Source organism: Punica granatum, chromosome 2, assembly GCF_007655135.1.
Source record: "Punica granatum isolate Tunisia-2019 chromosome 2, ASM765513v2, whole genome shotgun sequence".
In the NCBI taxonomy this organism is placed as follows: Eukaryota; Viridiplantae; Streptophyta; class Magnoliopsida; order Myrtales; family Lythraceae; genus Punica; species Punica granatum.
This window is the reverse complement of record NC_045128.1, coordinates 21616420-21688508: the sequence shown is the minus strand read 5'-3', so window position 1 is coordinate 21688508 and position 72089 is coordinate 21616420. Positions and strand designations below refer to the sequence as shown.

Genomic DNA, 72089 nt, shown 5'->3' with positions numbered 1-72089 from the left:
AAACTGATAAATACAGACAAATACAGAGAAGTTGCGCGTTAAGCTAAATATACGTGATTTAATCAATTATTAACCGAGGTTGATTAGCAAACAATGTATCTAACCTAGTGTACGGACACGCATGTGGACTCTCGTCGGGGCCCGCATGCGCTCTTTTGGATCGCGTGGCTTGGGAGTATCCACCTTCCGTGGGATGCGTGACGGACACGCGTGAGAAGGAGTCGCCACTTATCATTTTATAACCTGAAGGTCGAGGGTGGATAAGTTACCCGGGTCTAGGGTTATGGAACACCTAGTTGTTATTAAGGCGCTGATCTGTGCAGAACCGGAAAGTCCGAGTTCGAGGGTTCATGTTACGTGCGGGCCTATATCCCGCACGCCCTTTCAGTATTCTGGTTTGCTAGGTTTGCATGTTTTATTATTTACTGCGTGAGTTAAGTTGCACTCGGCTCGCACGTTTTGACACCGAAATTCGATGAGTTAAACAATGTCGGTTGAGAAGCCGAGAGAGAAGTAAACCCGTGTGTCGGATAGTGATTCACAATCTTGCGTTACAGTTCATCAAACCACGGAGGTTGAATTCTTGCGTGAACCAAGACCGCGATATTTTGGATTTACTTTTCTTTGGGCAAGCATTAGACCGATTCGATTAATTCGACTCTCGGATCATTCGCTCCCCGACTGGAATTCCTACAGAATGAATGTACAAAATAAAATCCTTACAATGCTCTCGAAAATAATAAAATACAAATTACAAATGATTGAATTCCAGTCGACTCGCGTTCGGTTATTATTCCGCTCCAACTCATCGTGAGTTTGGGGAAAAAACTGAAGAACTAAAACTCAATATGCGCTCTCACTAAATATGGCGTTGGACCCTGTGAGTGATGATCAGGGCGTTAGACCTTGTGAGCGATGGTTAGGGCGTTGAACCCTGAGATGTTCGCCTTAGGGATCAGGCTCGACCCGAATAACAAACAAGTACAGAAGATAACACGCAACATGTTAATAACAGACAAAATGTTTGTTATTGTCAAGTGTACGTGTTTTAACAAGTTGTTAATCCGGGGTATTTTGGCACGCAAATCCTACCCTAGAAAGCACGTGTCAATATTTTAGCATTCGACTTTAGTTTGAGAACTTGACAAAAAGAGTTAAATCTCATGTGTGTGAATTGCTTTTACAGTGATTCGATGTTGTGACACTGAATTATCACTGAATTTATCGAAACTTGTGTTTTGATTCTAAGTTTGGAACCTAGAGTTCCACTTAACCATTTCTAGTGTTTGGTTAGATCGAATGAGAAGATTAGTCAAGTGATCGTGTTTTGATACAGAATACCCGACTAGCACCCTAACTATGCTAGGATGGCGCCAAATCATAAAATGATGTTCTTGCCCTTGATTTGAAAATTTGTTTTCAGAAAAGGGAAACCACACAATACAGATTTGAAAGTATGAGGGTTTTGAAAAGGGCATTAACACCATTTTGTAATTCGTCGACACGAGTTAAAAATTAATGTCCAGTTCGTGCAAAGTTGTTTATGGTTAAATGAATTAACTGTGTGAACGTCCCGATTAACCCGTTCGTGAAATTAATGCTTAAGGTTATTGCCGAATGCATTAATTATGAAAACGATTCGTGACTCGACGACCAAGACGATTCCATAAGGATCGAGGATAATTTGGTCCAATGACCGAAAATACCCTCATAACCAAATGAACCCAAATGAGTCATCGATTCCCGAATCCATGCATGTTTTGCTTGGAAAAGACATTTTCATGCGATATTGCAACGATAATGTAGATTGCAAATTACACAAAATCTAAGAACGGACTTAAAACGAGGAGAGGAAGCCTCGTGCAACTCGTACGAGTCTAAGAGACTCTTGGCCATTTCTCCTTGGAGAAAACCGAGAGGTCTCATGGCCCACATCGGGTTCCACGAGTTTTCCCCGTCTTGTTTCGAATCATTTCTCGCATGCTCAAGCAACAAACACGATAAATGACACGATTAAACAAAAGTCGGTATTGCCATGATTTAAATAACACATTCAAACATGCAAACATGCACAAACATATTATTTAAGGAATCGATAAAACAATACTGACTTCATGCATGTAGTAAAACACGAGGAAACTCGGGAATCAAACTAGGATCGGGCCAAGAAGCTTTTTCCTTGCCCGAAAGGAGCAAAGGAGCATTCGGCCACCTCTCATGGAGGGTAACCCGTGAGCTCTTTGCCTTTCCCAGGCCGGGATGTTCTTCTCAACTACGATCCAAGTGTTTCCTGACATGTTAACATGTTAATCAAGGATAAACATGCATGATATAATGTAAAAGTGCATAAAAATAAAGTCTTGCAAGTGAACACGCTTTATGCACCATATAACTTCATGAACATGCAATAAATGTAAAAAGCCATAACTCCTCTAAGTCAAGAGTGATTTACCTAGCCCCGAGATACGAGGAAAGAGTCGAGGAAGTGTTCGAGAGTCGGGTGACTCGGTGGAATCCTCGGATGGATGTTCAGGTGCACAGGGTGGACGTTCGGGCGAGTTGGGTACGCGACTGGGCGTGCGGCGAGCGGCAGGGCACACAAGAGGACGTCAGGCGCGCGGCTGCGCGGGACGGGCGCACGGGAGTGCGGTTGCGCGACTGTCACTGTTCACCCGAGAGCACGGGATGAACTTCAAAGCTTAAAATACACCTGAAACCATAACTTAAAGAGCTTGAATAAAAAAATCCAAGTTCACCACTGAACTCCAAGGGTCTAAAATATATACTCCATGGAGTTTGAGAATTTTTTGAGTTTAAGCCTAGATGATGAACATCGGTTTCCAACTTAAGAACCTAAGGCTTTTCTTGAGAAATCTTTTCGGTTTTCCTCTAGGTTTTGAAGTGCTGAAGCTTGCTGGTTCTTGGCTATGGAGTTGAGAGGATTTCTAGAGGAATAAAACTTAGAGAGAGTGTGCAAGAAGAAAAGTTCACTTTTGGGCAATTTATAGGCAAAGTTAATGACATAATTAGTGAAAGCAAGTGCCCTTAACCTCCATACTTAGCAAATTTCGGCCACTTAATGAAGATGATGATGAATGTGAGCCAAGTTTCCTTCATGTGGAAGAGCCAATGAGCATTAATGAGCATTGATGAAGCTTGAGTGTTGTCTTCAATTTCCTTAGATATTTTGGGCTATGTGAGTGCAAGAAAGCAAGAGGAAGTGGATGAATGACTAGGGAAGAGTTGCCATTGGGCAATTCATGGGTCCCACAGCTGAAGAGGAGAATCTGGGAAATGTTGGGAATTAGTGTATGCCCTAGAGGCAATCTGTCATCAATTTTTTAATATGATATATATTTCATTATAATACGAGGCATTTCTGTTATTGTGTGGGTTGCGCTGAATATTAATTTTACACAATAACGTCCTTGGAATAGTAGGTTCAACATGCATCAAGTGTAATTTAATTGTGAGATCCTATAATGACTTAACACTATTCCTAAATGTCCCTAGTCAAAGTATTATCGTTAATTAGGACAACGATAATGCGGTTAGACTAGTGTGGATGTAGATTGATGACCAAGTCTCACGGGTCATCTCACGTGTCATGGATGTGGAGACATCGAGTCACACCGCAGGTATACATTAGGAGTACTGTGTACTGAATTGACCCATCATGAGACTGCTACATGAGTTGTTACGTGACTATCATTAGCAGATCTCATAGTGAATATGGTGTAGTGATCCTTTAACTTGAGATCATCATAGTTTCCTACATGTAATGTCGTATACTTTGATACCATCAAACGCCACCGTAACAGGCTGGTTATAAAGACAGTTATTGGGTATACCACAAAGCATGGAGAGGAATGTGAGTGACCAAGATAGGATTTGTCGCTCCTACGTAATGGGAGTGATATCTCACGGCCGCTTGGTGGGCAAAATTTATAAGTGTATGCATACCTAAATGAGTCGATATAGGGATATCGAGCTCATTTGTTCTGATAGACTTACCCGGTAAACCAAGAAAAAGAGATTGAGCCATACAAGGATGACAACGACCATGCCTTGGGTTCAATAGAGATATAGAGGACAAAGGGATTATACTGCACGGTAACATAGGTCACAAGGTTCGTCGAGAAATTGACTTTTCAATTACTTGAGTAGTAGTGATGCATTACTAGATGTCGCTCACTGTTTGTAATATTGAAATAGAGATTTCAATATTACTGTCAATGTAATCGAGAGCCTATAGGGTCACAGACTACGACCAAATCGACGGGATGGTTTCGAAACACTAAAACTGTCAAATAGAGATTAGACGAGTAACGGTGTGATTAGTTAATCGAATATTTAATGAGATTAATTTACGATTAATTAGACCCGATTTATTAGATTAATGGACTCAATTCGATACACGACACAGAGACACACGGGACCCGAATTGGGAGCCACGTGGCACATACATGCCAAGAGACACATGCCATTTTGCATGGATGCCAAGTGCATTCCATGTGGCTTGTTTTTGCATGAAAGTCATGCAAAATCAATGCACTGTAGAATGCATATATATATAGCCATCAGAAATGGGATGGACATAGATATATATATATATATATATATATATATATGACATATGAGTGTGCGTGTATGGTGTGTGTGTACGAGAGTTTAGATCGAATTGTTTTATTTGAAGATGTCCTTTAGTCATATTATTATCGGAGTCACACCGATGTTTCCTTCGAGCGTTGGCCGCTAGCGCCGCTGATCTCGAAAACTCGTCGACGAAGTCGGTGTGGATACCGGTAGAGGCGTTACACTTGGGACGCTAGGTCGACAGTTTAAAGGATTCCAGGTATACTTTATCTATTCTCATTCTACTAGTAGGTCTTGCGATCTAGTTTTATGGGTAGAAAATTTTGAATTTCTATTCCTTTTACGCTTCCGTAAGTCCCGTGAAGCTAGCAGGAAAAAGCTCGGGCCTCGATTGATAGCGCATTCGAAGCTCGTGGTTCGAATTGAACGTCGAATTATCGATATACGCGAGAAAACGGATTTAATGAGCCCAAGATTGGCATTTTTCGTGGAAAATTGCCAAATGTCTGTATGAAGCTCGGAAGCCGGTTTTGCTCTTTTTAAGGACCGTCCATGTGATATATTGAAAATGCCGATTTTGGACGTTGTTGAGCTCTCTAGTCGCTATTTTGCCTTTCGGTGAGCCCGGGGATCCTTCTGTCGTATGGACATGTAATCTGCTTAATTTTGTTGACTCGAGGATGGATAGTGATTTCTTGCTCTGTGGAGCCTTATTCAGTGTTCCTGCTCAAGTCGTGGCTTAGATCATTGCTGATAATGTTGTTTGGAATGGTGAGTCAAGATGGGATGCTGACAGCTTGCCTCTTTTTAACTGCATGCTGGGGTAGAGAATGCAGCCAAAAACTTCAGAAACACCCCATTTGGTTGACAATAATCAACATGTCACCCCAATTATCCTCCTCTTTTGATCTTTTGGATGTGTGGGGAATATCGTAACTAATGCAAAGGAAAGGGAAACGAAGTGAGTCATGGGCAAACTCCGCAGCAAAGGAAAGTGTATGGAGAAGATGCATGTTAAGCGTGAAGAAAAAGTGAGGCTTAATGAAAAGGGTGGTGTGAAAGACAGTGGATGCATGTCCAGTAGTTTGCAAAGAGGAACGGGCGAGTAGGCCCAAAGGATTTGTGAAAAGCACGAGCGAGGGGGGGCTCGGCAATCTTGTAAAGTTTTAAAGAGAGTGTGCACGGGCGAGGTGGTCCGACACAGTCGCAGGGTACGAGTGAGATGACTCGGCTGATTTGTGAAGCATGAAAGGAAATGTGCACAGGCGAGGTGGCCCGGTAAAGTTACAAGAAGCACAAGTGAGGTGACTCGGCCGATTTGTGAAGTATGAAAGGAAATGTGCACGGGCGCGATGGCCCGGTAAAGTTGCAAGAAGCACGAGTGAGGTGACTCGGTTGATTTGCGAAGCATGAAAGGAAATGTGCACGGGTGAGGTGGCCCGGTAAAGTTGCAAGAAGCACGAGTGAGGTTACTCGGTTGATTTGCGAAGTATGAAAGGAAATGTGCACGGGCGAGGTGGCCCGGTAAAGTTGCAAGAAGTACGAGTGAGGTTACTCGGTTGATTTGCGAAGTATGAAAGGAAATGTGCACGGGCGAGGTGGCCCGGTAAAGTTGCAAGAAGCACGAGTGAGGTGACTCGGTTGATTTGTGAAGTATGAAAGGAAATGTGCACGGGCGAGGTGGCCCGGTAAAGTTGCAATAAGCACGAGTGAGGTGACTCGGTTGATTTGCGAAACATAAAAGGAAATGTGCACGGGCGAGGTGGCCCGGTAAAGTTGCAAGAAGCACGAGTGATGTGACTCGATTGATTTGCGAAGCATAAAAGGAAATGTGCACAGGTGGTCTGGTAAAGTTGCAAGAAGCACGAATGAGGTGACTCGATTGATTTGCGAAGCATAAAAGGAAATGTGCACGGGAGAGGTGGCCCGGTAAAGTTGCAAGAAGCACGAGTGAGGTGACTCGATTGATTTGCGAAGCATAAAAGGAAATGTGCACGGGCGAGGTGGCCCGGTAAAGTTGTAAGAAGCACAAGCGAGTAAGCTCGGCGAACTTGTGAAGCATAAAAGAAAACTCGCATGGGTGAGTAGACCCGGTAAGGTTGCAAGAAGCACAAGCTAGCAAGCTCAGCGAACTTGAGAAGCATGAAAGTAAACTCGCACGGGTGAGCAGACCCGGCAAGGTTGCAAGAAGTACGAGTAAGCAGGCTCGGCGAACTTGCGAAGCATGAAAGTAAACTCGCACGGGTGAGTAGACCCGGCAAGGTTGCAAGAAGCACGAGCGAGCAGACTTGGCGAGTTTGCGAGATGCACGGGCGAGCAGGCCCGGCAGAGTTTTTCAAGGAGCACGAGCAAGCAGGCTCGAGGAACCTTGCAAAGCTTAGAAGACGATGCGGAGCTTAATTGAAGTGTGCAGAGCTTAATTGAAAAGTGCTTTGCTGGAGGCCTGCTTTGTTGCATGGGCGATTGTGCTTTCGCTGGTGATGCCCCGGCTGTACGATAAGAGATTTTGCTTTGCGGGATGCTGTGTGCTGAAGGACTCGAGCTTTGGGATGGAGCGCCTACGTATCCCGAGTGGTCGAAAATCAGAGTCTGCCATAATTCTTGCTTGCTTGTGATACCTGTGATCCTGGCATTACTAGTAGATCATGTGAGAAATACTAACAAGTGATAGGTACAGATGAGCACCAAAAAGAGCGTCGTTGTGACGCACAGATCTTCAGTTTCGGGTCCCTAAGCGATCCGTGAAGAATTTTACTTTGACAATACAAATGGATCCCGTTCTTGAAGGCCTAGATGCAAGGCCTCCGGGGGTTCCCGTTGGCTATGTATGGGCATATCGAGACGTCCCCGACAATGCCTTAGCAGCTCTATCGGTTGTTCGACGCGTTTGTCAGCTTTGAACCCTTCTCAATAGGGTATCGTAGGGCGGCTACATTTGTAACCCGCTTGGGGATTTCTATTCAGATTTGGTCAGACTCGGTCTAACCATTTTCAAAGCGTTATGACTAGACCCCTGGAGATGAATGTCTGGGATTTTGACTCTGTGGTAGCCTGTTAAAGGGTGACTGTAACATATTTGGAATTATGCAAAAACAAAGAGAAAAGAAAAAGCTTGGGAAGCACGTTGCCCCAGGCTAAAAGGATACACGGGTTCACGCCTGCAGCGAGATGTACCCCCATTTTCCTTCGTCCTTCTGTTGTGTAGGCTGTACCGAACTGCTTGAACGGCGTATTCAGTTGCCCACTGTGCTTAAGGAAGGTTCCCTATTGGACGGTTGAATGGTATTGAGAGCCGATCGGGGATCGTGTTAGAATAGATAAATTGGCCACTTCCCTTGAGGATCCCTTGTCTGCACGATGTGTGAGAGACTATGGGGCAATTTTATCTATCTCTCGTTTTGCTCTCCTTTTGCTATGATCACCTACCTCGGGGTTGCACCTCTCAACCTAAAAGGGAAGAGCTCTCCTTTTGCCACGACCGCCCCCCTTGGGATTTTCGATCGTGCCTCTATTTTGCCCTAGCTTTTGCCTAGGCCTCCCCAAAAGGGGTTTTCGACTTAGCGGGCTCGATTCTTTTATCTTTCGAGTTTGCAAAGGCAAAAGATTGGAAAGATTCGACCTCCGAGTGCGATGTTTTCTATCTCCGTCGAGGAGTTGTGTCTGCTGCTCTCCCTTTTTGTTGGGGTTTATCGATTATTTTCGAATTGGCGGCGCCGGTGCTTTTGGTGGACCTCGACATTGCCTTGCTTTTGTTAGTTGGCGGGTTTTTCTCGCTTCTTTTTCTCTCTCTTCATTGGCGGGTTTTTCCCGCTTCTTTTCGCTCTGCTTTTTTTCTTGCAGCTGGGGTTTGTTTTGTGCCCCGTGTATTTGTTTGAAACTCATCGACTCTGCATGGCCGAGGTCGCTTTGATGTACTTCATCTCATGGAGACTTGTTGCGTGTTGCTAGCCCCATTTTGTGAGGGCCGGTTCTCTTGGAAATTTAACTCTCGTGCACTCGGGAGCCAAACTTCCTGTCATTTGCCCTTGCAAGCTTTACATGTGAATTTCCCCTGTTGTTTAAAAAGAAAATGCCAAATTGCCCCATGTGGAATAGGGAACCGAGGTTGCCCCGGTGCGAATGTTGAACAGGGATGCCCCAGTCTTCATTTGTTGAAATGGCCCGTGGTAGGTGCCCGGTGCGATATCTTCGATCATCTCTTGTTGTTCTTTGCAGTAGGTGCTTCTTGGAGGATGCACGCTGCTGAAGTCACTTGATGTTCAAGGAAGACGATTACATAAATGTTCAGTGATTCGCTCGATTGTCTTCATCTTCGACTTCATAAGGGGTACCTCATTGTTGGACACCTCCCTCGTCAAAGTATAAGGAAAGGGTCCGAGACAAGTTCTCGAGGAAGAGTGAACTCATGCATCGCTCTTCGCCTATGGTCAATGTGCCTTGTGAAGGATGACAAAGGAGACAACGCATTAGACAATTATGTGGGGGAATATGTGGTAAGAAATATGGGGTGATCCCATGGGAAAATCCTTCCGCGACCCATGGGGTGCCGCGTGCAGACGACATTTTTCGAGAATCTGGTCATCACTACTCTAGAGTAGTTAGACCGTGACTAGAGTCACATAAGCATATTTTCTCAGGTTGCGAGTAAGTATGCGCAGCCGTCCTAGGGAAGGCTCGAGGAGCCGAGTCCCATGAGGACAGGCGAGTTGAATAGGTCCAACAAAACTAATAGGGCGTTGCAAAGACTGTCCTAATGTCCTCTTCGAAGTGCTTGTTCTAGTCGGGAGCCCGTTTGTGGGAATGTATTTAAATTAAAGCAAAAGAGAGTTTAAGAAAGAGTGCGTGTTGCCCCAGTGTTTAGTCGGCGGCGACAGCAGAGGACGAATGAATGAGATCCACTCTTTGATCGGAGGTATGATCGTTCTGGTATCTCCTGCGATCGAGAGTTGGGTCATGCTTTGTTTGTGAAGTTGTCACTTTCGGCCTTTGCAGTGAAAGGATTAGACTTGTTCCTCGAAGTGTCACTTGGATGAATTTGAATCCAAGTCGATTTTGGATTTCAGATTAACCTGAAAGCAGTAAATGCAGGGTGTCAAAACCTGAAAGCAGTAAATGCTGCGTCGGAGCCCAAAAGCAGTAAATGCAAGGCTAAGGCTCAAAAGCAATAAAAGCTGAGTCTGAGCCCGAAGGTAGTAAATACAGGTATACATTAGGAGTAATGTGTACCGGATTGACCCGTCATGAGACTGCTACATGGGTTGTTACGTGATTGTCATTAGCAGATCTCATAGTGACTATGGTATCTTTCAACTTGAGGTCATCATAGTTTCATACATGTAATGTCGTATACTTTGATACCGTCAAACGCCACCGTAACAGGCTGGTTATAAAGACGGTTATTGGGTATACCACAGAGCATGGAGAGGAATGTGAGTGACCAAGATAGGATTTGTCCCTCCTACGTAATGGGAGTGATATCTCACGGTCGCTTAGTGGGCAGAGTTTATAAGCGTATGCATACCCAAATGAGTCGATATAGGGATTTCGAGCTCATTTGTTCTGATAGACTTACTCGGTAAACCAAGAAAAAGAGATTGAACCATACAATGATGACAACGACCATGGCTTGGGCTCAATAGAGATATAGAGGACAAAGGGATTATACTACGGTAACATAGGTCACAAGGTTCGTCGAAAAATTGACTTTTCGATTACTTGAGTAACAGTGATGCATTGCTAAATGCCACTCACTGTTTGTAATATTGAAATAGAGATTTCGATATTGCTGTCAACGTAATCGAGAACCTACAGGGTCACACACTACGACCAAATCGACGGGATGGTTTCGAAACACTAAAACTGTCTAATAGAGATTAGAAAAGTTACGGTGTGATTAGTTAATCGGATATTTAATGAGATTAATTTACCGATTAATTAGACCCGATTTATTAGATTAATGGACTCAATTCGATACACGACACATGGGACTCGAATTGGGAGCCACGTGGCACATACATGCCAAGAGACACATGCCATTTTGCATGGATGCCAAGTGCATTCCATGTGGCTATCGGAGTTACACCGGTGTTTCCTTCGAGCGTTGGCCGCTAGCACTGCTGATCTCGAAGACTTGTTGACGAAGTCAGTGTGGATACTGGTAGAGGCGTCACTCTTGGGACGCTAGGTCAACGATTTAAAAGATTCCAGGTACACTTTATCTATTCTCATTCTACTAGTAGGTCGTGGGATCTAGTTTCACGGGTATAAAATTTTGAATTTCTATTCCTTTTATGCTTCCGTAGGTCCCGTGAAGCTAGCAGGAAAAAGCTTGGGCCTCGATTGATCACGCAATCAAAGCTAGTGGATCGAATTGAACGTCGAATTACCGATATACGCGAGAAAACAGATTTAATGAGCCCAAGATTGGCATTTTTCGTGGAAAATTACCAAATGTCTGTATGAGGCTCAGAAACCGATTTTGCTCATTTTAAGCATTCAGAGCGAGGTTACCCACTTCTAACAGTATATCTTGTATATACATCCCACATCGGTCATTTTGACATAAATTGTCAAATAACTTGGGCACTTGACCCTTAAACCGGTAATGCAAATATGGAGCCGGAGATGTCATAGGAGGCCGAAACTGGATTTCTCATATTGCTTTCTGAGTTGCTTTGGCGATCTGGAGATCACTGTGATCTCTATTTGTCGAGATTGGACTTCTAAGGACATGAAAAGCACATCTGAGACCCTTCAAGCACTGCTCGGGAGGTCTAGATGAGTTGTGTGATTCATTCAGATGATTCCACATTGAGCCTTGAAAAGGCTAGCACTGTGTAAGGTAGGCATCCGGCGTCAAGTTTTCCCAAAGAGGACCTCCAGATATGAATTTCCATTGAAAATATCCTTTTGTGCTTCTCGGAGGTTACTCGGGAAACCAAAAAGGGTTTTGCTGTCTGTTTTTCCCAATTGCGAATGTCCGCTAATGTTTTCAGGGCAATGCAGTATGAACTTCGTTTGTCGTAATTCCGCTAGACCAGTCTCCGGTTATGCATTTCCGAAGAGGGGTATGCCCATTTTGTCACTCGGAAGTCATTCGAAGTGTCTGTGTGGCTTTCAAGAGACAATATGAAGCATTGCTCATGCTCTGTATGCTTGTGGGGCATGGCCGTATCTGACATTTGGAATTAACTTTTCTCCGGGAAACCGGCATTTTGGACTTCTACTGAAAAGTTGTCTGTATACAGAAAGTTGTTCTGTATAGAGCAGATGATTTGCAAAATGTGTTTGAAGACACTTTTTATTTGTTTGGCATTGGAGTGGATTTTTTGAGTCCAATATTGGCTATCCTTCGATGACCGAACGAACTATCGGAAAATAGGACTGTCCATGTGATATACTGAAAATACCGGTTTTGGACGTTGTTGAGCTCTCTAGTCGCTCTGTTGCCTTTCGGTGACCCCAGGGATCTTTCTATCGTATGGACATGTCATGTGCTTAATTTTGTTGACTCGAGGATGGATGGTGATTTCTTGCTTTGTAGAGCCTTATTCAGTGTTCTTGCTCAAGTTGTGGCTTGGATCTTTGCTGATAATGTTGTTTGGAATGGTGAGCCAAACTGAGGTGTTGACACCTAAGCAAGCAAAGAAGAGGGTCAGGGCGTGGTTCTAGGCCAACTATATGTGTGAGTTTGTTTTAAGACTTTATTCTGTGAAATGTTGCTGCGGTTTCACTAAATATGCCAAATTTGTGTTTTGACTCTAGATTTGGAATCTAGTATTCCACTCGAGTCATAGCACGCAAGTGCTCCCTAGACACTGATTCTACTCGCGTCACGTGTCTCGATACTTTGAAATTGTGGATTTTCAAAAAGGGCATTTTCGCCATTTCATGATCCGTCGATGCGCTTACAAATTAATATTCGATTTGTCCAATTATTTGGGCCGAATGGTTTCATTAGCCGAATGACACGTCCCATTTCCCCGTTTGTGGAATTATTCAGTAATTATGACCTCGTGTCACAATTATTAGGGATTTGATGGTAATTATCCGGAACTAACGTACCTAGCATGCCACTAACACGTAACTAACAATTAAACGAAAGGTGCAATTACAAACAATTCCAATAATCGACTTTGAGGTGATAAAAGAGACCGACCTTAACTCGAAGAAGGTAACGGGGAATTCGGCCATTCCCTAGGGAAAGGTGACCGAATGCTCCCTTGACCCAATTCGAGTTCCGAATGGTCTCTCATATCAATTCTAATCGCTCCTTGCATGCGTCAAATATTACACACATGAGAATAACGTACATTTTGCGAAGTCAATGCCGCCATGATCTCGGTTAAACAAGCAAACACGTAAGGCAAACACAAATATCGTATTTAAGGGAATCGATAAAGCGGCATCGGCTCATTCAATAACAAATCGGAAGGTAAATCACGGGAAATATCCGACATCACAGAACGAGAGATCCATGACTTCGGGTGAGCCAAGGGACCTCTCGGCCTCCTTCCATAGAAGATGGCCATGAGCTCTCCTTGGTGCCACCGATCCATGGGACCTCTCCCCCCTAGATCTCGGACATTTCTCGTCATGCCGACATATTACAATCATGGATGAACATTACGAATGCGGAAACAACTAAATCTAGAAGGAGGAGATCGTCATGGACCCGAGAGAGCCAAGGAAGCTCACCGCTCACCGCTCACCATGTGAGGTTTGGCCGGGAGGCTCCATGGTTCTCTTGAGTCCATGTCGGCCTCATCCCCTAGATTCGAGCCATTTCTCGTTATACATGCATATTATACGACAATGAGGGTCTAAAATACGGGAAGCAAACACATTCGAGGAAGGAGAGGACTTCACGTCCTCGGGTAGGCTAGGAAAGCTCACAGCACCCTCCAATGGGTACCAACCATGAGCTCTCATGGCTTCCCCATGCCATGAAGGTCTCTTCCACCTAGACCATGGCTATTTCCAGTCATGAAACATACATTATAATGACATGCGACGTGATGAACGACGTAAGTTTGCATGGAAAAGGGTAAAAATCTAAACTTGCATGCATTTCGATTTATCAACTGCCTTAACGCCCCATAACAAGCAAGTATCGAAGAACCTAACTTCTCTAAGTCATAGAGGAGTTTTACATAGCCTTGGGATGCGAGGAAAGAGCCGGGGAAGTGGTAAGAGAGTCGGGAGACTCGGCTGGACGACAAGGGCAGTGACTGCGGCATCCGGGAGGAAAAGAGGTCGGCACGACAGCTCCGATCACTACATCGAGCAAGGTCAAGTTCCTCGGATTCCTAAGGGACAAATCTAGACGTTCGTGGACAGTTTCGAACGTGCAAGAGCCTGGACAAACCCAAAACGATAAGAGAAAGACCGTCACGTATCCCAACCTTTACATATTATCTTAGAGTAAAGTCGATTTTTTTTTTAGGTATCCTAACGTTAATACTTTGATTTCAAATCTATCTCGTCGTAAAAGTTCCGTCTATTTTTTACTGAATTGATAATGGAATTCCCTATATAAGCAAAAAATTACACCATATATCCCAACTTTTTCATTGTTTCTCAGTTTTATCCTAACGTTTTGATACTTTCTCAATTTTATCCCAACCTTTTGCTTTTTTCTCAATTTTATCTCAATCTTTTCAAAATTTCCCAAATTTATCCCAACACAAAAAAGGTTGGAACAGAATTGAGCAAAAATTTAAAGATTGAGATAGAACTGAGAAACAACGAAAAAATTGAGATATATAGTGTAATTTTTCCTTATATCGGGAATTCCCGTAAAAAATGGACGAAACTTTTACGACATGATAGATTTGACACTAAACTATTAACACTAGGATACCTAAAAAAAATCAACGTTAGAATAAAACTAAGACACAACATGTGAAGGATAAGATATATACTGCAATTCACCCTATTTGCAAAATTCATATATCCTTATGTAAGAAAAGAAAAATGATAAATAATCATTCCTCGCTTTATCACGGTGAAGAAGGATCATGTAAAGAATTGATCCATGTAATCAATGGCACTCTCACTCGAACACAACCCAATCCAATAAGTCTGTCTGCTACAGATGGAAGGAACGTCAACAAATGTTTAATTTGTACTTTCAACCAAATTGTATAAAAATGAGAAAGTCTCCTCATCAACACATACTAATTATGCTTACGCATTGTACAGTTTACCTTGTAACATCTCTCTCTCTCTCTCTCTCTCTCTCTCTCTCTCACTGACCAAAAAAATTGGTACACCAAAACATAGAAAACAACTAATTTTGATATTATACCAAATCGCGAATCTTGTCAACCATCCAATGGGAGGGAAGCCTCAAGAAAACAAGCTTTGGCTATTTCCTTTCTTTCCTCCCTATCTTCATTGCTTTCTTCTTTTCGGGTTTTGGCACATCAGAAAAGAATGGACTTACATAATCAACTTTGAATTTACAGATTAAGAGCAGCACCTCATTTTTTCTGGAAAATCAGAGGAGCTTGCTGCTTCTTCGTCTCGAGGGCCCACCTGGGAAGAGTTTCATTATCCAGCCCAGTACCCTTTCAACCACCTGAAGTGATACAAACAGTGATGAACCAACACGTGCAAAAATAATAATATTTAGAGCCACCCAATGAAAATCAAGCACTTCAAGGAACGATATTTTTTCTCCTCGCCTTAATGTATTCATATGAAAAATGGTAGCCAATCAATATAACAGGAATATTCTTTCTTGTGCAACCAGATATCACCTGAAAGACCACATTTTGTAGGAAAATATGCAGGCCAAAAGTCTATCAACGTTGAAAAGTTATCATGTAAGAGTCCAAAATGCTTCTCTACAGTACTTTTTCACCAGAGACTCAGAGATAAGCAAGCATAGCTATTATGACATACTTAGTAGTGAAATAGTACACAAAAACACAAATCATACGTACAGGGCAAAAGAAAGGGGGGGCAAAAGTACCTCATCACCCTCATCTGCATAAGCAGTATTGTCAAGGACTGCATGAGCATCAGGAAGTTTGGCTGGCATACTACCATTAGCCATACTTTGGGCTGTTAACAGTTCCAATCTTTGTGTCTGAGCTTCGAGTTTTCGAGACAGCTCCCTGTTCAGATCCTACATTCATGAGAAAGTACGGTTAGTGGTGGGGGGGGGGGGGGATCCCCAAAAACGCACATTAGAATGCAATAAAATGAAAAACCAGCCTGTCTATCATCAGTTCAACTAAAAGGTTAGAAGGAACGGGCAACGTACTCTAACTCTACTCAAACACCAGGAATTTGACAGATGTTCCTTCCTTATTGAAAGATACAGGTATCGACATACTAGTACTTAAATAGTGAAAATCCTTTTATTTGTAACGCCCTCATGCGATTAAAACTATATCATTGCACAGCTGTTCAATATCCCCAAAATAAGCATAGTTTTGAGCAGTGGATCCGCCCAGCCAGTTTTGTTCAACTGACCAGTCTATTCTCTCATCGCATGATTTTGCATATTGAACCTGATAAGATCATTGCTTTCTATTCAAGTCATATCAATGAAACCACCTTATCAAATTTTAACGTTCTTAGTCATATTAACACGGTCCTGTTGTTGAAGCCGGGAACCCATGTCTCAAACTGTGCAACACATGGTCCTGTTCTGAGAAATCTGCAAACTCAGAAACACCAATCAATCAGGACTATTTCAAGCACAAGCTAAGAATACCTTTAGTTTGGAATTATCCGATGTTTTGGATGCCAATGCCTTCACTAACTCCTCTTTCTCCAGTGCTAACTGCAGCGAGAAATCACATGTCAATTATTGTTAAACCCAATAACCAAAGCAAACTGAAACTTAGCCAACACATCTCAAAGAAAAAAATATGAAAGATGCCACCTCGGATACTATTGTATTGATGTTCTCAATCATCCGGAGTTGGTCAGGAGGAATATAAGCAAATGAAGCTTCAACATTCAACTGTAAAGTATCAGACAACGACAAGGAACTGGAGGCATCATTGTCGAGAACAGAGCCAGAATGTTCCGTTTGCTGGCTAGACGTGTTGATAGAGGCATCTGCTGTTAAATCAAATATAGAACGAGAAGTGAATAAAACAAGAAATTGCTATTACTTATCAACTGATTATTCAATGGCAAATGGCTTGTTGATATCATCATGGCTAAATATCCACTTTGCTGAGCAGTTATCAAGTAAAACCAAGATTTCAAAGGGTGCAATATTCCAACCAAGACTAACCCAATCTAGCGCAGATTGAAGAGAAAAAAAACACAACATAAACTAGGATGCAATCTAGTTTACCCAGATGAAAGAGACATTACCGAACATACTCAGTTCAAGTCCAATTCCCAAGAAGCCCATAATATATTAAAGATTACCACCAACATGACTATAGCAGCAACTCAGGCACTAGAAATCCATCCTTACCAAGGTCATCAGTCGAAGTAGATATGTCTTTCCTATTGGAACAACTCTGGCTGACTTCAATAGACTTTCCACTGGTAGAAGACTTGCGCAACTTTGACTGCAATACTTTCTTCTCTGGATAGATTGCCAATGAGATGAAAGGAAATGTTAGTGGTAATATAAATAAAAGTAGTTTCCATGAAAACTTTTATCAATTCCTATTGAGATCCTTTTCTCTTCTAGCTCCTTCCATTATGGTGCTAAAGAGGGTATTGCTCTACTCATTTAAAGAGAGAAGAAAGTACAGGCAGTAAAATACAGCAGAATGTTCCATGCATCAGGCTAATTTTTAAGGACCAAAGTCAAATGATTGGCTTTCGGCTGACTCTTGATCTATAATTTTTGCCTTTGGTCTACTTGGAAATTCTCACATGAATCATAAAAACAAGACTGAATTTTTTTTTTAATTTGCAGTTTCTTTCTTGTGTTTTTGTGGTAATTATTCAATTATATACTCTGGTTCCATTCTCTTGTTTTACCTAGTCGCTTGACCTCTTAATTCAATAAAATTTCAATGGATAGCAAAAGAGGAACACGAGGATATAGCAAAACAGGAACATAAGAATATGAAAGGAAACCAATAAGAATAAGAGCTGTAATCAGCCCAAAGAAAGGACGAAACATGAGTAAGTTCATTATTTTTCTTTTTTGGCTCATACTGAGATCGATATTCTTACTCATTGTTTATTGCCTTCAATTTTCTCTTGATATATGAAGGAGAGAACAGGTAGGCATAGCAGCATTTTACATCAGTAAACCACAAAAAAATACGTCATGGAATGTAATGATGAAATTGGATGTCGCTCATTTTGATTACACATAGGTCTATAAATTTCAGCTTCTTTGCTTTCTGCCGTTAAAATATCCCCAAAATTTTCTTATACTCCTTATACAGATTACACTATCTTTTTGGCCTGAATCGCAGTGCATTATTGAAGTTTACCTTCTTGGAGAGCACTGATAGTTGATTGTAAATCCAAACGATCCTTCTCTAGGCTAGACACTTTCTTTCTGTAAAGCCAGGAGGCAAAAGGTCAAAAACTCATCCTCATAAAAAAGTCAACAGAAACAATTACAAGATTATGAAGAAACAGTCGTGAAAAAGGGCAGAAATCATAAGGATGTCCCAATAGCAATTGAAGCATTAAGAGACGATCTAATTAAAGCTTTATAAGCTAAACAAAGAACAATCCTTGACTTCAAAGGAGTTCCAGTTAGTGAAGGTTCCAACTACTCCTTTACGGAGTTAGCAGAATTCATTAACCTAATTAATTAGAATAACAAATGCAGTTTCAAAAGACCAACTAGGCAAGCTCCAAACAGGCAAAAGTTTGTCACAAAGATGCATCACTTTCGACAATTAATTGCTTAACAGTAATCCTTTCTAGTTATATATTGCTCATAGTTTAAAAATGTTGCCACTAGTGATTTACACTGTAGGTGGAGGCTTCTCATTCTGAGAGAAATGCGAATAGGAGGAAGGGAACCGGCAAGGGCTAGAAAATAAATAAGTTCAAAAAAAAGGACGATACTCCCACACCAATTTTCTCTATCCAAAGAAAATGCCATTTTCCCATCTCAGCTTTAATGGTTCGAGTTACTGGGAACTTTCATCTTGACTAATGATTATGTACAAAAAACTGTCATATCCTCAAAAGTGGACTTTCTCCACTGAAATAAGAGAAAAAGACTACTATTGAACAGTAATAAATAAATATATGTAACTCACATCATTTTGCAGGCAAAGGAAATCTCACTTCAAAAGAAGGAATCACAAAGGGGACATACTTGTATGCAGCAATTTCTGCTTGGGAATTCTCCAATTGCCTTTCCAGCTTTAGTTCGCTGGATCTAAGCCGTAGAGCCTGCAGAACTCTTAAATAACTAATTAACAATAAAACTGACCAAAATGGTCATTATAATAGTGTAACCATATAACTGGCTCAGAGAAAATGCACTTGCAACTCGATAGAATTTGAATTTGGACCAAAATGATCATTATAACAATGTATGAACATCGAAGCTGCTTAATTTTGAATTTGGAATTCATTTCTAGCAAGTTAAATTAAGGTTTGATTCTTTAAAATCAAGAGACCTTTTCCAATCTACTATTTTTGAAGTCATTTAAAAGAGTAATTTCTACCACATAACATATTAGTTGTCTTTTCTATTGACTCAGAAGTTAACTTGATTTCCTCACTTATAGCCGATAACTGCTCCTATATAAATAGTCACAATTCCTTATATCTGAGAAGGCTGACTAAAAGAAAAGGTGACTTTAAATAAAGGTTCCTAAGTACAAAACACATGCCAAAAAGGTCTATAAGAATAAACTACATGCTAGGCACCAGAAGAGATACATCAGCACACGCATAGAACCAAAATGCCGCACAACAATTCAGAACTGCACTATGCCATTTCCTTGTTGGTAATTACCATCCTCCAGCTCCTTTGTTTTTTTCTTTTTCTTTCTTAATAACACTGATGGACAACTAGAGAAACTTAAAACATACCAAGCAAGCTCTATACCTTCTCTTCCAAGCCAATAACTTCAGAGGCCAGTAGCTTAGCTCGTTCATCTGCTGCATTACATTCTAGTTGTGCATTAGCATATTCATGTCTGAGGGACTCCAATTCTGCCTGGTAAGAGATCCAAGTAAGCAGAGAATGAGCTATAGCTAATAGATGCAGAGTATTCAAGTCATTGAGAGGAATTTGTCATCTTTGATATGTGGACCAGCACATGCTTATAACATATTGGTATTATTACATCCTTCTTTTTGTTTTTTTTTTTTGAACAGATCCTAAATTTGTCATATTTGATATGTGGACCAATACAATAATATGAATCCAATCACATGTCATGACAACAAGACTCATCAATATAACTAGCTATTCAATTACTGAGCAACAGATTAACATTCAGAGCAATTGCTCAGTGTTTCAGGCACTAAAAAGCTTTCAGGGTACTGTAATATCTCTCAGAAAAAAAGAGGCACCAATCATACTAAGATGGAAGATTAAGGATGAATTTCCACCTTTCTTCTCTCTCCAGATAGTAAATTTCAGGAACAGAACTACTTTTTTAGTAAAATTTAAAATTAAGTCCTATCACTTGGCAAGTTTGACACCGGATAAGTGAAAAGAGAAAATGGAAAAAAAAAGGGAAGGATTCCTTCAATTAAACTACTCTCTTCCCCCTCCTAAACCCTCCTTCCTCCTCAGACTTTCTTATTTGTAAAGCACGGCCTTACAATTCTCTTCATCATTTAAGTAATGTGTGTAGAACAAGCAAACCAGCTTTATCCACCCCCTCTTGTCTCGTTGCCCATACCTCCGGGGAAAGATATGAACTGATCACCAGTTCATGAGCAACCCAAGAAGCAGCAATAAACTCAGGATGCACAAATTCAGTGACGTAAAGAGAAGCACAATATATTTGCTGCACTAACCAATTGTGTGCTGATTTCCTCCTGTAACTTTTCCATATCAGCTTTTAGCTGATTGACAGCACCTCTCTGAAGCAACAAAATGACATAGACAGCAAGCAAATAAAACATAAGCATGGCAATAATAAAACATAAATAAAGAAAACATTCCAATTGTTCTAAAAGATGTTTTTTTTTTCCCTTTTGGTTGTAGTAAGATTTACTCCAAACTCGCATGAAGCCAAGAGAACTGCAATGCCAAAATTATGTAAATAATTCCTTTTTTATCCCACAGCTGTTGAACTAGGTTAATTCCAGAAACTTCAACTAGGTTAAGAAGATATTAGGCAAAGCTTGAGAAATTTTTAGTCAGTACTTTTTGGTGCATTATGCAGAAACTGATAAAATTTAAAAGCAATGCAATCTTGAGGCAGTCTCACAGATGAATATGTTTCTCGCATCAACATTTGTCAATCTATAGACTATACTCTCAAGAACTGTATATCACTCTGTAACAAATGTCAAGAGCAAAATAAATTGTCATCCCGTGTAAATAACTTCACAAAAGACAACATAATAGTATTGGAGAAGCAGCAAATATTACCATATAGACTTAAAATAAATTATTAGTATTTATCAATAACTCACAAACTTAGCTAATTTTGATAATAAATACCAAAGATCTGTAAATGAAATCATTAGTCTGAAGAGGTCAATGAATGAGCAAAAATTCCAACAAGGTCAATATTGAGAGCAAACCTGTTGGTTATAACTATCTGTTAGAGATGAATTTTCAGAAGCTAAAGATTCTGCTAAAGCTCTAGAAGCCTCAAGAGCTCGTTGCAAGGAGAATTTTTCCTGTGTTAGATCTTCAATGTGCTGCACCAAAGGGCAAACAAGAAGCAGAAAGATTGGTATCAAGGTGAAAAGCTTAAGCAAGTAAACAAGCTCAATAAAAAAGTATATCCTATAATCCCAGTATAGGTACATGAATTTTTCGCTCTTCCTTTTCTTTTCTCAATGAGAATGTATTTATATAACAAAAATCTATTACAGATACTTGTTGTCTAAAAACTCGGGACAGAATTCAAAAGCAAAGCATAATGGCTACACAGAAGCTCAGGATCAGCAGCTTTATTTCTATTTATACATATAGCTTCCAATTTCACATTGGGCTGACCAGACACTATAACGCAAGCGTTACTTCCTTTTTTATTCCCATCCCTTTCATTATAAGGCATCATAATGGAGATGATTCAGGAAAGGGAGCCTTCCACTTTAATCGAACAGATTATGTCCTAACAGATCGGTAAACTAAATCCACTGCTTCAAGGAGGCAACAGAAGAAGTCATTGTCAACTCAGCATAGCCAAATGATTAATAATGCAATTAGACAGATCCATCCATAAATTAAAGCTTTACTGGTACATATATAAAATCTCTATCAGCTGAAGTTCGCATATATCTTTTAAACTGTAAGAAAGCTTCAAGCTTAAGGATTATAGGAAGGATGAGATTAGAGAGAAAGTTGTTTACATGTACCAGAAAGCGTAGGTGAGAGAGAGAGAGAGAGAGAGAGAGAGAGAGATGGGCAGAGAGGTGAATTGATGTTATTCTCTACCTAAATTTTCCATGTTACTCCTCATTCTTAATCAAAGTTTCTAAACTAATAATTTGATGTTGCATGGTAATATCATGATTTCACCTTTCAGATCTCCTCAAGCTTTTAGCATAGGTTTTGTGTGACATAATACAGTAAATAAATTTTATTCCTGTAAATCAAATATCAGGAAATATCACTTCCATTTTTGGCAAAATAAAAACGACCATTTAACAAAAACATAAATATAGGACCAACCACAAAGTCCTTGATTTGTGTCCAAAAAACAGATTACTACAAATAGATTTTTCAAACAATTGGTTCAATTGACGATGTTCATGTCCAAAATGTCCAAATGAAAAACTAAAGTGAGGGGACACCTGAGTACCTGTTCTAAGGCAGCAAAATCTTCATCTTGCTTAGGGAGATAAAACTCTGGCTTCTTCTCCACACAACGTCCACCAGCATCAGAGATATGTTCCTCATTACTTATTGCTGTGGTGGAAGTAGCTAAGTTGTCTGTGTATCTAGTCCCAAAAGCTGATTGGCTAAGAGAATCCATGCTGTTTCCAGCATCATTTCCAGAAGTCAACTCCTTTGATTCAGCATATTTAGAAGGAAATGCTGGAGAAGCTCTGGGCACATTGAGAGAATCAAGAAAAGAAGGTCGAGATCTTCGAGGATGTGCCTCACTAATAGGGGTATATAGAGGAGTGTGATCCGAGGAATTGCTATGATCAGAGCTGTAAGCAGCTGAGGAGTACTGGGATGATGTATATGGAGCTGAACTCTGCACCCCAGGTAACCCGCTAAATGAGCTACTAAGCTTCCTTTCATCTATGTCAAATTTCGCAGAATCATCAGATCTAGCGACATCAAACACTAACAGCCCACTTTCAGGAGCAGACCCCTTTGTGCTACTCGGTTGATAGGCCTCTGTCAATGTCAAAATAAGTTAGCTTTAGCTTCGTCTGAGGATTAATGTTTATGTACAATCATAAATAAATTAAATCAAAGTCTTGTTTGGTGATCAAAAATTTCTAGCTCCATTTTTTTTTTTTTGGGTTATACATTCTTACTTTTCCTGCAAAACGTGGAACGATAGGCAAAAATTGTCTTGTGCAAATTAGCAAGTGGTTTTTAGGATGGAAAAATAACAGTGCATTTAATCATAAAGAATGTGAAGAATTTAAATTTAATTTCGACCCATGCAGATAGAAAACTAGTGTTCGTTTCCATCCAGCGGCCAGAACATTTTAATTTATATCTGAAACTACTAACTGAAAGATACAGCAAATGAAACTTCAGGAAGACAAAATATCACCTTCATTGAAAGATGGGCTTGTGATGGCCCACGGAAGCGGGCTTGCATTGGTGGACTTCGTTTGCTGAGGAAAACTGGGAAATCTTTGGGAGTTGACATTATTGGCAACTAAATCAGGAGATGATTCTGGAATCTTGAATGAGAAATCTTTCAAATTGCTGTTATTTTCTATACCTATGGTTTCCTCAATCCCTTTGGAGTCATGGTCAGATGTCAAGCCATAACGGGATCCTCTAAAAATTCCAGAGTCATCTTCCGTCTCCTTAGAGTCTTGATTTATGATGTAATCTACTGGCCCATTGGACCTTGAGATTTCATAATGTTTATTATAAACTTCGTCTTTAGAATGCATATGATCTAAAGTCCTGGAGAGTGTGTCGGCAGTGTCATTTATGGGGAAACCGGAATCTTGTTCAGAAATGTCAGATGGTCCATTATTTATTTCAGAAATAGATGGTTGTTGAATAAATGCATCAGAATTTGCAGAGAGGTTAACTTGCGTGTCTGATGGCCGCTTTTCATTCACTGTAACATCAGCAACATTGCTTGAACTGGACTTCTTGGCTCGGTCTGCCGCTTTTTTCTTCCGGAATTCTTCCAGCTGACAAAATGAATAATCAACAACAATGAGAGGGAGGTGCTTTTCTAGATCATTATTAACTATCCTAAATGCAAGTCATATCATGAAAGGACCACTGACTGTCATGTCCATCTGTTAATTAACATAATAATTTTGTATTCCAGAGGAAAAAAACTCTGACATCCCTAGAGGTCAAATCAAGGAATAGTTATTTGTCAGAAGCATTCTTAGACAATAACACATAAACAAATAAAGAAAAATAAAAAATAAAATAAAGATTCTTCCCGTTTCTGGAAAACTTATTATCATCCTGGTAATGTGGACGAGCTCATGCACATGCAAGAACATACTAAAGCTATTTAACTCAAGATACCAAAGTAATGAGAAGTCAAAATGAAACAAGCAAAAATGCAACAATCACATATTCCTATTTCTGGGTAATCAATTAGAGTATCAAGAGAAAAAACCTTAAAATTCATATCACCAAATAGACATATCTGAAATTTAATGATGCCATTACATTGCAGTTCCAAAATATTTGTATCTGTGATGTACTTACTTTGACAGCTAGGATTAATCCCATTAATCAGTTACAAGCAAAATCAAACCAGTAAGTTCATGTCTTAGCTCTTACACAATAATGCAGACAATTTATAATTTAAAATAAAGTTTTCTCTAAGCATGAATGGTCAGCTTCCTCTCTGATCTAAAGCTACGACATGACAATGGAGAATACTATCATTTTATTTTATTTTTTTTATTTGCTATGTTGCTATGTAATTTTTTTTTTTTATGGTCCACTATAAATCATCATTCAGTTTTACAATAATTATGGTCTTAGATAAAGTCTTATCAAGAAACTGTAGGTTTGAAAAAATGCATACCCTTCTGCATCCTTCAATCAGACTGGAGAAGAGTATCTACTGTATTATAGGCAATGGAGCTCAACTCCTCAATTGACGAATTGCATCACTGATATGAGGATATATTACTTTTATTTGTAAAAAAAGTCAATTTAATAATAATGGCATGAAGGTACCAACTGAGATACATAGCTTTGAAAGCAACAGACCCACCAATATGCAAGTGTTGATAATCAAGACAAAACAATAAGCTTAGAGAAAGATGCACCCACAATAAGAAAGTAACATTCAAAAGCTAAAAGGAAATAGCGGGGCTCCTCTGTTTAGGAATTCAAACGAAAAAGGGTGATATCTATCATGTGCTTGAGCAGCACCTTCTCAAGCTAAATCCCTAATTGCCATGCATTCCCGGGGGATAAGAAACAACAGGGAAAGAAAATGCTGCCTAGCAAATCATGAGACAGATCAAGCAGTTCAGGCACACGCACTTGCACTCTCCATAGCATTTGTAAATGCATAACTGACCAAGTCCTCAGATGTTCTTCTGTTCAGTCCTAAAGTGAGAAAGTTTTAAGAAATGGAAGATGACGCGTCATAGATCTTTCCTACCAGCGTGACCAAGGGATAACCCCACCTCAGTAAATCACAAATCTAGACCTGCTTGATGCAGTAAACTTCTTCACTTAGACATTCTGATGAGTAACATATCTATATATATATATATATATATATATATATTCTCTTGTCAGCAAATGGAAATTGTACGTCCACGTCCAAAAAGCCTCTGCCATTAGAGAGCGACAGACAAGAACAAGCAAACACAAGACATAATTCACCAGACAACCATGTTGTTTCTCAGCTATAGCTAGACCTGAACTGTCCATGCAACCAATTACCGATTACTTTCACAAATACACACATGCAGGAAACCCACTAACTAAGAATGCTGCAAGCATAATTCACCAGAAAAGCAATTCCTCGATTTTTTCACCATGAAGACACCAGCTGAGACAATTCCTCGGATCCCAGATCATCCCAAACAAACATTCTGAACGACTAGCATACACATGATTCCGTGGTGACAATAGCCGGGGACATTGGATCGACAGTAGGTGCAATTGGAAATAGAAAGAAGAAGCGATGTCACCATTAAGTATCCAGAACAGGTTGATTATAATGTAAAATATATATATATATCGTACCCGGCGCTTGCCAGCTGCCAAATGTTCGTGCTTGCGAGAACTAGGCAGCACCTGAGCGGAAGCCATGTAGAAACCCTAATCCTCGTACTCGAATCCAATCAGATCAGCGCCCAATTCCCTATTACCATGGAAGAACTGCCACGCCCGGCCAATCAATAATCGATCGGAATTCACGAAATTAGCAGAGGCCTGCACACAAATCAGCCCACGGCCGGCCAAAATCCAAAACCCAGAAATCGCAAAACGTAAAGCAGTGGGCAGAAGCAATGCAGATCAAGCGTCGGTGTTATTGGAAATATTGCAATGGCGGATTCAAATTGCCGAGAATCGTGAGGGGAGTGTGTAATCAGGGAATGGGTTGAGGATTGAAAACAGAACCCTAAAATTTGGAGGGGAATGGCCGATCTCAGACGGCGGCGGAGGAGGAGGAGGAGGTGGTGGTGGTGGAGGTGGGGGAGGAAGAGAGTTGGAGGATGTTCCTGTCTGAATTTTGCAGATCTCTCTCTCCCTCTTCAATCGAATGTTATTTTTCGTTCGGTTTGCTGCCCCGTCACCAGCAACCGTTAATAATAAGATCGTAACTCGCAAATAATCATTATTATTATTATTATTATTATTATTATTTTCATTTAATAATAATTTTCACTCATACTTTCCATAACCATTTTTATAATCAATTTTTAACTTTTCACATTTATATTTACATACATACATATATATATATATATATTCTCACACATCACTATATTTATCAACACTTACAATCATCGTATGGAATCACATATTATTGTAATTAATGATAGCAAATATGAAAATGAAAAATTACTATTTTAAAATCACTTAATTACGAAAATTATAAATAAATATTTATAATTACATAATTAATAATTAAATTAATAAAACATATTATTATAATTAGTAATAGCATATATGAAAATGAAAAAATTATTCAAAGTAGTACTAAGAAGAGCTCAAATCACATATTGTCATTTGAATAGCAAATAAATACTCACAATATTAAAAAAATAAGAATATTTATAATTCTATAAATTTAAACTCATTGAATAAATTTTTAGAATTATAGCTATTATTACAATAGCAAATGAATATTCATAATTTTTTAAAATTAAAAATATTTATAATTATATAAATTTAAACTAATTGAATAAGTTTTTAAACGTATAGTTAAACTTATAGCTAAACTTATCATAGTTCAATTTAGTTTGCTCTCATGGAAGTAATTGAGTCATTTAGATAAAATTATTGAAATTCACGAAACTTAATAATGAAATTTGAGCTAAAATAGCACAATGAATAGTGAAATTGTATGTATTTGTATGCATACATATATCTATATATATATATATATATATTTGACTCTCTCTTACTAAATAGTAATAAAGGTAAAATTAAATAAATAAAATATAATCTTAATAGGGTGTATAAATACTTTATGGTCAATATATCATTGTGAAAAGATACATATATATATATGTGTGTGTGTGTGGAGAGACATAAATTATGGTAAAAAATATTAATTTCCACATCTAAATGCTAATAAATCGGTTATGAATGATGAACTCCATTAGTTGTTTGCATTACATGGCTTCATTATTTTACCATTAGTACCAATTCAATCTAAATTTTACCAACAAAGCTATCAATTGATAAAAGAAATCATAAATTTAGTAACAATTAAGAGAAATGGTATTATTGTGGCTATAAAATTTTGAATTATATTAATTGCATAGATATATGTATATGAGTCGATTTTAGAGCTCATATACATGCGAAGAGGTTGTTTTGCCAATATCAATCCAAACTCTTGGTTAAGATATTCCTATCTATTGAACAAAATATTTACAAGATAAAGTAAGTAATTTCTTCAAATTAATTTACAACTAGTTTTGTGACTCGCGCATTGCGCTGGCTTTTATGTTATTTGACTTTTAGATTAACTACTATCTTAATCCATATTTTAGGGGTTCAACTTAGCTAAAAAGGATATTTCAAATTACTAAATATACTTGCTGTGACATACAAACCTTACATGATTATTTGCAAATTATACTTAGCAAAATAATTTGTTAAGATCGACTCGTCAATAATCCGCCTAGTGTTTCACCAAAAATTTAAAAAGTGGGTGAGTGTTCTAGTGCTTCAATAATCGAATTTTTGTAAATATTCCCAAAATTTTGTATGGTATTTTATATTATTAAATGAAAATTTTTCTTTACACTTGAAAGTAAATTATCTTTATAAAATGAATTCCGAAATTTAGAAGAATGATTTTTGCACATATATTTTGGAAAAGATGAGTCTTATGAGGGACTAAAGAAAGTTACCGATTAAATGTTCACTGATAAATCCAATATTTTGCCTAGAATTCACAAAAATATGTCTGTCCAAATAACTTGTAGTACCATATTTAGAGAAAAAAGACAAAGGTAATTAAGCAATGTAAAATAGTAGTATTAGAATTGTTCATTGTAGAGTCTTGAATTGATACAGATATAATCTTGTTCTAATTTCCCAAATCTCTTTCTCAAGCTCATCAATTATTATGCAAATCGTAGCACGACTTCAAGGGATCCAGCTCAAGTTCCAATTGGACCGATTACGCGAGCACGAGCAAAGAAGTTTAAATATGAACTCAACGACCTGATTCAAGAGGTTTGGGCTCAAGCAAATTCGTGGAGGCCCATTGGACATGAACCACGTGATCAACAAAAATCCATCAACATGATTCAAGTTATAGAAGATTCCGGACAATGCTAAATTCAGCAAGTGTTTGAGGAAGCTTCTACGATATTTGATGATCAAGAGAAGATATCATCAGATTTGTTTAAAATTTAAATCTCATAGAGATATTCTAGGAGTATTTAGATTTCATATCTTTATAGATTATGTCATATCTATATCGATATTCTAGGTTTTATTTTCCTTATCTTTAGAAGGAGATATGGCCAAATTAGGATTAGGTTATGTCTATATATATTCATCTTAGTCAATTTTTTTTTTAAAAATGGAACATTCAGAAAATTGTGAGAGTATTCTCTTTGGTTCTTGAAGAACTAATTCGAACTTATCGGAAGTTTCCGTGGCGTTCATCAACGACTCATCAAACGGCTTTCCACCACCGTTTGTGGCGTCTTCATCGACTTATCAAACAGCTTTCCATCACCATTTGTGGCGTGTTCCTATATACCGAGGTTCTTGTTTCGCAATAAACAACGGGTTGAGGTCAGTTATACCAAGGTTCTTGTTTATGTTGTAAACAACAGGTTGAGGGTTCGTCAATCAAATCTGATAGTGGAACGATCTTGGGTTCCTTTAGTTGTCGGGTCTTGTCATTCTTGGCGGGAATCGCATCAAATTAGGGGTCGTTGGTCCTGGCACAAGCCGCAGTTCTTGTGGGTCTTGAAATATGATATGTCCATGGTTTCATATGCCCTGTAAACATAAACTCCGATTTGATCACCTAAACAAAACATAAAGCCGATCAAACTTCTAAAATATGTATACCGGGGCCTAGAGTTGAACTCAAGCACCGAAGCAGTCAAACTAGAGCTAACTCTGTCGCAATACTGTAATAGTTCTCCTTCTCCTCATGCATGACATATTGTTCAAACGCCAAACCTTATGTGTGGTGGATTTGATCCAACCACGAAACTTATGTATGGTGAATTTCATCGAATTCCAAACATTATGCAAGGCATATTCGATCCAACCCCAAATCCTATGTGTGGCGGATTTGATCTAATCCCAAACAGTATGTATGGCAGATTTGACCCAACCCCTATATATATATATATATATGGGAGGGGGGGTAGTCTAAGACAACAATATTCAAAAAAGTTAATGCAATGATTGATTATTCTTATTGGAAGTTGACAAGAGTTTACGGCATCGAAGAAGAGAGAAAGCCATGCATGCATATACCCTACTTTGATACTCATGATTTTTATTTTTATTTTTATTTTTTTGCCATGACCATGTTTAGACCAATGCTTTTTCATGCGAAAATTTCACTGAAACCAGCCTCAAAATAGAGAAAATGGCATGGAAAGAAATTTCAAGAAACTTTATGGGCAGCTTTTGGCAACTCATAGTTCAGCAAAATCGGAGGAATCACTTTTGGAGGAGGAGCGATTTCCATAGATTTTTTTTTTGGTAGAATAAGAGAATTCATTAAGACTTAAACGTTCATGCGCGCAGCGCTTACAGTTCTAGGGGACGTAAGCCCCATAGCATCTTCAAATAAAAGCTTTCTTAAGGAAGGAGGCGGGTAAGTTAAACTAACAAGGCAATCGGGTAAATCAACTCCAAGATTAGCTAGATGATCTGCACACTTGTTTGCTTCTCTGTAGGTGTGCTTGGGCAAGATAACATCAAATTGTTGGCACAGAGACCTGCAATCATCAATCAAGTTCGTTAGCACCCTATTGGTTGTGTTTCCCCATACCCAATCGAGGACTAGCTTTGCATCTAGCTCAACAATCAACTTGCTGGCTCCACATTCTGCAGCAATGATTAATCTTTGGCGAAGAGCTTTGAGCTCAGTTATAAGACTGGTGGTGCATCCAAGATTCATCCTGAAACCACCGACCCATCTACCCAAAGAGTCCCGAATGAGACCCCCTGCACCAGCTGAGCCTGGGTTACCTTTCGAACAACCATCGGAGTTAAGTTTATGAAAGCCATCGGGGTGGAGGATTCCAGCAAACTTGTATGGTTGAGCTGGGCTTAGCAGTCGTTCTCACTTGGGTAGTATAAAATTCAGTAGCAATCTGGATGGTATACTCTACCAAACTGTGGTGTAGAGGTTTCGAGGAGAATATTAAGGAGTTCCTATTCTTCCAAATGTGCCAAATAGCGAAAGGAAAGATTATTCCCCACGAGATTTGAAGGTGTGAAGTTTGGGATGAAGAAACATTATATCTGATCCAGTCCTTGACCGGGGCATTGAAGGAGCTCAACTCTAAAGAAGGGATCCCCATATGTTGCCAGAAAGACTGAGCTGTAGAATAGCTCCGGAGTATATGTTCGACTGATTCCAGCTCTGAGGGGCAACTTAGACAGTAAGGCGAGATAGGTAGGCCATGCTGAGCAAGGAGGCTAGCAGTAGGAAGCCTCTCCTTATGGCACAGCCAGATGAAGTAATGAATACGTGGGATGGTTGAACACTTCCATAACCAGTCCCATTTGTCTTCAAGTGTCTTTTGCTGGTCACGGAGTAACTGATATGCAGACTTAGTGTTGTATCTGCCATCATGTGAGAGGCCCCATATAATGGAGTCCGGAATTTCATGCTTCAATCCCGTTGGAAGACCCTGAATGGAATCACGGATGTATGGAGGAAGGTCAAAAGGAATAAGAAGAAATCCCAAGTTCTGTTAGGGAGAATGATAGAACTAACAAGTCTATTATCTTCTTGGGCAGGAAAAGGGTCGTGGATAATGCTTCTAAGAGGAATTCCTCCCACCCAATGGTCCGACCAAAAGTTGGTTGAGGCTCCATTGCTAATCAACCATTTTGCTCCTTTTTCCCACACCTCCATACCTACTTTGATGGCTTTCCAATTGGTGGATGCTCGGCCTAAATCAGTGGGGTTGCGAGTATTGAGCTGAAGTCGCAATAGGCGAGCCCATGGCTCCCGAGAAGTTGATGCTCGAGAGACTAGACTCCCTACCAGGGCCTTGTTACGAGAATTCATATCCAGAATGCCTAGGCCACTTAAGGCTTTTGGCATGGTTGCAACATCCCAAGAAACAAGGTGGATCTTCTTTTTTGCTGATGTAGTACCCCAGAGAAAGTCCCGGTTAATTCGATCAAGTGTGGAGAGCGTGGATTTAGGAAGATAAGAGCATTTCATGAAGTAAGACGGGATAGCAGCACATGTTGTGTTGATGAGAAGGGTCCGACCCGCCATAGACAACATAGAAGCCTTCCATCCTGCAAGTTTTGCTTGAACCTTTTGCACGACAAAATTAAAATCTCGTTCCTTACGAGGGAAAATGCTTATTAGGAATCCAAGATATTTCCCAAGGTCCTCGGTCTCACTGATATCAAATAGGGAGCGGGTCTGTTGGCAGTGAACTAGCAAGGTGTTTTTGGAGAAGAGTAATTTTGACTTCTCTAGATTTACTCGCATGTCAGACTCTTTGCAGAAAGAGTGAAGAACCGATTTAACAACATTTACCGTGGCAGTGGAGGTTGTGCCCATTAAGAGGATATCATCGGCAAAGAGAAGGTGAGTCAAGGGGAAACTGGTACGGGTAGGTTTGGTACCCTTCTAGACTCTTAGGTCGACATTGTCCTAAATAAGATTTACCAGATACTCCATGCACATAATGAAGATGTATGGGGATATCAGGTCCCCTTGTCTGATGCCCCGAGAAGGGATAAAAGGATCAAGGCAACTTCCATTAAGGAGGGACGGAGGTCGAGGTAGAAGATACACAGGACATTAGCCATTGAATCCACTATTCCGGCAATCCAAAGTGATGCAGGACTTTGCGAATAAAATTCCATTCGAGACGATCGAAAGCTTTCTCAAGGTCTAGTTTGAGGACAAAGCTGCCTTGCTTCCCTTTTCGTCTTAAAAAAGAATGGATAATTTCGCAGAGTAAGATGACATTATCAGATGCTCTTCGACTAGGAATGAAGCTGCACTGGAAAGGGGAGATAAGGTCACTGAGGTGGGGCCGTAACCTTCTCGCCAAGATCTTTGAAATAATCTTGTAGATGGTATTATAGAGGCTAATAGGACGATACTAGAAGATAGTTTCAAGAGAGCTGGTTTTCGGAATGAGTGTGATGAGAGTGTTGTTGGCTCCTTCGGGCAATACAGAGGACTCAAAGAACTGAAGTACGGCTTATTGGACAAAGGTTCCAATAATGTCCTAGCAGCGTTGATAGAAGCAGACGTGGAGGCCATCAGGGCCTGGAGATTTATATGGCTTGAGGGTGAAGAGCGCATAAGTGATTTCATCATGTAGGATAGGGTGGAGAAGGGACGCCGATTGTGAGGAATCTAAAGTCCTTCTCTAACTTGAAAAGGAAGGGGGTGCCCGCGAGCATGATGATACCTCGGTGCAGAACAGTTGCTGGAAGTGTGCTTGGATCATATTTGAGAGTGAGGCCGAGTCAGTGATCCACTCACCAACTGTGTTACGGAGGGCCAAGATTTTATTGCATCGACGGTGGACGATTGTCGACATCTGAAAGTACTTGGTATTTCTATCGCCCTCCGTTAACCAGTTTGTTCTTGCTTTGAGAGCCCAAAGCTTCTCCTCTTGCGCTTGTATTATGGAGTACTCTCCCCGAAGATCCTTTTCTAATTCAACTAGGAATTGATTAGGTCTGAGGGCAAGAGAACATTGGATCCCAGCAAACCGCGCTAAGCAAGTCCTTTTTCTTCGGAAGATGTTTCCAAAAGTGTCTTTGTTCCAACGTTGAACTCTCTCTTTAAATACAGGAACCGCAAGGTTGTGATTGAAGCTAGCTTGTTCCCACGAGTGATGGACCAGCCTTTTGAATTCATTATGGGAAAGCCACATAGTTTCAAAGCAAAAAGGACGGTTCATATGAGGCAACGTGGTGGGGTTTAATTGGAGCAGGAGAGGGCAATGATCGGAGTGAGTACGTGGGAGGTGGTGAACTATAGCGTTCGGGAAAAGAAGATGCCAGGTTGGGTTGGCAATTACCCGGTCAAGTCGTTTTATAATGAGGCTTTGAGGTGAACGTAAATTAGTCTAGGTATATCGAGGACTCGTAAAACTTATATCTGTAAGGGAACAATGGCTTATCATGTCATTAAAGGCCGATGCACTATTCACATTCACTGCGTGGCCTCCAAACTTTTCTGTACCGCTAGCGACTTCATTAAAGTCTCCCAGTACTATCCAAGGCATATTTACGGATTCAGAAACTGTGCAAAGATTATTCCATAGAGTTGTTCGTTCTGGAGGGCAGGGACTAGCATAGATAGCAGATAATAGCCAAGGAGTGAAAGGAGAGTGTCGCACCTGGGCCACAGCGTGGATTTCCTAGTCCGTGGAGCCTGAGATATCAAGCTGTACTCGATCGGTCTTCCACATGATCCAGATTCCACCAAAAGGGCCTCTGGTTTCAGTGCAGTAGAATCCATCAAAGGGGAAGGAAGAGGCTGTACGAGCAGCTCTGTCCCCTGAGAGGCGAGTCTCAGTAAGGACCATTATATCTGGGTGATAATTGCTAATCAAATCTCGAAGAGCACGCCTAAAGCTTGCATTGCCAACCCTACAATTCCATGCCAACGTATTCATATGATAGAGGTTTGGATGGGTCATGTTCGTGGTGTGATCGCTGCGCGCCTCCATTGGCATGTAAGGAAAACTGTACATGGGATCAGTTACAGGGGTGAGTTGGAGGGATGTTTCCACTCCCCCCTGCATCAATGGCCATGTCGTAGCTGAGATCAGTAGCGTGTGGACATGTTGTCTAGGTAGTATCATCATGATGTTCGCTTTTGTGCTGGAGGTGGCTGTCATGACCGGGACATTGGAGAGTCTCCTGGTAAGCGGGATTAGCTGAGTCTCTACTGTTTCCGTTGGTGCTGGAGTCGGGGTTGCATTCCTTCTGAGGTGGGGGCACTCCAGGTCCAGCATGATTTCCCTCCTTAGAGCTGACCGCCAAAGCTGCGGTGCATTTTGTCGGAGGAAGCAATGAGCCGGAGCAATTACTTGTAGCATGTACTCCACGTGTGGGCGATCTACTTCGACATCTCGTGGGTTTATCCGACGAATCCCCATCCAAGCATCGCCCGAGTTGAGGTCCACTGGCCACCTACGTCTGTTTGCTTGCCCTGGGACGTACGCGATTAGGTCTTCTTCGACTCTCAGCTGGAGGTCTGGTTCTTGAATCCACCATTGTTGCGTCGGCCTCCGAAGTATGCGTTCCCAGTAACTGCGGGGGTTGTTCCTCATTCTTTCCAGGGTGCTGTCCCTGCTATTGTTCATGGGAGTAGCTCTGGTGTTCCTTGGAGAGGCGCTCCTCCTGGTAATCTGTCCTGAATTCCTTCTTGTTGCCATTAATTGTTATGGAGGGGTTTGACAGCACGCTAGCCAGAGTAAGAGTTATGGGAAGCTGAGGGGAGGCTGAAGGTTGAGTGAGGGTCGTAATAAGGACCTCTACATACCCATAATCCGTACACTGCGTTTGGTCGGAGGAGTTGTCTGGAATATGCTCGATAGGAGGGTCAGAATTGGCAGGACATGCCAGCAGGTGCTGGTTGGCAAACAAAATGGAGATTCCATTTTTTGAAACCTTGACCTCTCCTTGAATGACAGGTGTAAGGGTCAGTACTATTCCTTTGCCAGTGTCCTTGCTGCTGTCGTACCCTGCATGGTAGCGAGGTATTCAGAGATGGGTCTATCAGGAGCCGCCCGGCGGAGTAGCTTTCTCGGCTAGGTGAGGTTGATTTCCAGCCACCTGCAATGACATGCCCTGTTTTTGAACCTCTTTAGCAAAGGCTCTATTATTCGGTGTTGCAGTGCTGTCCATGTCTGTAGGGTTGTTGGAAGTGGACGCGTGGGAGGGATGAACAAGCTGATTACGAAGGGCGGATGGTGAGGTTCTCTTTTTGCGATTCTGAGCCATGAGCCAGGGCCCATAAGCAGAGTCTTCAGCAGTAGTAGACGGAGCATGTGCAGGTTGCGTTGGGGTGGGATTGGGAGGCATGAGAATTGGACATTTTTGGATAGTGTGCCCAACAACACCGCAGTGGAAGCAAAGTTGATCGATGCCTTCGTATTGTAGAGGTTGCTCGAAATCACCAATCCAAATGGTAGTGGGCAGGGGACCAGTGAGGTCAACCTGGACACAAAGGCGGGCATACTTACCTCTTACACCTAGGCATGTTCGACTGTCAATACGGAGTAAAGGCCCTATCTTGTTTCCTATCTTGCTGAGCAGTTTTTCGGAATAAAATTCGATAGGAAGTTCAGGAAGACGGACCCAAACAACAACTGCAGAGAAAGAGGCTTTGGATGGCCGGAAGCATGGTTCCCAGAGTCACATGGTGAGGAACTGATGGCCAACGAACCTGGGGCCATCTCTGATAACCCTTACGAAGTCAGTTCTGGTGCTGAAGGTGATGAGGAAGAAACCATGGCCAAGGTCAACACATTCCATGTTCCCAGATGGGTTCCACAATGATTGGAGCCGCCTGGTAAAGTATTGAAGCTCGAAGGATTTACCAAATAGCTTGACGATAAGGGAAGAGCGCCATGGTTGTCGTAAGAGTTGCTTTTCTTCTCTGGTGAGAAGGACGCGAAGTTGGCCTTCTTTAGAGGAGTCCATATCCTCAGCAACATCGTCATCAGAGTCATCATCATCGAGACCTCGTTCAAGGCTAATGACGTTTTCATAGGCACCCGAGATGTGGCCTACAAGTTTGGAGAGGTACGATTGAGATCTGGCTTCTTTAAGCGCAGGGGGATCCTCAGAGGAAGACATGGGAGGGTCCTTGGACGGAGGAAGGGCGAAAGGCAGAGGGGTCATGCTCTGAAAGACTCAAGGGAAAAGGGCGAGAGATCTAGAGAGGAGCCTCATCCCCTATTCTTTCGTAATATCAATTAATGACCAGTAATTCACCAATTTAATTTCAAAGCATATAAGGCACGGGAAATTGCACTCCTTAATTTTATGCTTAAGAATTAAGTGTTGGAGTGCTTTGTAAATTGTTATTCATGCGTTCAATTACGTGCAATAGTTCTCCTCAATATTAGTGTTAAATAATAGCAAAAGCATTTCATTTTTCCATTGAGTTTTTATTTTCATATCATTTGTAAAAATTAAAATTGGAATTAAAATTAAAAATCTCATCTTGTCAAATACAATTTAGTAATAATATATGTATGTAGGCCGTGCATATGCAGGCATGAATAGAATTTTTTCTTTTGGTAAAAGATAATTTTCACATGCATGTATCGTTCGAAATATATGTTAAAGTCCTTTCGTTATTCTAAACATACAAAGTATATAAAGTATTAATATGACATATATGTTCTCATAATACACATTCTTCAAGGTAATATTTGAGCATAATAATTTTCCTAAAATTAAAAATAAATAAAAAATCGTAAAAATTTGGAGACCCGAGGATTAGTAGGAAAATTGAGAAAATTTAGACAATTGAGAGTTAGCCAATGGAGTTTCCACGCTTCGCACTTCAGTTTTTACATATTATATATTAATTCGAATTTATCATCACTTTTGTAAGTATGGTTCAATTGGCATATTTACATAAGAGAAGTAAACTAGCAATTTCATCCCTGACTTACGCAAATTGCATCATCTGGGTCCCTGAAAAAAATGTCACATCGAATTCGTCCCTAGTCACATCGAAGTCGTCCTTGGTCACATCGAATTCGTCCCTGGTAACATCAAGGTCGTCCCTCGTCAAATCAAATTTGTCCTCGTCAAATCAAATTTGTCCCTGGCCACATCAAAATTCGTCCTTGGACACATCGAATTCGTCCCTAGTAACATCAAGTTTGTTCCTGGTCACATCAAGTTCGTCCTTGGACACATCGAATTCGTCCCTGGTCACATCAATTTGGTCCTCGGTAACATCAAATCCATCCCTCCGTCAAATCTATCGTTAACACTAGAAGGAAAATATCGTATTCATCAATATCGTCCTTCTATGTAACTATTCAATTTATTCCCTCTTTTTTTGTCCCCTCTTTTATCACTCCCTCTCGTCTCTGGTTCATAACATAAGGACCTTTTTGATACACATCAATCTAGGCCTCTCACGGAGTTATAATGGCAAAGGACCGTGAGATGGATTTGATGTTACCAAGGACCAAACTGATGTGACAGAGGACCGAATTAATATGACCATGGACGAATTCGATGTGCCTAGGGATGAACTTGATGTGACCAAGGACGAATTTGATGTTACCAGGGACGAATTCGATGTGTCTAGGAATGAATTTGATGTGGCCAGGGACGAATTTGATGTGACGAGGAACGAACTTGATGTTACTAGGAACGAATTCGATGTGACCAGGGACGACTTCGATGTGACCAGGGACGATGTAACATTTTTTTCAAGGACCCAGATGATGCAATTTGCGTAAGTCAGGGACGAAACTGCCAGTTTACTCCCCATAAGAGCCTATAAAACTTGGAGCATATTATCAAATTCATTAGGAAGATTCCAATTAATAAAGTGAATTATTTTATTTCTCTAAAATTTAGGTAATTTTTTTTATATTATCGTACTTTTATTTATACAATTTATGTCTTAGAGAGAGTATGATACGATTTGGTTGCGTATTCCTTTTTTTCCTAAATGATTTAAAAATATATATAGTTTTGCAAGGATGAATTGCATGGTTCTACTTTATTCTCTGGGATAGACTTGAAAAATGGATACCATCAGATTAGGATAAAAGAAGGAGATGAATGAAAAACAGCTTTTAAAACAAAACATGGTTTGTTTGAGTGGTTAGTTATGCCAGTTGAATTAATTAATGCGCCAAGTACTTTCATGAGGCTCATGAATCATGTTTTGTATGGTTTCATTGGAAAATTCATGGTTGTATATTTCGATGATATCTTAGTGTATAGTAAAAGCTTGAATGATTATATTCATAATTTGCAGTATGTTCTTCAAGCATTGAAATATGAAAAACTATATGCTGACCTGAGGAAATGCACTATTTACATGGATCGAGTTGCATTTTAGGGCCAATTTTAGTACATCGGTTGAACCAAGAGCAAGAGTAAGCATTTAATTTAATTAAGGAAAGGTTTTGTTCTGCACCTTTATTGGTTTTACCTTATTTTTCAAAAACTTTTGAGATAAAATGTAATACTTTCAAGATTGATATAGGTGTTATTTTGATGCAAGAAAAATGTCTAATTGCCTACTTTAGTGAGAAGCTAAGTGGAACCACCTCGATCTATTCAAAATATGACAAGGAGTTTTATGTTTTGGTGTGCGCATTGAAGACATGGCAGCACTACTTATGGTCGAAAAATTTATCATACACACAGACTACGAATCATTGAAGCATTTGAAAGGACAATCGAGTAGTAAAATGCATGTGTCACGGGCCAGCTTCCTAGTCCCTCCCCAAGTGCGATAATGGAGTTCCTATGACTGTATACTGATTGCCTTCATTGTACGTGGGCTAATATGAGCTGCTCTATCACAGGTACGTACTTTGGATGTTGTACTTCATATCGGTTGGTTATCGGTGTTAGCCAGTTAATCCTGGGGAGGGCTGGTTCAGGGAGCCTCGGTGCTCGTATCTCTGGACGCCCGCACGAGCATCAAACAGTGAGCCCGTGACACATGGCTGGTGGACTACATTTATTCAAAAGTTCCCTTTTAAACTAGTGCAAAAATTGGGGATGCAAAACAAGGTTGCTGATGCGTTAAATAGGCGTGCAACATTGCTAACGATGTTGAGAAGTGAGTTTATTGGGTTTGAAGAGTTGAAAGAGCAGTACGCGGATGATGAGGATTTTGCCAAAACTTGGTTCAAGATACAAAATCGCTAAGCAGCTGGGGAATTTCACATCCATAAGCGATTTCTGATGCGAGGTAACCAACTTTGCATTCCTCGTTCATCCCTCCGAGAGAAACTGATTAGGGATTTACACAGTGGAGGACTAACTGCACATCATCTTGGACAACATAACACCTTAGTTTTTGTTTTGGAGAGGTTTTATTGGCCAAAATTGCATCGCGATGTTGAGAAGTTCATGTGGAGGTGTCCTACGTGTCAGACTTTTAAAGGATAGACACAAAACACTGGTCTCTATCTATTGTTGCCAGTACCTGAAGATATATGGGAGGATTTGTCTATGGATTTCATATTGGGGTTGTCTCGCACTCAATGAGGTATGGATTCCATCTTTGTTGTTATAGATAGATTCTCGAAGATGGCACCTTCATAGCATGCCGAAAAACCACCAATGCTTCAAGTATGGCTCGATTGTTTTTCAAAGAGATGGTTTGTTTGCGCGGTGTTCCTAAGTCCATCGTTTCAGATCGAGACACCGGGTTCCTTACCATTTTTTGCTTACCTTTTGGCGAATGTTTGATGCCTCATTAAAGTTTAGTAGTAAAATTCACCCGCAGATAGATGGTCAAACGGAGTCGATGAATAAGACTTGGCAAATATGGTTCATAGCATTTGTGGAGAAAAACCGAAGCAATGGAACTGCTATTGCTCAAGCTAAATTTGCCTACAATAGTGCAGTTCATGGTGCAACTAGGAGATCTCCATTCTCGATGGTTTATCAAAAGGTTCCAAGGCATGCTATCTATTTGATCAAGCTACCAAAGAATTGCAAAGGCAATATTGCAGCTGAAGGTATGGTAAATGAGGTGCAATCAATGCAGCAACAAGCTCAGCAAAAGTTGGAAGCTATGAATGCGAAGTATAAGAAGGTTGCCGACAAGCATCATAAGGAGCGACTCTTTTCAAATTGGGATATGGTCATGGTGTTCCTTAGGAATGAAAGATTTCTAGTTGGAAGTTATCACAAGCTGAAGCCTAAGAAATATGGTCCGTATAAGGTGTTGAAAATGATAAATGACAATGCTTATGTCATAAGCCTTCCCGAATCTATGGGTATTTCATGTACATTCAATGTGGTGGACTTTTTTCCTTACTATGATTTGAAGGAGCCATTATATCCTGAGTTCAGCACAAGCTTGAGGACGAGCTTTCCACAAATGGTGGAAACTGACGATGAGTCTAGCCCAAAGTGACATGCCATATTCTAGAAGACTCCAACTTCTACGAGAAGTTGAATATTGCTATAATATAGTCTCTCTTAATTAGATATTTTTTTCCTATATTAGCTTGAGCCAAGAGTCTCAAATTTCCTATTTCAGATTGTTTCGTTGTTCCATTTTAGGAAAGTTATCTAGAAGAGTTTATTGTTAGTTTCCTATTCTAAAGTCAATGGAGGTGTCTTCGCCCTATATATATATATATATATATGTTATTCACCTCATTGTCGGAGGCTATCTTAGAAAAACCTATTGCTTAATAATATTTTGAGTTTGTCAAAACTCTTTACTTTCAGCATATCGCTAGGGTTTACACATGTTTTAGTCCCTTCGAGTCTCAATTCGGATTTAGGCTTGAAACTATGATCCGCGCTGTGTCACAGATGCACTTATTTTATGATAGATGTACCCATACACATGCTTGCGCTAAAATGATATATTTCAGAAGGATGAAAATTCCTTCTTGACCGAATCGACTTTATTGTATATGAGCTTTTCTATCCTTGCCCAAAGGCAAGTTGGGTAGCTGGATTAGGTCGAAGATAGATTGGCATGAGCTAGGTTTTAGTGTATGTCTAAATGGCCAAACAAACTACAGTGTTAAGGTCGAGCATTGCAATCAAGTCGAATCTTGACGAGCTTACATATAATATCAAGGTCTAATGGAATTACCATGGGTACCCAAAGCTCATACACTCAATATTTTGAGCTAGTGCATAGGTGAGATGTAGATCGAGTCAAGAAAGATCGCAAAAGTGATTGACGATCAAGGTTGGAATGCACTTATTCATAATTGTCAGGATCTCGAGCCGACTCCTAGAATCCTACGATCTTAAGATCCACTGACAAGTTTCTCATCCTGATCTTAGTTTGAGGAACTAAATTGTAGGATCTTAGTGAGATCTCGAGCTGACTCCTAGGATCTTAAGATCTCTATGGTCCTACCTATCTTACACCAAACGATATTTTTAAAAAATTGGCCCAATCACATGCATGTTAGCCAATGGATGATGATGGTGGTGGTGGTGTTCAAGGCGATGAAGATATGTATTGTTGTTTTTTACTTTCATTTGGAAATGTCATTTGTGAACTTTGAGTTGCTTTTTGGTAACTTATGAATGATATCTTGTGCTTTGCTTTTATGGATTTATTTTTTATGGTAGATAAAAGTTGTGATGGTAAATAGGATTTGCAATGTACGGGAATATTTATATTTCTATATATATATATATTAATTATATGTAGGATCTTAAGATCCTCAATCCCACAACTCCCTTCCGATTATAGTTAGGATCGTGATCATGACAATCTTGCACTTATTGCATTCAGGTACTGTTGGATTGGGCTAAGATGTGATGCACTAATTTCTTAAATTAATGTTCCTCGTGGCCAACATTTGGATACTAGTTTAAATCCGAATCATCGTATTAACCTTATTATTGTTTTCTTCTAGAAGGAATTGCTTCACATCCCAAGGTATCGACGTCGTGAAGGCACCGGTTTTGTTCTGGGGTATCTCGTGAAATGCCCTGTCGAAATAATTCGCCGGAATGAGAAATTTGTTCTATATTTTGATCTTTTATATGTTAACGCTCGATTCAAGTTCAATCTTACGTCTGGAGAATAGCTTGTATGCTGTTGATGTTGCTTGTTTGGAATAACTAATGAAAGGGCCGCTGCAAATTTGCATAGATGGAGTCTCTCTATCAGAAAGTCGATATCTAGACTTTCATCTTATGAAAGGGTCACTGCAAATTTACTGACATGACGGAAATTCGGTTGAGGCTATGTTGGAAATACCAATGTCTTAGAAGTGAAATCTGAACCATTGAAGGCAAGAGAAGGTAACTTATGTGGGTACAACTTCTTTTGCATGGCCTCTGTCTAGGCCGGGGGTCTGTGATGGATGGATCCAAGGTGTTCTGGAACTAGTCAGGCTGCAACCAGTCCTTTGCTCGACAGATTGAGCTGTGCAGGCCTAATGGGTACACCGAGCCGAGGACATTTTAAAGCCCTGTTTGAATTTTCAAACACTTAATTTTAACTTTAATTTTAATTCAACACACTACACAACAAAAACACACATTTCCCAAGTCAAAAATTTTAATTTTAACTTTAACTCAACACACTATACAACAAAAACACACGTTTCCTAAGTCAAATTTATAATAACATCTCATTTGTCCTTTTTCACAATCAAAATCAAAATCAAAATTAAAGTTACTTTAACTCTGAATCCAAACGCACCCTTAAAACCGTAAGGCTCGGCTTCGATTAATGCATTAGGCTATCCATTAAGGATTTAATTATGCGGAAAACCCGAATAACCTGCTCTAAACCACATACGATCCAACCTCTGCTCCTCCTCAGTCCTCCCGCTCCCGCTGGATATCGTCAACTCTTCTTCTTCTTCCCTCTGGATTCTATTTTCTCCCCTGCCGCCCTTCCCTCTGGCCATGGAGTATAATCCACAACAATAATATTTCATTGACCAAGTTGAGATAATTTTCTTCTTCTATGGCATATGTCGGGTGTTATTCATCGGGTTTAGTCTATTTTCTTTGAGTCTAAATTTAGATTTAAACGCAAGAAACCGTGATCCACGCTGCGTTATACATTATTTGGAGTACAACTTTTGGTCCATTTTGAAGCCATTTGGACTAATTTGAAGCTATTTAGATGAAGCATGATTTCTTTGGACCGTATTTGACAAAATTCAGTCCGTTAAGAGCAATTTGCACGAAATGTGGTCATATTAAACTGATTTCGATGAAATATGATTTACTTGGAGCAAATTGAACAAAGTATGGTCTATTTGGCGTGTTTTGAACGACATTTGTCCAACTGGGAAGGATTTGGAACAAGTTCAGTATATTTGAAGATAATTAGTCGAAGTTCAACCTATTTTTAGTTATTTGGATGAGATCTTCTTTAATTGTATCTGTACGGACCCGAATGTGGACTCTCGTCGAGGCCCGCATTGCGCGCTTTTAGATCGCGCGGCTTGGGAGTGTCCACCTTCCTGTGGGGATGCGTGACGGACAAGCGTGAGAGAAGGAGTCGCCACTTATCATTTTACGACCCGAAGGTCAAGGGCGAATAAGTTACCCGGGTCTAGGGGTATGGAACACCTAGTTTGTTGTTAAGGCATTGATCTGTGCGGAACCGGAAAGTCCGAGTTCGGGGGTTCATGTTACGTGCGGGCCTATATCCCACACGCCCTTTCGGTACTCTAGTTTGCTAGGCTTGCATGTTTTATTATTTACCGCTTGAATAAAGTTGCACTCGGCTCGCACGTTTTGACACCGGAGATTCGGTGAACTAAACGATGTCGGTCGAGAAGCCGAGAGAGAAGTAAACCCGTATGTCGGGGAGTTGGTTCACAATCTTGCGTTAAAGTTCATCGAACCATGAAGGTTGAATTCCTACGTGAACCAGAACCGCGAGTTCTTGGATTTACATGTATCTGGGCAAGCATTAGACCGATTTGATTAATTCGACTCTCGGACTGTTCACTCACCGACTGGAATTCTTACAGAATGAATGTACAAAATAAAATCCTTACAATGCTCTCGAAAACAATAAATATAAATTACAAATGGCCGAATTCCAGTCGACTCGCGTTCGGTTATTATTCCGCTCTAACTCACCGTGAGTTTAGGAAAAAAACCGAAGAACTGAAATTCAATGCACTCTCTCACTGAATAGGGCGTTGGACCCTGTGAGTGATGATTAGGGTGTTGGACCCTGTGCTCGATGATTAGGGCGTTGAATCCTAATATTATTCGGCCTAGGGATCAGGCTCGACCCGCATGGCAAACAGGTGCGGAAAGATAACACGCAACATCTAAATAACAGACAATGTGTTTGTATTCACCGAATGTACGTGGATTAGCAAGTTTATTAATCCGGGGTATTTTGGCATGCAAATCCTACCCTAGACAAACAAACGTGTGCCAATGTTTTAGCATTCGACTTTGGTTTGAGAACCTGACATGTCGGTTGTCCGTAGTCAAATTTCGTGTGTGTGGATTGCTTTTACAGTGATTTGGTGTTGTGACACTGAATTACCACTGAATTTATCCAAACTTGTATTTTGACTCTAGATTTGGAACCTAAAGTTCCCCCTAACCATTTTCTAGGATTTGGTTAAGTCGAGTGAAAGGTTAATCAGCATTTTGCATGTTTTCTGACAGAGATAACCGTTCTAGTTACCCGAGTCTATGTTAGGATGACAGAAACTCATCAGTTAGACAAGAAAAGGCTATGCAGATGAACCTGCACCTGAACAGGTAGCCCGTTCTTATCACGTACTGTAGAGTTTCTGTCATGCTAACCCTAAGGGTGTTGCTGAATTGTGACAAGACGATTTTGCCTTTTATTTGAAAATTGTTTTCAGAAAAGGGGAAACATCGCAGTGTGAGCCACCTCGACCTGTAGCCGGTGTCAACCAAATCCCTAGATCGTCCAAGGTTGTGCAAGAACCCCGAAAAAGCCAAAGAACCGGTCGATCTGCCCGGAAGTGATCTAGAAAGATCTTCTATATCCTGACCTGAGCTACTTGGAATCAGGTAAAAACTCAAGTTGAGACACAGAAGCCCTTTTCAGACGTCCATGCTACATCGGACCGCGCGTTTCGGGTTTTGAAATTGATAAGTTTGAAAAAGGCACCAACGTCATTTGACAACTCATCGACGCGAGTTACCAGTTAATGGCCAATTCGTGTAAACTTTATTAGTGTGAAGTGGGTTTAATCATGTGAGCGTCCCGATTAACCCGTTTGTGGAATTAATGCTTAAGGTTATTGCCGAATGCATTAATTATGAAAACGATTCGTGATTCGACGACCAAAACGAATCCATAATGATCAAGAATAATCCGGTTGAATAACCGACAATATCCTTATAACCAAATGGATCCGAATGAGTCCTCGATACACAAATCCATGCATGTTTTGTTTTGAGAAGACATTTTCATGCGATATTGCGACGATAATGTAAATTGCAAATTACACGAAAGCCGAGAACGGACTAAAACGGGAAGAGGAAGCTTCATGCAACCCGTACGAGTCTAAGAGGCTCTCGGTTACTTCTCCTTGGAGATAGCCGAGAGGTCCCATGGCCCGAATGGGGTTCCACGAGGTTTCCCCGTCTCATTTCGAATAATTTCTCGCATGCTTAAACGACAAACATTATAAATGACACGATTAAACGAAAGTCCGTATTGTCATGATTTGAATAACGCATTCGAACATGGAAACAAGCACCAACAAGTTATTTAAGGAATCGATAAAACAATACCGACTTCATGCACGTGAGAAAATACGATAAACTCGGGAATCGAACTTGGATCGGGTCAAGAAGATCGTTCCTTGCCCGAAAGGAGCAAGAGAGCTTTCGGTCACCTCCCTTGGAGGGAAACCCATGAGCCCTTTGCCTTTCTCGGGTCGGGATGTTCTTCTCGACTATGATCCAAGTGTTTCCCGACATGCTAGCATATAAATCAAAGATAAATATGCATGATATAACATGGAAAATGCATAAAGATTAAAACTTGAAAATAAAAAATACATAAAACCCCTTATAACTCCACAAACGCAACGAGAATGTAAAAGTCCTAGCTCCTCTAAGTCGGGAATGGTCATACCTAGCCCCGAGATGCGGGATGGGACCTTCAAGAGTCGGGTTGGACAGTTGATGGGTCGGGTTTGGGCTGTTTTCCGTTGAACAGATCCGAATGGCACCAAACAGACCCGGCTGGAATACTGGACAGACCCGACTGGCACAAGTCGGGTCGGAGTCGCCACGGAGGCTTCCGATGGAATTTTGAGGCAAGGTCGGCGGCCATGGGTAGCCAAGGGACCCCTCTAGGTGACCGTGGTGGTCATTTGTTCCCAGAGTTTTCGGGTCGACTCGTACAGTCCTGCAAAAATCACCCAAAAGAGAGCACGTCTGGAATTTCGGACCCGACTAGCACAAGTCGGGTCGGACGTCGCCATGGAGGCTCCCGATGGAATTTTTGAGCAAGGCCAATGGCTCACGACTGCTAACTCACCTCCGGAGGTGGCTGGGGTGGTCGTTTTCCGCAAAGAGTCCTGGATCGACCCGATCTGCAAGAAAACCGAACAGACAGTCAGAAACGCCGGCCCTACTGAGCAGTTTTCGGGTCGGAATTCATAACGGTGGATTCCGATGGAATTTTTGAGCAAGGTCGGTGGCTCCCGACTCCTAACGAACCCCCGGAGGTGTTTGATGGGTTTTGAAAATTCAGACCGACTCGAAAAGGTGAGAAAACAGGGTTGGAAGTTTTGACCCGGTTGGGCCAAAACTGTGCTCGATTCTGTACTGAGCTGATTCTCTAACTTAGAGGCTTCAAACTTGAAATCTAAGCTAGGAAATGGATAGAGGGGGTCGAAAACATGTAGGATATGAAGTTTGGTGAAGTTTAGATTTAAGTCGGGATGGATTCCGACTTAAGTCTTGAGTGTTTTGCTTGGTTTTTGGGTGGTTCTTGCTCGCTGCGATTTTGCTGAAGTTCTTGGGAGGTTGAGAGCATTTGTTTGAGTGAGAAATGCTAGAGAGAGAGTGCTTGAAGGTGTATGATTAAGTTAATGACTTAGAAAGTATATATAGGCTATGCTTAAGTGCAATTAAGTGTGAAAAAGCTTGATTAAAGGCATCCTTATGGGGATCCGAATTTGCTAGGCAAGATAAGGATGAATCTCCTCCATGCATTCTTCTTGAAGATGAGCCAAGAAGCATTACTAGCATGGAAGTGAAGTTGGCGTGTAATCTTGGAAGACTTGAAGATATTTTGGTGCAAGTGTGCAAGAGAAGACAAGAGGCAATGGAGAGGGCGGCAATGGCAAGGGATGGTTGCCCTTGGGCAACCCGTGGGTCCTACGGCCGAAGATGAGAAACCGGGAGAAAGCTCGGGTCTCGATTGGTCGCGCATTCGAAGTTCATGGTTCGAATTGAACGTCGAATTATCGATATGCGTGAGGAAACGGGTTTAATGAGCCTGAGATTGGCATTTTTCATGGAGAAATGCCCCGGAAGCGTATGAGGCTCGAAAGCCGGTTTTGCTCATTGCAGGTGACCAGAGCGAAGTTGTCCGCTTCTGACAGCATATCTTGTGTCTGCATCTCACGTTGGTCATTTTGACATAAATTGTCAGACAACGTGAACAATTGTCCCTTAAGCCGGTAATGCTAACGTGGGGCTAGAGATGTCCTAGGAGGCCGAAACTAGATTTCTTATAATGATTTCTGAGTTGCTTGGGCACTCCGGAGATTACTGTAATCTCCGTTTGTCGAGATCAGACCTCCAAGGACTTGAAAAGTGTATCTGAGACCTCTAAAGCATTGCTCGAGAGGTCTAGATGAGTCGTGTGATTTATTCCGACGATTCCACGTTGAGCCCTGAGAAGGCTAGCATGGTGTAGGATAGACACCCGCCGTCAAGTTTCCGTAAAAAGGACATCCGGATATGCATTTCTACTGAAAATGGCCGTTTCCGCTCCTCGGAGGTTACTCGAGAAATTGAAAAGGGTTTTGCTGTCTGTTTTGCCCAATTGTGAATGTTCGCTAGAGTTTTCAGGGCAATGCGGTATGAACTTCGTTCGCCGTAATTCCATCAGACTAGTCTCCGGCTATGCTCTTCCGAAGAGGGGTATGCTTGTTTTGCCGCTCGGAAGTCATTTGAAGTGTCTGTCTGACTTCTAAGAGACAATCCGAAGCACTGCTCATGCTCTGTATGCTTGTGGGGCATGGCCGCGTCAGATATTTGGAATTAACTTTCCTCCGAGAAACCGGCATTTTTGGACTTCCACTGAAAAGTTGTCTGTATACAGAAAGTTGTTCTGTATAGAGCAGATGATTTGCAAAATGCCTTTGGGGACACTTTTCTTCTATTTGGCATTGGAGTGCATTTTTGGACTCCAATATTGGCTATCTTCCGACGATCGAGTGAACTATCGAAAAATAGTACCGTCCGTGCGATTTACTGAAAATGCCGGTTTTGGACATTGTTCAGCTCTCTAGTCACTCTGTTGCTTCTTGATGACCCCTGGAGTCCTTTTGTCCCATCCATGTGTTGTTTGCCCGATTTCGCTGACTTGAGGATGAGTAGTGATTTCCCACTCTGTTGAGCCGTTTTTTCTGTACTCTGCTCAAGTCATGTTTTGGATCATTGCTGATAATGTAATTTGGAATGGTGAGCCAAAATGGAGTGCTGACAACTTGCCCCTCTTTGACTGCTTGCTCGAGTAGAGGATGCAGCCAAAGATTTCAGAAGCACCCCAGTTTGATAACAATGATCAAGGTGGAATTTCCTATATGGCCCTCTCCTTCTTGTTTTGGATATGTGGGATGTTGTACCTAATAAAAAGGAGATATAGTGAGATGCGCACAATGGATGTGTAGAGTCCGGAACAGAGCTGAGATAGGCAATTAAAGTCGGGATTGACCCGAAGGGGATTGACCCCAGTGCAGAAAGTAAAGTCGGGATTGACCCGAAGAGGATTGACTCCGGTGCAGAAAGTAAAGTCGGGATTCACCCCAGTGCAGAAAAGTAAAGTCGGGATTGACTCGAAGGGGATTGACCCCGGTGCAGAAAAGTAAAGTCGGGATTGACCCGAAAGGGATTGACCCCGGTGCAGAAAAGTAAAGTAGGGATTGACCCGAAGGGGACTGACCCAGGTGCAGAAAAGTAAAGTCGGGATTGACTCGAAGGGGACTGACCCCGGTGCAGAAAAGTAAAGTCCGGATTGACCCGAAGGGGATTGACCCCGGTGCAGAAAAGTAAAGTCGGGATTGACCCGAAGGGGACTGACCCCGGTGCAGAAAGTAAAGTCGGGATTGACACGAAGGGGACTGACCCCGGTGTAGAAAGTAAAGTCGGGATTGACCCGAAGGGGATTGAGCCCGGTGCAGAAAAGTAAAGTCCGGATTGACCCGAAGGGGACTGACCCCGGTGCAGAAAAGTAAAGTCGGGATTGACCAGAAGGGGACTGACCCCAATGCAGAAAAGTAGTCGAGAATGACCCGAAGGGGACTGACCCCGGTGCAGAAAAGTAAAGTCGGGATTGACCCCGGCGCAGAAAAGTAAAGTCGGGATTGACCCGAAGGGAATTGACCCCGGTGCAGAAAAGTAAAGTCCGGATTGACTCGAAGGGGATTGACCCCGGTGCAGAAAAGTAAAGTCGGGATTGACCCGAAGGGGACTGACCCCAGTGCAGAAAGTAAAGTCGGGATTGACCCGAAGGGGACTGACCCAGGTGCAGAAAGTAAAGTCGGGATTGACCCGAAGGGGATTGACCCCGGTGCAGAAAAGTAAAGTCGAGATTGACCAGAAGGGGACTGACCCCGGTGCAGAAAAGTAAAGTCGGGATTGACCCGAAGGGAATTGATCCCGGTGCAGAAAGTAAAGTCGGGATTGACCCGAAGGGGACTGACCCCGGTGCAGAAAAGTAAAGTCGGGATTGACCAGAAGGGGACTGACCCCGGTGCAGAAAAGTAAAGTCGGGATTGACCCGAAGGGGACTGACCCCGGTGCAGAAAGTAAAGTCGGGATTGACCCGAAGGGGACTGACCCCGGTGCAGAAAGTAAAGTCGGGATTGACCCGAAGGGGACTGACCCCGGTGCAGAAAAGTAAAGTCGGGATTGACCCGAAGGGGACTGACCCCGGTGCAGAAAAGTAAAGTCGGGATTGAACCGAAGGGGACTGACCCCGGTGCAGAAAAGTAAAGTGGGGATTGACCCGAAGGGGACTGACCCCGGTGCAGAAAAGTAAAGTGGGGATTGACCCGAAGGGGACTGACCCCGGTGCAGAAAAGTAAAGTGGGGATTGACCCGAAGGGGACTGACCCCGGTGCAGAAAGTAAAGTCGGGATTGACCCGAAGGGGATTGACCCCGGTGCAGAAAGTAAAGTCGGGATTGACCCGAAGGGGACTGACCCCGGTGCAGAAAGTAAAGTCGGGATTCACCCGAAGGGGACTGACCCCGGTGCAGAAAAGTAAAGTCGGGATTGACCCGAAGGGGATTGACCCAAATGCAGAAAAGTAGTCGGGATTGACCCGAAAGGGGTTGCAATATGCACGGGACGCATACCGAATGAATTGCATGGTTCAAAGGCGCCTACCCAGTGGACTTGCGGGGTGCACGAGCGCTCGCTCGGCGGGTTTGCTAGGTGCACTGCATTCCTGAGAAGGTGCACGCCAATTGAAAAGTGCATTGCGAAAATAAAAGGTGCAGAAAATAAATGCAAACACTAGGGAGTTGTGTGAGGTGCGGAAGAAATCATTGTGATTCCTCCATTACTGAGCTTGTCCGTGCTGCAATCAATGTTGTGGCAGAATGCTTCGTTACTTGCCAACTGATTGCGATGCAACTGAGTGCCTGAAGTGCTACTTTGAAGATTCTCCTCTTGGGTTGAGATTGTCACCCATCACACAAAGTAGAAATGAATCGATCTTGAGGAGACATCTTCCAAGGAGCGCTGATTTGTTTGAGGCAGGCGTTGATGCTGGGACGAAGTCATTTCACTGAAGCCTTACCTCTGTGGCAGTGATATGTTTAATATGCCGAAAACCGGGTTCGCCGCTAGGCGGTTACCTGTTGAGTTGCCGGAAACCGACTTTGCTGCTGAGGAATGATTGTGCTTTGCCAGAGGCCAGCTCCGCTGCTTGGGCGGTCATGCTTTGACCTGCAAGAAGTTCGCTGAAAGTCGGCACCTTGTATTGCGAGACTCGAGCTCTAAGACAGAGTGCCTACGTATCTCGTGGGACCGGGAATCAGAGTCTGTCGTAGTTTATGCGATGCTTGTGATACCTGTGATCTTTACATTACTAGTAGATCATAAGAGAAATACTAACAAGTGATGGACACAGGTAAGTATGAAAATGTTGTTGCAATACGCAGATCTTCAGTTTCGGGTCGCCTGAGCAACCCATGAAGATTTTTGCTTTGACAGGTCAAGTAGGTCCCGTTCCTGGAGGCCTAGATACGAGGCCTCCAGGGGCTCCCGTTAGCCATGCATGGGCATATCAAGACTTTCCCAACGATGCCCTAGCAGTTCTATTGTTTGTTCGACACGCCCGTCGGCTTTGGACCCTTATCATCTAGATGTCGTAGGGCAACTGCATTTGCAATCCGCTTGGGGATTTCTGTTCAGATTTGATCAGACTCGATCTGACCATTTCCAAAAAGTTATGACTAGACCCCCGGAGAGGAATGTCTGGGATTTTGGCTCTATGGTAGCCTGTTAAAGGGTGACAGTGACCCATTTTGGAGTTATGCAAAGACAAAGTGAAAAGAGAAAGCTGGGGGGAACGCACTGCCCCAAGCTAAAAGGATACACGGGTTCACGCCTGTAGTGAGATGTACCCCCATTTTCCTTCGTCCTTCTGTTGTGTAGGTTGTACTGAACTGCTTGGACGGCTTATTCAGTTATCAACTATGCTTGAGGAAGGTTCCTTCTTGGACGGTTGAATGGTATCGGAGAGCCGATCGGGGATTGTGTTGGAATAGATAAACTGGCCACTTTCCTTGGGGATCCCTTGTTCACACGATGTGTGAAAGACTAGGGGGCAATTTTATCTATCTCTCGTTTTGCTCTCCTTTTGCTACGGTCACCTACCTCGGGGCCGCACCTCTCAACCTAAAGGGGAAGAGCTCTCCTTTTGCCACGACCGCCCCAAAGGATTTCCGGTCGTGCCTATCTTTTTCCCTAGCTTTTGCCTAGGCCGCCCCAAAAGGGGCTTTCGATCTAGCGGGCTCGATTCTTTTATCTCTCGAGTTTGCAAGGGCGAAGGTTTTGAAGGATTCAACCTCCGAGTGCATTGTTTTCTGTCTCCGTCGAGGAGTTGTATCCGCTGCTCCCCTTTTGTAGGGGTTTGTTGATTTCTCAGGATTGGCGGCGCCGAAGTTTTAAACCTCAGCGGTACCTTGTTTTGTTCATTGGCGGGTTTTTCACGCGTCTTTTCTCTCTCTTCATTGGCGGGTTTTTCCCGCTCCTTTTCGCTCTGTTTTTTTCTTGCAGCTGGGGTTTGTTTTGTGCCCCATGTCTTTGTTTGAAACTCCTCGACTTTGCATCGCCGAGGCCGCTTTGGTGTGCTTCACCTCATGGAGACTTGTTGCATGTTGCTAGCCCTATTTTGTGAGGGCCGGCTTTCTTGGAAGTTTGACTCTCGTGCACTCAGAAGTCGAACTCCGTGTCATTTGCCCTTGCAAGCATTGCATGTGAATTTCCCTTGTTGACTAGAAAGAAATTGTAGAATTGCCCCGTGAATAGGGAAACGAGGTTGCCCTGGTGCGAATGTTGAACGGGGATGCCCCGGTCTTCATTTGCTGAAGTGGCCCGTGGTAGGCGCCTTGTGCGATATCTCCGATCATCTCTTGCTGTTCTTTGCAGTACGTGCCTCTTGGAGAGTGCACGCTGCTGAAGTCACTGGATGTTCAAGGAAGACAATTGCATAAATGCTGAGTGATTCGTTCGATTGTCCTCATCTTCGACTTCATAGGGGTATCCTCATCGTTGGACACCTCCCTCGTTAAAGTATAAGGAAAGGGTCCAAGACAAGTTCTAAGGAAAGCGTGAACTCGTGCATCGCTCTTTGCCTGTGGTCAATGTGCCCCTGTGAAGGATGACAAAGAAGACAACGCATTAGGCGATTATGTGGGTGAATATGTGGTAAGAAATGTGAGGTGGACCCATGGGAAAATCCCTTTTTGTCCCGCCCGCGACCCATGGGGTGCCGCGTGCATACGACATTTGTTTTCGAGAATCTGGTCATCACCACCTCTGGAGTGGTTAGATCGCGACTGAGGTCACATAAACATATTTTCCCTAATTGCGAGTAGGCCTGCGCAGCCGTCCTAGGGAAGGCTCGAGGAGCCGGGTCCCATGAGGACAGGCGAATCGAACAGGTCCAACAGAACTAATAGGGCGTCGCAAAGACTGTCCTAATGTCCTGTTTGAAGGATTTGTTCATGTCGGGAACCCATTTGTAGGAATGGATTTAAATTAAAGCAAAATAGAGTTTAAAGAAGACTACGCATGTTGTTCCGGTGCTTAGTCGGCGGCGACGGCAGAAGACGGGTGAGATCCATTCTTTGATCGGAAGCATGAACGTGCTGGTATCTCCTGCGATCGAGAGTTGGGTCATGCTCTGTTTGTGGAGCTGTCACTTCTGGTCTTTGCAGTTGAAGGATTAGACTTGCTCCTCGGAGTATCGCTTGGATGAATTTGAATCCAAGTCGATTTTGGATTTCAGATGAGCATTCTTTGTGGAGGGAGGGTGGGAACTCAGTGTTGAAATCCCAAGGAGCTGGATGAGAGACGTTTGTTGCCTCAATTGTGGTGGTTCAGTATTCAGGCTGCCTTCTTATTGGGGGATTTCTTGCAATGGAAGAAGGAAACAATGAAGGAGTATGAATTGTTCGCAATTCCAATGCAAGGGTGTAGGGAAGCGAACTAGCCTGGTAGGCGTTGTACGAGCGCACTAAGAGACGTGCATCGATACATTCAGCATGCGTGCATGAGTTGGTGCAAACATGTTTGGACATGTGTGAGGCGCGCTCGATCGCTGGTAGATGTGCGGGGTCACGCGGTGACACTCTCTGTTAGAAAGAAGTTAGTGTTGGTTAACTTCGCCTGGGAAGGTTGATCGGCCCTCGGGCCACAGATCGTCTTGCCGTGGAGGAAGGGTGAAGGCCGCGAGTGGCCTATCCGCGAAAGTGGGCACGACTCGCCTATCGTGCGGGGTGGGTGGCCGGGATGGACTCGGCTTCTGGTCACAGCACATCTCGCTATGGAGAAGTGAAGACCGCGGGTGGTCTACCCGCGAATGTTGGCATGACTCGCCTATCATGCAGGGTGGGTGGCCGGGATGGACTCGGCTTCTGGTCATAGCACGTCTCGCCATGGAGAGGTGAAGACCGCAAGTGGTCTACCCGCGAATGTTGGCACGATTCGCCTGTCGTGCGAGACATGGCAGCTACTGTGCAAACATAGAAATAGATATAATGCATGCAGTGTATAAGTTTTCAAAAGCTAATGCCATTGCATCGATTTGGTTCAAGTTCCTTAATTTGCAAAGATAGTTAGTTTGAAAAGGGGAGCTTAAACATTAAACCGATGCGATGTCCTAGGTTATTTTGAAAACATGCATGCAGGTGCAGAAAAATAAACTATAACACGAGTTCTTTACATTGTACAACACTCATTCAGTGGAAACAACAAAAGGCTCGCCTAAAAGAAAAACTACGAGCCGACTCAAAGACTCAACTTTTGGGTCGGTTGGCGGCGTGAAGGTTATTTTTGGTCCAGCATGATGGTCCCTGTTTATGCATGGTTTCAGTGTTCTACTGGGAAAACCACTAACTAGGGATGGGGGCTCCCGATTCAAGGGTGTCAATTCCTTGAAATCGAGCGAGGATCTTTGGGGGTCGGTTCGGTGGCAGAGCCGACTCGACCCGTTCCCTTACTCGGAACCTCTGACTAACCTAGCTTCCTAAATCGGCGCCCGTGGGATTTCAGGCGAGGCACTTAGAATTCCACTAGGATGATGCAATGCAAGTGCATAAAAATAAATGTGCATAAAGTAGATAAGCGAAAAATTGCGGAAAGCGGTAAATGAACATGCAAACAAGTAAACGAATCGAGCCTAAACCCACTAAGTATTTCCCCAGTGGAGTCGCCAAGCTGTACGGACCCGAATGTGGACTCTCGTCGGGGCCCGCATTGCGCGCTTTTGGATCGCGCGGCTTGGGAGTGTCCACCTTCCCGTGGGGACGCGTATCATTTTACGACCCGAAGGTCAAGGGCGGATAAGTTACCCGGGTCTAGGGGTATGGAACACCTAGTTTGTTGTTAAGGCATTGATCTGTGCGGAACCGGAAAGTCCGAGTTCGGGGGTTCATGTTACGTGCGGGCCTATATCCCGCACGCCCTTTCGGTACTCTGGTTTGCTAGGCTTGCATGTTTTATTATTTACCGCTTGAATAAAGTTGCACTCGGCTCGCACGTTTTGACACCGGAGATTCGGTGAACTAAACGATGTCGGTCAAGAAGCCGAGAGAGAAGTAAACCCGTATGTCGGTGAGTTGGTTCACAATCTTGCGTTACAGTTCATCGAACCATGAAGGTTGAATTCTTGCGTGAACCAGAACCGCGAGTTCTTGGATTTACTTGTATCTAGGCAAGCATTAGACCGATTTGATTAATTCGACTCTCGGACCGTTCACTCACCGACTGGAATTCTTACAGAATGAATGTACAAAATAAAATCCTTACAATGCTCTCGAAAACAATAAATATAAATTACAAATGGCCGAATTCCAGTCGACTCGCGTTCGGTTATTATTCCGCTCTAACTCACCGTGAGTTTAGGAAAAAAACCGAAAAACTGAAATTCAATGCATTCTCTCACTGAATAGAGCGTTAGACCACCCTGTGAGTGATGATTAGGGTGTTGGACCATGTGCTCGATGATTAGGGCGTTGAACCCTAATATTATTCGGCCTAGGGATCAGGCTCGACCCGCATGGCAAACAGGTGCGGAAAGATAACACGCAACATCTAAATAACAGACAATGTGTTTGTATTCACCGAATGTACGTGGATTAGCAAGTTTATTAATCCGGGGTATTTTGGCATGCAAATCCTACCCTAGACAAACAAACGTGTGCCAATGTTTTAGCATTCGACTTTGGTTTGAGAACCTGACATGTCGGTTGTCCGTAGTCAAATTTCGTGTGTGTGGATTGCTTTTACAGTGATTTGGTGTTATGACACTGAATTACCACTGAATTTATCCAAACTTGTATTTTGACTCTAGATTTGGAACCTAAAGTTCCCCCTAACCATTTTCTAGGATTTGGTTAAGTCGAGTGAAAGGTTAATCAGCATTTTGCATGTTTTCTGACAGAGATAACCGTTCTAGTTACCCGAGTCTATGTTAGGATGACAGAAACTCATCAGTTAGACAAGAAAAGGCTATGCAGATGAACCTGCACCTGAACAGGTAGCCCGTTCTTATCCCGTACTGTAGAGTTTCTGTCAAGCTAACCCTAAGGGTGTCGCTGAATTGTGAAAAGACGATTTTGCCCTTTATTTGAAAATTGTTTTCAGAAAAGGGGAAACATCGCAGTACGAGCCACCTCGGCCTGTAGCCGGTGTCAACCAAATCCCTAGATCGTCCAGGGTTGTGCAAGAACCCCGAAAAAGCCAAAGAACCGATCGATCTGCCCGGAAGTGATCTAGAAAGATCTTCTGTATCCTGACCTGAGCTACTTGGAATCAGGTAAAAACTCAAGTTGAGACACAGAAGCCCTTTTCAGACGTCCATGCTACATCGGACCGCACGTTTCGGGTTTTGAAATTGATAAGTTTGAAAAGGGCACCAATGTCATTTGACAACTCATCGACGCGAGTTATCAGTTAATGGCCAATTCGTGTAAACTTTATCAGTGTGAAGTGGGTTTAATCATGTGAGCGTCCCGATTAACCCGTTTGTGGAATTAATGATTAAGGTTATTGCCGAATGCATTAATTATGAAAACGATTCGTGATTCGACGACCAAAACGAATCCATAATGATCAAGAATAATCCGGTTGAATAACCGACAATATCCTTATAACCAAATGGATCCGAATGAGTCCTCGATACACAAATCCATGCATGTTTTGTTTTGAGAAGACATTTTCATGCGATATTGCGACGATAATGTAAATTGCAAATTACACAAAAGCCGAGAACGGACTCAAAACGGGAAGAGGAAGCTTCATGCAACCCGTACGAGTCTAAGAGGCTCTCGGTTACTTCTCCTTGGAGATAGCCGAGAGGTCCCATGGCCCGAATGGGGTTCCACGAGATTTACCCGTCTCGTTTCGAATCATTTCTCGCATGCTTAAACGACAAACATTATAAATGACACGATTAAACGAAAGTCGGTATTGCCATGATTTGAATAACGCATTCGAACATGGAAACATGCACAAACAAGTTATTTAAGGAATCGATAAAACAATACCGACTTCATGCACGTGAGAAAATACGATAAACTCGGGAATCGAACTTGGATCGGGTCAAGAATATCGTTCCTTGCCCGAAAGGAGCAAGAGAGCATTCGGTCACCTCTCTTGGAGGGAAATCCATGAGCTCTTTGCCTTTCCTAGGTCGGAATGTTCTTCTCGACTACGATCCAAGTGTTTCCCGACATGCTAGCATAAAAATCAAGGATAAATATGCATGATATAACATGGAAAATGCATAAAGATTAAAACTTGAAAATAAAACATACATAAAACCCCTCATAACTCCACAAACGCAACAAGAATATAAAAGTCCTAGCTCCTCTAAGTCGGGAATGGTCATACCTAGCCCCAAGATGCGGGATGGGACCTTCAAGAGTCGGGTTGGACCGTTGATGGGTCGGGTTTGGGCTGTTTTCCTTTGAACAGACCCGAATGGCACCAAACAGACCCGGCTGGAATACTGGACAGACCCGACTGGCACAAGTCGGGTCGGAGTCGCCACGGAGGCTCCCGATGGAATTTTGAGGCAAGGTCAGCGGCCTTGGGTAGCCAAGGGACCCCACTAGGTGACCGTGGTGGTCGTTTGTTCCCAGAGTTTTCGGGTCGACCCGTACAGTCCTGCAAAAATCACCCAAAACAGAGCACGTCTGGAATTTCGGACCCGACTGGCACAAGTCGGGTCGGACGTCGCCACGGAGGCTCCCGATGGAATTTTTGAGCAAGGCCAATGGCTCACGACTGCTAACTCACCTCCGGAGGTGGCTGTAGTGGTCGTTTTCCGCAAAGAGTCCTGGATCGACCCGATCTGCAAGAAAACCGAACAGACAGTCAGAAACGCCGGCCCTACTGAGCAGTTTTCGGGTCGGAATTCATAACGGTGGATTCCGATGGAATTTTTGAGCAAGGTCGGTGGCTCCCGACTCCTAACGAACCCCCGGAGGTGTTTGATGGGTTTTGAAATTCAGACCGACTCGAAAAGGTGAGAAAACAGGGTTGGAAGTTTTGACCCGGTTGGGCCAAAACTGTGCTCGATTCTGTACTGAGCTGATTCTCTAACTTAGAGGCTTCAAACTTGAAATATAAGCTAGGAAATGGATAGAGGGGGTCGAAAACATGTAGGATATGAAGTTTGGTGAAGTTTAGATTTAAGTCGGGATGGATTCCGACTTAAGTCTTGAGTGTTTTGCTTGGTTTTTGGGTGGTTCTTGCTCGCTGCGATTTTGCTGAAGTTCTTGGGAGGTTGAGAGCATTTGTTTGAGTGAGAAATGCTAGAGAGAGAGTGCTTGAAGGTGTATGATTAAGTTAATGACTTAGAAAGTATATATAGGCTATGCTTAAGTGCAATTAAGTGTGAAAAAGCTTGATTAAAGGCATGCTTATGGGGATCCGAATTTGCTAGGCAAGATAAGGATGAATCTCCTCCATGCATTCTTCTTGAAGATGAGCCAAAAGCATTATAGCATGGAAGTGAAGTTGGAGTGTAATCTTGGAAGACTTGAAGATATTTTGGTGCAAGTGTGCAAGAGAAGACAAGAGGCAATGGAGAGGGCGGCAATGGCAAGGGATGGTTGCCCTTGGGCAACCCGTGGGTCCTACGGCCGAAGATGAGAAACCGGGAGAAAGCTCGGGTCTCGATTGGTCGCGCATTCGAAGTTCATGGTTCGAATTGAACGTCGAATTATCGATATGCGTGAGGAAACGGGTTTAATGAGCCTGAGATTGGCATTTTTCATGGAGAAATGCCCCGGAAGCGTATGAGGCTCGAAAGCCGGTTTTGCTCATTGCAGGTGACCAGAGCGAAGTTGTCCGCTTCTGACAGCATATCTTGTGTCTGCATCTCACGTTGGTCATTTTGACATAAATTGTCAGACAACGTGAACAATTGTCCCTTAAGCCGGTAATGCTAACGTGGGGTTGGAGACGTCCTAGGAGGCCGAAACTGGATTTCTCAGAATGATTTCTGAGTTGCTTGAGCACTCCGAAGATTACTGTAATCTCTGTTTGTCGAGATCAGACCTCCAAGGACTTGAAAAGTGTATCTGAGACCTCTAAAGCATTGCTCGGGAGGTCTAGATGAGTCGTGTGATTTATTCCGACGATTCCACGTTGAGCCCTGAGAAGGCTAGCATGGTGTAGGATAGACACCCGGCGTCAAGTTTCCATAAAAAGGACATTCGGATATGCATTTCTACTGAAAATGGCTGTTTCCGCTCCTCAGAGGTTACTCGGGAAATTGCAAAGGGTTTTGCTGTCTGTTTTTCCCAATTGTGAATGTCCACTAGAGTTTTCAGGGCAATGCGGTATGAACTTCGTTCGCCGTAATTCCATCAGACCAGTCTCCGGCTATGCTCTTCTGAAGAGGGATATGCTTGTTTTGCCGCTCGGTAGTCATTTGAAGTGTCTGTGTGATTTCTAAGAGACAATCCGAAGCACTGCTCATGCTCTGTATGCTTGTGGGGCATGGCCGCGTCTGATATTTGGAATTAACTTTCCTCCGAGAAACCGGCATTTTTGGACTTCCACTGAAAAGTTGTCTGTATACAGAAAGTTGTTCTGTATAGAGCAGATGATTTGCAAAATGCCTTTGGGGACACTTTTCATCTGTTTGGCATTGGAGTGCATTTTTGGAGTCCAATATTGGCTATCTTCCGACGATCGAGTGAACTATCGAAAAATAGTACGGTCCGTGTGATATACTGAAAATGCCAGTTTTGGACATTATTCAGCTCTCTAGTCACTCTATTGCTTCTTGATGACCCCTGGAGTCCTTTTGTCACATCCATGTGTCATTTGCCCGATTTCGCTGACTTGAGGATGAATAGTGATTTCCCACTCTGTTGAGCCGTTTTTTCTGTACTCTGCTCAAGTCATGTTTTGGATCATTGCTGATAATGTAATTTGGAATGGTGGGCCAAAATGGAGTGCTGACAATATCCAAATGAAGTTTGGTCTATTTGAATCGATTTGCACGAAGATTGATCTCTTTAGAGGGATTTTGATGATATATTAATTATTATGAGCGAATTCGATGAATTTTGCTCTGTACCGATGAATTTGATCTCTTTAGAGGGACTTTAGAGGGACTTATTTGAAGGGATTTAAATGAAGCATAGTTTATTTGGACCGTATTTGATGAATTTTGGTCCTTGAAGACGAATTTGATTTTTAAAATTTTTTGACTCCACTCCACTTATTTTCAATTTAACAATACAATTATTACTTTTTTTTCTTTAATTTTTTTAACTATATAATTTAATTTTTAATACTAAATTTTATCAATTATTCATTACTTTTTTCACAATTCAACAACACAATCATTACTCTCTCAACTATCTATTACTTTCTCCACACTTTTTCTTATAATTCAACAATACAATCATTATAAACCAATTAAAACCAAGACTCAACTCTAAAACTAAACACAACCGAAGCGATTCGAATGAAACATAATTTATTTAAAGCGAATTCGACGAAGTTTGACCCATTTAGCGCCTTTTGGATAAAGTATGGTCCTTGCGAAGAGATTTGGAAGAAACATGTGCATTAGGTCTTCAGCCATATAGCTCCGTTTGGTTTCGCAATCGGATTTTAAGATTTTAATTATAACTTTAACTCTACTCACTACACAACAAAAATCAACTCTTCAAAATAAAAAAGTTGGGTCCCATACATAAATTCACATTCAACTTTATTATACTCAATTCAATTTTTAATATTGAGTTCTCTTAACTATTCATTACTTTTTCACACTTTTTTTCATAATTCAACAACACAATCATTACAATCAAATTAAAATCAAAACTCAACTCTAGTCAACTTTAAAACTAAACATACTACTATTTTGGGCTTTGGCCCACTTACACACACAAAAAAAAACTAATTTGGTAGTTAAAGACGCTAAATTAGATCAAACATTTAGTGTTAAAATTTTTATTTCAACATTTAATTTGGCTAATCAACACCACTTTAGTCTATTACGCTAGTAAATGCTCCTGTATATATGATCTTTGAGAAAACATTCAATTTGGTCATCGGAAGATTAGTTTGTCAACAATTTGGTCCTTTAATGAATTTTGCCAACAATTTGGTCTTCGAAATATTGGTCGGCCAACAATTTGATCCTCGAAAGATTTATTTTGTCAACAATTTAGTCCCTTAATAAATTTTTTCAATAATTTGGTCCTCGAAAGATTGGTCGGCCAATAATTTGATCCTCGAAAGATTAACTTTGCCAACAATTTGCTCCCTCGGTGAATTTTGCCAAAAATTTGATCCTTGAAAGATCAATCAACTAACAATTCGATCCTTAAGAGACCGTTCTAGTAGACAATTTAGCCCCGACATTAACTGACAGTTAATGCCGTGACGATAATCTAATATGGAAACTGATATGGCACATTCTTAATTAACGACAATTGAAAAATTAATTTTTTAATCCCTTACCCGATATGGCGTAGTTTTGATTGTCCCACCCTCCATCTTCTACAAACGGAAATGGAAATTTCAACTAACCTGAAATCAACCAAGGTGGTCCAACCTACATGAAACACATGATGGAGTTGTTGATTTCAATTGCCCTTAGTTAAGGTTGTGTCATATCTACTTTTAGGTCAGATTATCATCACGACATCGATGGTTAGTTAACGTTAAAACTAAATTATCTGCTAGAACAATCTTCGAGGACCAAATTATTGACCAACTAAATTTTAAAAAATCAAATTGTTGGCAAAATTTTATTGAGGGGTTAAAATTATTGGCAAAATTAATTTTTTGAGGACCAAATTATTAACCAACTAATCTTTCAAGAATCAAATTATTAGTAAAATTTATTAAGGGACCAAATTATTGACTAAATTAATCTTTCGAGGACCAAATTACTAACCGACTAATCTTTTGAGGACCAAATTATTGAAAAAAATCATTAAGGGACCAAATTGTTGACAAACTGATCTTCAAATTAAATGTTTTCTCATGATCTCGCCACATCGCATGAGGCCCATCTACGATTTTTCATGTCTGAGATTTTTTTTTTGGCTGGATCATGTCTGAGATTCGAGTCATTCCAAGGCCTCGTGCAGGACCTGATTAGTCTTGCATTGCAGAGCGTCAACTGACAGCTCAATATAAACTACAATACAATTTGAGTTGATCGACATGCCTAAGTCAGCAAAACATAGCTAACATGCTCCCTACACACGTCCTTGTACACATCGATACCTCAACTCCATTCTCTATCAATCCGGGCTCAACTGGACTTCTCAACGTTCCCCAACTCGCTATTCTGGGATATCACCTCACCAAACTTTAGGAAAAGCTGGGCATCCGAGGCACTCATGGAAGAACAGTTCACCATGTTTGGGGCCTTGAGGTTGGCGTACTCATCCATGTAGCATGGAGCCTTTGTCAGGTTCAAGGTGACAGGAGGCAACTGCTTTGGTGCAGCCACTGGCAGAGGGTTGAGACTTCCTAGCACACGTGTTACCTCGTGCATGGTGGGTCGGTCCATGGGCTGCCTCTTCGTGCACAAGAGCGCGAGCTGGAAGACTTTCTTTATGGCCCCAAGGTCCTCGCAGGTGGTGCTTAACTCTGGGTCCACCATCTCCATTACCGCATTGCTTGCCGTCTTCGATAGGACCTGGTTTAATTGAGAACCTCTAATCTGATTAATTATTACAATAATGCCATATGTACTTGCCAATCTATCATGATGGAACTGCGATGGAATGATATAACATACATACTACTACGCAATCATGGAATCACAATACCCTTCTTGTCCTAGTCTATCACAAAGAGAGAATATCAACCAGAATACAAATACATGATGGAGATGCTGCAAATGTACTTGCTGACAGTAAATGGGTAAGTGCACAAAGAATTATGTAATGAAACTATATATCGGTCCAAAATAATGTGATTTGACATCACTTTTCATCTCTCCCCTCCATATTCAGGCAAAACAAACTAGTAACCAAGAGAAGACTTCAACGGCTATCTTTGGCCACGAAAATCCACATAGCCCCCAATAGATTGGTTACCAAGCTCTTTTTCCTAGTTCTAGAATGTCTGATCTCAGCTTCACATCTTGGCCAAAAGAATCTCAGCTTCAAATCTTGACTAGAATGTCTTTTTATACTGTTGGACTACTAGACCTCAGAATAAAGATGGTTGTGAATAAAAACTGAAATACATCTCTTATATTTTATCAGCCAAGCCAGAAGCGAGAATGAAGGATCCAATAGAAAATGAAAGACAAACCAGATGGTGGAGGTTAGACTCGTTGTCGACTGCCTTCCTGCCCGTCAGCAGTTCAAGCAACACAATCCCATAGCTGTAAACATCGGACTTCTCCGTGAGCCGAGAAGTGCGAGCATACTCTGGGTCAATATAGCCTATTGTTCCCATGATGTAAGTCGAGGTATAGGACTTTGTCGGGCATAGGCTCTTGGCAATCCCAAAATCAGTGAGATGCGCCTCATAGTCCTTGTCCAACAGGATATTTGATGACTTCACGTCCCTATGGATGATTCGAGGACTACAGTCATGGTGTAAATAAGCCAGCCCTTGAGCAGCACCAAGTGCGATCTTGAGACGGGTTTCCCAGTCAAGCTTATTCTTCTTTGTTGGGCCTACAAAAGTAGAGCATTGACGTTCTTGTTCAGTGTCACCTTTTAAATAATTCCAAACATGATACCAAGTCTTGAACCGCGCAAAAACTGGTTGCACCCGCGATTTCCTGTCTTGATAAGTTCAATATCTGCCTAATGCAAAAAGAGAACCCATTTCAAAAGTCTGTACCTAAGGCTTTCATCCCAACTGGGAAAACTTTGGATAGAGCCGGTTCTATTCACACTGAAACATCGCTACTAACCCCATGTTTGGGTAGGAGGGAAATGGAGGGGAAGGGAGGGGTTTATAGGGAATTGTTCCCTCCTATCCAGACAGGCTGTATGAATAGCAGTATGTCATAACAGACACCAGTTTCTATGAGAACATAGTGGATATGCCAAAGCTTTGGAAAATACAGCCTGATGCACATAAATAAAACAAAAAAGTGGAAGGGTGTCGGAAGAAAATGTAGACGAATGCTAGAAACGAGGTATCAGTAGATCCTTGTAGCGGGTAAATTTAGTTACCGTGAAGGAGATCCCACAGACTCCCATTCTCCATGTAATCATAAAAGAGGAGATTCCCCAAAGGGGAGAGGGAGTATCCCTGGAGGCTGACAAGATTCCGGTGTTTAATACTCCCTACCGTCTCGAGCTCCGTCTCGAACTCCTTCAAGCACTGGGGATAGTGAGAGTAAAGCCTCTTTATGGCAACAGGTTTGCAGTTCTTGAGAACACATTTGTACACAGTGCTTGATGCACCGTAACCAATTATGTACTTCTCGCTCAAATTCTCAGTCATCCTCATGATGTCCTCGTACACATGGAGCGCCATATTCATGTGAAGGATCACCAGCTTTGGTGGTGAGTAAGTAACTGTTAATGACATCGGAAGCTTCAGTAGGATGACCAGCCACAGTGATATATATATATATATATATATATATATATGTATGTATGTATGTATGTATATAGTATGCATTATGTCTTTTACTTTTGATGGGCTCCTCGAGTAGCCTATCCCAGTCCCATGAACTCCTCCAACCTACAGATTCAATTATCCATCCTCACTAAGCCCTAGAGCTGACCCACAGCACACCATGTCTGATGACCAATAAAAGCGATCTGAAACTGCAGCATGCTAGCATGCCTCAAGTTGCTCTTTGACCCACCTTGTGACCAATCCGTTGGTTGGGACTGATCATCATTCATCAAATAACTTACTTTTGTTTTGCCATTTATACTACCAAGTTCCTTTTGAGTTCGCTACTATTTTAGATTTTCATCAATTCACCAGACAAGTTAGAAGCATACAGATTTACCTGGTTTGTCAAGCGATTTATCTTGAAAGGGTATCGGACTTTGAGGTCGGCACGCAGCCACCAGAATCATGAGAAGAATCAGAAGAGCTCCTAGTGCAATCCCAAGTATTGCAGCTTTGGATATGGTCACTATTTAAATAATAAAGCAATAAATGTCATTCACATAAACAAGTTAAGAAAAGAAAAACATAATGCAGAAAAGTAATACTAATAGTCCTTAAAAACAGAGGGACCAGGAATTCTCTTGTTAGTATATATAGCCAACAAGACAGAAAACAGATATTCAGTTTCAGGCTCACCTCGATCAGTTGGACGAGAAGTATGGCAGGGCGAATTTGCCCAATAACCACAGAGATTGGTATTTCCAATAAAGCTGCAAAATACCACCAAATCAAGCAAACCACTGATAAATAGGTACTCAAGACAACCAAAGAAAGCTTAACCTTTGAGCTGGCATTTCATAAGCTGACCTGTCCGGAGAAAACCTAGAGGAGTTATTCCTTGCAGGTAGATAACCGGCTAAGTTGTTGTATGAAACATTGCTGCACGATAAGTTGGAAACTGTCATAATGGGATTTACCCATTGAGAAATAAATAAGTTTCCTTTCTTTTGGTCTTTGTAACAGATACATACAGCATAGTCAGGCTTAGACAGTCCATCAGCACCATCACCTCACCCGACAGATTGTTGTGGTCTAGTCTCCTGCATATTTTCCATTTATTTGATAGGAAAATCAAATATTAGAAAGTTTTCATCAACTACACGACGAGATCAAATGTCAAGAAGTAAGCACTCACTGTCTAAACATGTGAAGATGAGCTAAAGTTCAGAAAATTCCTGTTATCAATTGGGAAAGAAAACTTACAATGAGAACAAGTTCTGAAGCTGGCTAAGCTCTTCAGGTATCAATCCGGAAAGGTGGTTGCTGGAAAGATCACTGCAACAAATCTTTAGAGTTTAATGAACATCAAATAATAGATCAAAAAGCATATTTATAATGATAGCAGCAAATTCAAAGGGTACCATACATGTCCATTATGCTCCTTAGGTTACCAAATTCGACAGGAATATTTCCAGTGAGATAATTTCTGCTCAGATTCCTATGAAAGACCAAAGGAAAGGACTTAATGCTGAGATCAGGAGGGAAAGAGATCCTCAAAAGGACAAATAAGAGAGTGATGGAACTCACAGCTTCAGAAGGTGTTCTAAGTCACCGAGTGAAGAAGGAATGAAGCCGCTGAGATTGTTATCGGAAATGTCCCTGAGCCACAGTGATTGTAAACATACAAGCATTTGTAGAAGCCTAATTTTTACAAAGCAAAAATAAGATAAGCATTCAAGCATACAGAATATCGAGATTGCCTATCCGGGACAGCTCGATTGGAATGGAACCTCCGAGGTTGTTTGAAGAAAGATTCCTACAGAATTAAGAAGAAAGAAATCGCCAACGGAAATTAGCAAGACCTATGACACGTTATATGTAAACATTGTTAACTAAATAGGGTAAACGAAAAAACAAATATGAGATGCACTTTTTGAATACCAAAGAAAGATTTAACACGCTCTATATATATCTGATAACAGCAAAAAGAAACATTTGGCACTGCTTGGTTTTGGATAACAGATATCTAGTTACTAGTTTTCCTGCGTATTTCAGAAAGAAGCTTTCGTCATAAAAGCAAGCTATTTAAATTGCCATTCTTTACATAACCATTGTGTTAAAATATATTTTGCCATGACAATTGGCAATACATTGTGAAACTGAAAAGAAGATTTTATTTTATGTTACTTACAGTTTTGTCATCACCTCAAGCTTCTGGAACGAAGGAGGAATAGTCCCATTAAATTTGTTTGCGTGCATGTTCCTGAACCATTATCACAAAAGTAACGCATTTCACTATCCTACAAACTTAACATCTCATCTTAACAAGAAAATGCACATAATTGCAGAAGTTGCTCACAGACTGTTGAGATTTGTGCATGAGCTAATGTTCTCTGGTATCGGCCCTTCAAGATTATTGTTTGCTACATTTCTAAAAACATAAGAATAAAGCAATGAAATTCCTGAGGTCAGGTCCACAAAAGATCAAATTATTGAATGGGCGATGTAATGGAACCTACAGGTCATATAACTCAGTGAGCTTCCCGAGCTCTGGTGGAAGATGTCCAGTGAGATGGTTATTGTTCAGTTCCCTGCAGCAGAAAAAGGGCTGGTGAAACCGACAAATATAAATTCAACACAATTTTATGTCTTCCGTCTATCAAGTACACCAAACGGGGACCGGAAATTTGTTCCAGCTCTGGAACTAGATGAAATACGACGAGATCACAATCATGTAAGAAAATTTGCAAAATCGAGAGACCGTGTTGACATGAATATGGAGATGATCAACTTTTAAGGTATTGGCACTCAAATCTGACATTCATTAGAATATGGTGGAAGGAATGAAGAAATATTATCATACAAGTAGTGAAGCTTTGACATATTCCCAAGTTCTGATGGAATGTTTCCAGAGAGCCTGTTACCGTGCAGGTACCTATAACATTTGGTCAATTAAGTTAAGATCAACTAACCCAAGATAACATGTCAAAATTGTAAAATGACGGGTGCCTGAACGTACAATTTCTCAGTGTAAGTCAAATTCCCCAAAATGGGGGGGATTGGCCCAGTCAACATGTTGCAGCTCAAGTCCCTACACAAGATGACCAAATTGCAGATAAGACCAAAGTTATAAGAAATAACTTATTACAACATTTTCTTTTTTTTGATCCGTAAGCTTGCTCTTTATTAGAAAAAGGAATCGAACACATACTGCATGAGGGCCTTCGAAAGTATACTGGGTAAAAATAGGCTCACAGGCCCTGTTGGCACACATGCCAAAAATAAAATAGTCACACAGGCCTAATCAGACACAAAAGCCTCAAATAAATCCCATGGTCCAATAACAGTAAAGAAACACAGATCTCATTAGGAAAGGTTTAAAGCCAAGCCGTAAAGCACCTCTGTAAAATCAAGCATCAATTACCCAACTATCTAAAATCCTTCAACTTTGCAGACTTCTATTTTTCCTGAACCACTGCAGAGATACCCAGAACTCTACCTTTAACAGACTGCTTAATACTGCTTATTACGACTTTTCATCTACAAATTACAGCCAAGCTTGGACTCTTATTAAATCCAGAAGACTTTCTAGTCCCCTGTTTCAATGTTTTTACACTTTACAGCATGAGATAAAAAATAAACTAACATGTGATTCTTAAGACGTGTTCGATTATAAAGGTCTTGTAAAGTGCAACACAACACATTTCTTTTTCTCATTTTCTTTATTCCCACAAAAAGGAAAAGAAAAACAAAAGCAGGAAAAGATTTCAAACTTTTCAAGAACCATTCGTCACTTTTGTAAGTGCAACAATCAGAAAATCAGATCCTACTCACAAGACAGCAAGTGCCTGCATTAGTCCAATGACTGATGGAATCTGTCCTGAAAGACGGTTTCCTTGCAAAGACCTAGCAAATCATGTGCAGAAAAAGGTTAGAGCAACGAACGCCACCCCCCCACCCCACAAAACCCCAATAATGAGAAATTTATTCTTCCTAGGCCCGTGAACACACCACAAGTGCGTGGATCCAGATTACTCTGGGTCCAAGCACAAGTATGGGTGGCCTCAAGAAAGACTACCCATGCAAGGGTGGATTTGAACCCACGATCACGTGGACTGCTTGCGAGAGGCGTATGCACATCCTATCCACTTGCATTAACCCTTGCGTATTTAAAGCAATGAACTTGGACTCGAACACATGAGAGCAACAACATTAATCTATTAATGAATTAGCTAGCTAGAAAATGAGTACTTACAATGTGGCTACTTGCAAGAACCCGATGTTGAATGGAATTTCACCCGTTAATTGGTTATAAGACAAGTCCCTAACAATTTAAAAGAAAAAAGAATGGTTCGTATTATGATATATTTCCATGCAGTATCAAGGGGGTTTGGCTTATTGACTTAGGTAGTCTAGTAACGGACAAAACTTGGAAGGCTGTGCAGTTGCCTATGCTCTCAGGAATATTGCCAGTTAAGCTGTTGTTTCGGACATCGCTGAATGGAATACAAAATAAGAGATTAGTTAGAAGAGTTCCATAAACCAGAAATTATGTGAGAGGCAATCCCAAAGTGGAAAAAAGAAAAAAAATATGAAAAAGGCAGAATTAATGATGCATAGATTGATGAGATATCTTACAAGTACCACAATCCTGTAAGCTGACACATATCCGGGGAGAGCGTGCCCACCAAATTGTTCCCTCGCAATCCCCTAAGCGAGTGACAGAAAATGACATTAAGCACAAGTTATAGGAAAACTCAGGCGGTACTTGTGATAGTTATTATTGAAATGCAGATATTTATCAAGCCAGAGAAAGGAAGGGGGGAGATGGGGTGGCAGCGTGGATTGGGGAAGTGACACGGGCCATCACTAAAGTCACTAACTCACAGATACTGCAAGACTTCATTCCAGTATATGAGCCTCGGGATCTCCCCACTCAATCTGTTCTGCGCAAGGTCCCTACAGACGATTATATTTTTTTGTCACATCTAAATCCTACCACAAAAAGTACACTATATGAGGAGAAATATTGAGGAAGAGAACAGGATAAGAGCATACAAAATCTTTAGATTCGGAATCTGAGACAGCGTCGAAGGGATAGGTCCAATCAGCTGATTGTTTTTCAAGATCCTGGAGATATGCGTCATGAGCATGAAAACAATTACAGGCAACAGGACAGAGATGTAAAAGTAAGAGTCTTACAGAGTCTCCAATTGTTTCAACTTTGATATTGAGAATGGAAGGTCTCCATATAAGTTGTTAAACGAGAGGTCCCTGGGAAATTCATCGTAATTAATATTGAAACCAGCAAATCCATAAAGCTTATGTTAGTCTTTAAATCAATGGCTGCAGAAATCTCACCATAAAACACCTAGAAAGGCCTTTGTTGTTTGTCTTTCTTAAAAAGACGGGAAAAAAAGAAAACTTACAAGCTTGTCAATGAAGAGCAGTCACCAATCTCATCTGGAATCTGCCCTGAGAGCTGATTTCGGCTAAGGTCACTGTGCAAATTCAAAAAAGAGAGAGTGCAAAATAACTTTGGCGACTGCATACTAATCATGTATATACTTGCTCAAAAGGCTCTGGAAGATATAGTGCAATGGTTGAAAACGTCTCCATCAGAGGAAAAGAGGGTTATGTTTTGTTGCATCCAGCCAGACATGCTACTTCACCCAGAACCATGGACTTTGTCAGAATTGGGCTGAACAGACCTCCCCAACATAAAGAAATAGAGAGGAGGAGGGGGTTAAAGATACCTAAAGATGCATTTTTTCCGCCTTTAAAAATATCGCATTTAAACCATCTGCATTATGCAGTTAAATACTATGACAATGGAAGCCTTTGTTTCCATCAAAAAATGGAAGCTTGATTAATTTCATTAGACCGAAAAAAGAAGTCAAGAACCTTACACTTGGAGAAGGCCATTGAGATCTCCTATTACAGGTGACAACTCCCCTTCAAGATTTAACCCTGACAAATTACTAATTCAAAAAGGACACATGAACTCAGCAGTAATTGTAACAGTAACGAAGTTTGGAAATTAAGAGTGCTCCAGTAAATGTGCAACATGTAAAAGCAACAGTTGTTTGGTCCTGAAGAACAAAAACCAAAATTGTGGTATTCTTGCATTCAAATTGCATCAACACCATATTTCTCTGTTTCTATTTGAATATTCAAACGAGTGCTCATGCTCTCATGCACCTTGCCAAGAAAAAAAAGAAAGCACTACTACACTTTCCTCGCCATCTGCCTTTTTAGGAAAAAAGTATGAGAAGAGGAATCCTCGTTTGCTGGAACTGGACAGCAAGGGATGTGCTCTGAATGGACTTAGCAACAAGGAATTTGCACAAAGAGCAAAGACTTACAGTGCAATGACATTAAAAGTGACGTTATCGCATGTGACACCTCTCCAAGCACAGTAGTCCGAAGATGGAGAGTCCGTCCAATCATATAGAACATTGTCCACATCTTTGAAGGCCTTCTTCATCTCCAAAAGTGTTGCTCCTTCCAGACAGTAGAAAAAGATTTCAGTAAGGTAACATTGGCTGCTAATAGGTGAATGGATCTACATAAGATATATTTTTTTCAGAAAAGATCAACCTTCCAATGAGTGTAACGTCAGCATCAACATC

The 72089-nt window shown here is 41.6% G+C and overlaps 2 protein-coding genes across 5 annotated transcripts in view; both read right to left on the bottom strand.

The window, feature by feature from the left end:
- Positions 1-14616: 14616 nt before the first annotated feature.
- Positions 14617-26627, bottom strand: LOC116195568 (protein BLISTER). Of its 2 annotated transcripts, none has more exons than XM_031524831.1 (13): positions 26081-26627; positions 23436-24036; positions 22500-23047; positions 21271-21390; positions 20536-20601; positions 19613-19723; positions 18872-18948; positions 18027-18094; positions 17045-17158; positions 16496-16677; positions 16325-16393; positions 15575-15730; positions 14617-15178 (listed from the first exon to the last, which is right to left on the bottom strand). In XM_031524831.1, exons 1-13 carry the CDS (start codon positions 26144-26146, stop codon positions 15098-15100), a joined length of 2259 nt encoding a protein of 752 aa, XP_031380691.1. In that variant the 5' UTR covers positions 26147-26627; the 3' UTR covers positions 14617-15097. The 2 variants fall into 2 exon arrangements, with proteins under 2 accessions (XP_031380691.1, XP_031380692.1); XM_031524832.1 differs by having other exon boundaries at positions 16496-16674.
- A 36354-nt stretch (positions 26628-62981) lies between these two features.
- Positions 62982-72089, bottom strand: part of LOC116196226 (LRR receptor-like serine/threonine-protein kinase ERECTA) — a 12009-nt gene continuing 2901 nt past the window's right edge. For 2 of the 3 annotated variants that reach the window (XM_031525847.1, XM_031525846.1), the window contains 26 exons: positions 71823-71961; positions 71367-71438; positions 70887-70958; positions 70660-70731; positions 70516-70587; positions 70345-70416; positions 70096-70167; positions 69882-69953; positions 69713-69781; positions 69292-69363; positions 68477-68548; positions 68321-68392; positions 67977-68048; positions 67817-67888; positions 67649-67720; positions 67202-67273; positions 67045-67116; positions 66884-66955; positions 66721-66792; positions 66489-66557; positions 66325-66396; positions 66154-66227; positions 65855-65983; positions 65061-65408; positions 64183-64553; positions 62982-63559 (listed from right to left, as the gene is read on the bottom strand). In XM_031525847.1, coding sequence (XP_031381707.1) covers positions 63170-63559; positions 64183-64553; positions 65061-65408; positions 65855-65983; positions 66154-66227; positions 66325-66396; positions 66489-66557; positions 66721-66792; positions 66884-66955; positions 67045-67116; positions 67202-67273; positions 67649-67720; positions 67817-67888; positions 67977-68048; positions 68321-68392; positions 68477-68548; positions 69292-69363; positions 69713-69781; positions 69882-69953; positions 70096-70167; positions 70345-70416; positions 70516-70587; positions 70660-70731; positions 70887-70958; positions 71367-71438; positions 71823-71961 — 2885 coding nt within the window. In that variant the 3' untranslated portion in view covers positions 62982-63169. The remainder of the gene's footprint in view (positions 63560-64182; positions 64554-65060; positions 65409-65854; positions 65984-66153; positions 66228-66324; positions 66397-66488; positions 66558-66720; positions 66793-66883; positions 66956-67044; positions 67117-67201; positions 67274-67648; positions 67721-67816; positions 67889-67976; positions 68049-68320; positions 68393-68476; positions 68549-69291; positions 69364-69712; positions 69782-69881; positions 69954-70095; positions 70168-70344; positions 70417-70515; positions 70588-70659; positions 70732-70886; positions 70959-71366; positions 71439-71822; positions 71962-72089) is intronic. The other variant, XM_031525848.1, reaches the window with a different exon arrangement.

What these genes read in the sequence shown, in the direction of transcription:
- LOC116195568 (XM_031524831.1), bottom strand. Translation starts at nt 26,146, where the DNA reads ATGGCTTCCGCTCAGGTGCTGCCTAGTTCTCGCAAGCACGAACATTTG. An exon ending in CAGATAGTTATAACCAACAG is followed by an intron (nt 20,602 to 21,270) that starts GTTTGCTCTCAA and finishes TTGTTGCTTCAG; the next exon opens with AGAGGTGCTGTCAATCAGCT. An exon ending in TACTTCGACTGATGACCTTG is followed by an intron (nt 16,678 to 17,044) that starts GTAAGGATGGAT and finishes TTGATTTAACAG; the next exon opens with CAGATGCCTCTATCAACACG.